This window comes from Mesocricetus auratus, unplaced genomic scaffold (assembly GCF_017639785.1).
Source record: "Mesocricetus auratus isolate SY011 unplaced genomic scaffold, BCM_Maur_2.0 Super-Scaffold_4256, whole genome shotgun sequence".
Taxonomy (NCBI): Eukaryota; Metazoa; Chordata; class Mammalia; order Rodentia; family Cricetidae; genus Mesocricetus; species Mesocricetus auratus.
The window spans coordinates 52,254,390-52,315,337 of record NW_024429182.1 but is presented as its reverse complement, the minus strand read 5'-3'; the positions used below and the strand labels follow the sequence as shown (position 1 = coordinate 52,315,337).

Below are 60,948 nucleotides of genomic sequence, written 5' to 3'. Positions count from 1 at the left end.
TTCTCCCACCCAGCCAGCGAATCAGGTCAAGCCCTGAGGCCCATTCATACCGCCTGCCTCCCCAATGTCTTCCACTTCCCAAGGTCTCTGCCTTCCACAGCCTGAATGGAAGCAGTGACATTCCTCCCAGGGGTGAAGTCAGCACCTCCCCATCTTGCCCAAATTCAGGGCCCGCTGATGAAAATTAAACCAAAATTCCTCCCCATGACCTACACCCCTGCTCCTGGCCCCAGACTGCACTCTCCCCTGCCTCCCCCTTCCGCTTCCCCCACCTTTCCTCAGACTTGGGAAGGATAAAGAACAGAGTGTCTTTTCCACTATTCCCACGGCCTGGCCCTTTTCAGACTCCTTTTCGCCTTCCTCAGTTTGCCAGGACCCCCCAAAGGTTCCCTCAGAATCACCCTTCAGGGTCTGGTGGGAAGCCTGTTTGAAAGATGGCTTCCAACACCCCTCTGCTTTTCTCCCACTCCACAGTTGGGTAACTAGATCTCATTTTGTGGGCAAGAAATCCAAGCCTGGGCATTAAGGCTCCCTTAAATGCCCTCCCCTGATAATGAGATTGATGACTACCTTATATGCCACCCTAGAACCCTCATCCAGAGGCTGACAGGAGCAGAGGCTGACACCCACAGCTAAAAACTGAAATGAACCCCTGGAACCCAGTTGCAAAGAGGAGTGATGAGCAAAGGAATCAAGACCAGGCTGGCAAAACCCACAGAGGCAGCTGACCTAAACAAGGGGGAACACACGGACCCCAGACTGATGACTAAGAGACCAGCTTGGGACTAATCCAGCCCGCCCCCAACCTGTGTCAGAGAGGAGGCCTTGGGACCTTGGAGAGTAGATCAGTATTTATTCCTGGCATACAAATAGACTCTGGGAGCCCATTCCACATGGAGCGATGCTCTCTCAGCCTGGACACATGGGGGGCCCTGCCTGGATGATATGACAGACTCTGAAAATCCCTCATGGAAGGCCTTACCCTTCCCGGGGAGAGGAGGGGAGGGAGAGGGAACAGGGAGAAACATGTATAAAAAGTTAAATAAAAATTATATATATATATATATATATATATATAGAGAGAGAGAGAGAGAGAGAGAGAGAGAGAGAGAGAGAGAGAGAGAGAAGAGAGAGAGAAATCCAAACCTGGGCTGTTAGACTATGCTGTGTTCCAAGGTGAGCCACCGCCTACTCTAGGCAGGGGAAGTCAGGTTTATGAGTGTGAAGGAAAAAATGAATGTAAACCCTTCGGACCACTCCTGCCAGGTGGTAAGTATTCAATGTTCCTGAGGGAGGGGGTCCCTCCTCACAAGTCGTCCTGGACTCCACTAGCAAGGAATCCTCTGGGAACACAGAGGCCACCCCTTCCCAGCATTGTAGGAGTGGGCCCAAGCTACTGAGTGACTCAAATGCCCTCCCCCAACACCTTATTCCCTCTGTATACCCAAATAAACTCAGCCTGAAGTAAAATCCGTTAGCTCTTTGGAGCCTAAAGCTAAATCCAAACCCCTCTTCCCATCAGATTACTACCCCCTGGTTCCCCCGGGGAACCTGACTTGGCATAGTCCTGACCCTGGTCACCCCTAGCCCTGCTAAGTTCTTTGAGTCAGACACTGTGTCCTGAGGTCTCCTGGCATGCTCTCACCTTATGGCCCAGCTCCAGGACACCACATCCTCTCCTTCAAACCAGTGAGTAAGCCTAGCTCCTCTCCAGCCTTGAGCAAATTCAGGACCCTTCCCCAGCCCCTGCCAACCCCAAGGGCCCTGATGTTCTCCTCCCCAGCCAGCCCCCTGAGCACTCAAGTAGTACTCTCCTTCTCGGCTGTTAGCCTGGGAAGGGGGCCAGGCCCTGAGCTCAGACCTTGGCGATTCCAGAGTGTCTGAGGCCCAGAGCCAGCGCCGCCAGCCAGGCCAGACGAGGGGAAAGGGGGAGGTGGCAGGGTGGGCACCAGGAAGCCCTCTAAAAGGGGGGTTGGCAGGGAAGCTGGGTTTCTAGCTTTGTTCCTTCTGCTCTTCTTCCGGGACCCTAGAGACATCTTTCTTGGACTTCAGTGAAGCCTGGGCAGAAGGCGCTTAAATTCTTTCCTTCGGGAGAAGATACAATCAGGATTAAGGAGCTATCACTTCAGGGCTTCCAGGACCCCTGCATGTGCACAGGCCAATGGGCAAAAGTTAACAGGCCTCTGGTCCGCCAAGCAAAGTCCATCTGCCTCGCTTTCCCCGTTTTGACCAGGTGGGAAAGGAGCTGGACTGGGAGGTGTGCGCAGGCCTCCACACCCCGCCCGGAGGAATCCGACAGGACAGGCCCGCGAGTCCCAGGTGAAGACTCTGGAAAGGACCCAGCCCGGTTCCTGCGCCGGTCGGTCACCTGGGGGACAACCCCCACTCCAGCCGGCGCCCTCCCTGCTGCACACCGTCGGTCCTCCCGGCAGCAGCGGGAAAAGAGAGAGAAAGGAAAAAAAAAACTGTCTCCCTGGCCCGGGGCCAGCGTCCCAGCCCCCCTCGCCGCCGGCGCGCTCCAGCCAGGGAAAACAACTGCTCACTTCTCCCTGCGTCCTCCCCGCGCGCTCCCTGCTTCCCGGCGGCCGCGGGAGAGGAGCCCGGCCAGGGGGAGGCGCGGAGCGGGCCGGCCGCCCGGCCTTCCTCTCCCCTCGCTCCTCCTCTCCGCCTCCACTTGCTCCGGCCTCTTCGCTCCTGCCTCAGTTCGGGGCCTGGCTGGGTTTCTCCCGGCCAGGGAAGTTTCTTCGCTCTTCCCGCAGTGCAGCTTCCATCGCTCTCCCTCGCAGCGGGGATCCCGGCCTTTCCTGCTGTCCCCTCCCTGCCCTCGGCCTCGGCTTCTCTCCCCGCTTTGCCCTCTGCAGCCCTCTCCCGAGCTCCCAGCTCTCGATCCCCCCGCCCGGGCTCGCCCCCCCCCCGTCATCTCCCGGGGTCGTGCGGCCCCGGATGCCCGGGCCCCGAGGGGCTGCCCGCGGCCTGGCCCCTGCGATGCGCTGGGCCGGGGCATCTGGGCTGCTGGCGCTGCTGCTGCTGGCGCTGCTGGGCCCGGGCGGCGGGGCCGAGGGGGGGCCGGCCGGCGAGCGGGGCACGGGCGGGGGCGGGGCACTAGCCCGCGAGCGCTTCAAGGTGGTCTTTGCGCCGGTGATCTGCAAGCGGACCTGTCTGAAGGGCCAGTGTCGGGACAGCTGTCAGCAGGGCTCGAATATGACGCTCATCGGAGAGAACGGCCACAGTACCGACACGCTCACCGGCTCTGGCTTCCGCGTGGGTGAGGGCTGGGGGGCTCTGGCTGGGGGCATAGGGAAGGGCAGACGACAGCAGCAGGCAGGAAGCAGAGTGGAGCACTGGGCACAAAAGATGGGGAGCTGGGGTACAGCGATCGGAGACCTGGGTGCCAGGGAGATGGAGAGACTGCAAGTAGTCCTTAGGAGCCAGAGCTGAGTGACTGAACGGAAGCCTGGACTTTTAAGTATTGGATTAGGGTTGAGGCTAATGCTGGGGTCCCCGACGATGCAGGTTTAGGAGGTGCTCAATTGTAAGAGGAAGCATACAAGGGTTTGGGGAGGTGAGAGCAGGGGTAGGAAGTCCAGAGGAGCAGGTAAACCTTTCCCTAAGAAACAGAAATCTTTTTAAACTGTCTAGTTTGTCATGGTGGAAGGAGACACCTGTGTTCTATGGGAGGAGGAGCTAAGGTCAGGACTAGGGTAAGGGAGTTAGTTATTGGCAAAATCTGAGGGGGAAAGGCTTTGAGGCATAATACAGGAGTGCTAAGAAGTGGTAAGGGCCTGGAGGGGGGTCCATTCCTTATGTCACCCACAAGCTCTCAGAGCTGGTTCCACCCCAAGACTGAGGGACCCCTTCCTCAGCATCTCTTTAAAGAGAAGGCCCAGGGCTCAAAACTCCTCCCCTGGGGCCCTGCGGGACGGGCAGGGGGTGGTGTCCCGGCAGTAATTACCCTCCTGGACAGGGTAATTAGGCCGTGCCCAGGATGGTACCAGGAAAACAGCTCCTATCACACATTCCTGTATTCTCTCACAGCTCCAGTCCAAAGGAGTCCCAGTCATGTGCCTCAGAGTTCTCATGAGTGTGTGAGTGTGTGTGTGTGCGTGTGTGCGTGTACAGGGGCGTGCACTGGTTTTGGCATGGCACGCTGAGATTAGTTTGGTTCGTGTTCTGTGTGTCTAGGGTGTGTGTCTACAGTCAGTCTGGGACTGTTTACACAGTGAGCTTGTATTTGTGTCAGAATCAGTTTGTGTGTGTGACGGGATGACTGTGCGTGTGAGTGAATGTGTGTGCAGCCTCTCAGGCCCCCTGCCTGGTCATCCTGTGCAGGCTGCTGTCTCTATCCATGCTGCCCACATCCCTCAGGCTCAGTGCCCGGGCCACAGTGGGAGGTGTCACTGAGAGGTCACTCTCACCACTATGGGTGACTCACTGGAAGACAGGAAGGAGAGGATCCTGCCTCCTCTGGCCTGGGACACACCTCTGTTGCCCTCCAGGCCTAGTCTCTGGAGACAGTGCAGGATGGGATGGGCTAGTCGGGGACGCTCGGAGCCCACGACGATGGTCAGGAGTGAGTTGGGCTGCCCCTGTGAGCACACAGCCACCTTCCCACCCCAAAAAGTGGAGCAGCCTTGGAACAGGCAGGAGAGGGACTGGAGATGGAACTCAGGCACAAGACTAGATGAGCATGTCCTTTCCTCAACCCCCTGGGACACAGAGCTGAGGATCACTAGGCCTTGTCCTCCAAAACACCTTTTTGTTTGTTTGTTTGTTTGTTTTGTTTTTTTGAGACAGGGTTTCTCTGTGGCTTTGAAGCCTGTCTTGGAACCAAGTCTTGTAGACGAGGCTGGTCTCAAACTCACAGAGATCCACCTGCCTCTGCCTCCTGAGTGCTGGGATTAAAGATGTGTGCCACCACCGCCCGGCCAAAACACCTTTTATAGTGGGAGAGGCAGATATGACTACAACTCAGGAAAGTGCAGCCAAGCAGAGCAAGGGGTGGAGAAAGAGCAAGCCTCGTTTCTGGGAGAGAAGCTGTGCCCAGAAGGGTCCGATCGGGACAAGCAGCAGCAGTGAAGAACTCTGGAATGGGGAAGGACAGGGGTAAAACTGTGGGACACTGGCCCACTAGTAGGAGGTGGGTCCGTGGGTCCTGGGCCAGGGGTATGCAGAAGGAGAATAGAGGGAATTGAACTGAAAGAAGGTTCTGGAACATGGCCTTGAATGTTCAAACAGGGAGAAGAACAACAAGATGAGTGAAGGGTGGGGCTCTTTTTCTAGAACTTTGTCTGAGGCAGGTTTCTCTAGTCCTGCCAAGGTTGTGGACAAATGGGAGAGAGGGAAAAGCCCTGAGGAGGATCACAGATGAGTTCAGGGGACACCATACAGGCTGTAACTGGTGGGGCTGGAGCCTGAGCTTAACAGGCAAGAACTCCCAGTGGTGAGCCCAGCTGGATAGTGAGTTCTGTCGGTATCCTGGGCCGGATCCTGGCGAACTTAGATATGGTGTGCCATTGGCAGCTGTATAAACTGCTGCCGTAGGTAGCAAGATGGAGGGAGGGGGTGAGGATGAGCTAGGGGTGAGACTTGAGACCTGAATTAAGGGGAGAACTTTAGCTGTCACTTCTACAGTCTGTACCACTCTGGGCCAAGCATCTGTATAGGCATTGCCTCATTCAAGAGAACATTACCATCATGGGTAAAGGGCCCTGAAGCCTGGGCAGGGCAAGTAAGTTACTCGGCAACAACAGGGCATATGACCAGGATTTAAGCCTAGAACTTAAGATTCCAGGCTCCATCATGGATAGAAAGGTATTAATGGCCTACAGAAGGCCATCTCCATGTGTGTGATCTGTTATCCCAATTAGGGCAGAGCCAATACATGGCAAGGAAGTTGAGCCAGGATGTGGGTGATGATGGTCTGGGGACTGAAGAGCACCAGGCCCTGACTCCTGTCTCCTCCCCAGTGGTGTGCCCTCTACCCTGCATGAACGGTGGCCAGTGCTCCTCCCGAAACCAGTGTCTGTGCCCCCCGGACTTCACGGGGCGCTTCTGCCAGGTGCCTGCTGCAGGAACTGGGGCTGGCACTGGCAACTCAGGCCCCGGACTGGCCCGGACTGGGGCCATGTCCACAGGTCCGCTGCCGCCCCTTGCTCCAGAAGGCGAGTCTGTGGCTAGCAAACACGCCATCTACGCGGTGCAGGTGATCCCGGATCCTCCCGGGCCTGGGGAGGGACCCCCTGCCCAACATGCAGCTTTCCTGGTGCCCTTGGGGCCAGGACAAATCTCAGCAGAAGGTACTAAGAGACGGGCAACCTGGGGGTGCTGAGGTGGGCGGGCAATAAGGGTGGCCAGATCTGGGCACGGGCCAAACCCTAGAAGAGCTCAGCGCCGCGACCCTCCAGGCGCGGGACAGCCCTGAGGCCACCGCGCCCCGCCCCCCCAGTGCAGGCTCCGCCCCCCGTGGTGAACGTGCGTGTCCATCACCCTCCTGAAGCGTCTGTTCAGGTGCATCGCATAGATGGGTCAAATACAGAGGGCCCAGCCTCCTCCCAGCACCTGCTACCGCACCCCAAGCCCCCGCACCCGAGGCCACCCACCCAAAAGCCACTGGGCCGCTGCTTCCAGGATACACTGCCCAAGCAGCCCGTGAGTAAATCTACAATTCCAAAAGAGCAGTCCTTTCTATCTCAGGGTCATGCTTGCTATCAAGGCAACATGCAATTTAGAGTCTCAAATTAGAACTGGAAAAGGAAAGAGAGGGGCTTCAGGAGGGGGGCAAGTGGGGGCGGGGCACTCTGTGACTGCTCTCCACATCCCTGCCTCTAGTGCGGCAGCAACCCTTTGCCTGGCCTCACCAAGCAGGAAGATTGCTGTGGAAGCATCGGTACTGCCTGGGGACAAAGCAAGTGCCACAAGTGCCCACAGCTTCAGTGTGAGTGCCTGGCTGGGTGCAGTGTCTCCCACAAGGTGGTCCAGCTATCTTTCCCATTCCTGCCATAGGAGCCACCAAATCCTCTCTCTCCTCCCAGAGCCCTCTTTCCTCTCCTGCAGACTCCCGTATTTCCTTGTCTTGTTGCTATTGTGTCTGTCCACTCTCTGCAGATACAGGGGTGCAGAAGCCAGGACCTGTGCGTGGGGAGGTGGGTGCTGACTGCCCCCAGGGCTACAAGAGGCTCAACAGCACCCATTGCCAGGGTATGGTCCGCTGAAGAGTCTGGACTATAGGGGGCAGGTGGGCATGGGGGAGGGGTCCCAAGGTGAGAGAGAAAGGAGTCTAACTAAGGCAAAACCCTCAAGTGTGCGGAGCAGGTTGCTGCTACCTTATGGCCCCAGTTACATTGGTCAAACTGCTTATCACAGACATCAATGAATGTGCGATGCCCGGCATGTGTCGCCATGGAGACTGCCTCAACAACCCTGGCTCTTACCGATGTGTCTGCCCTTCTGGTCATAGCTTGGGCCCCTCACGGACACAGTGCATTGGTAAGACTTGGGGACTCCTGATCCTGAGAATTCACAAGGCATGGGTGGGAGGGGCAGAGCTCCAAGCAGACAGTCAGAGGTCACAAGAAGTCAGAGTGGGTTAAGGGTTGCTAGCAGAAGCAACAAGATCCAGAGCAGATAGAATCAGTGGTGAGCTGAGGTTAGAGCTCACTCGAGGCCAGATGAAATAAGGGTCCTATAAATCACTGGTTTGGTGAGAAGGACAAGTGAAATTCAGAACTTGAATCAAGTCAGTGGTCACAGAGGTATCAGGAAGTCACATGAGGTCAGGGTCACATATGGCTCAAGAGTTGACTGAACCAGAGAAGCAGGGTCTGGAGCAACTGGGCTGAGAGGGGCAGTGTTCAGGTCTGGCCCTCCACTACCACCCCTGCAGCCGACAAACCAGAGGAGAAGAGCCTGTGTTTCCGCCTGGTGAGCACCGAGCACCAGTGCCAGCATCCTCTGACCACACGCCTCACCCGTCAACTCTGCTGCTGCAGCGTGGGTAAAGCCTGGGGTGCACGGTGCCAGCGCTGCCCAGCGGATGGTACCGGTGAGTAGAGGTATACAGGTGTAGTGTGTGGGAGACAGCTGTGTTCCTATCCAGGAATTCACTTGCTGTGTCCACATCTTGACCACAGCAGCCTTCAAGGAGATCTGCCCAGCTGGGAAGGGTTATCACATCCTCACCTCCCACCAGACACTCACCATCCAGGGTGAAAGTGACTTTTCCCTTTTCCTGCACCCTGATGGACCACCCAAACCCCAGCAGCTCCCTGAAAGCCCCAGCAGAGCGCCGCCACCTGAAGACGCAGAGGAAGAGAGAGGTCTGACTTCATCCAGTGACTCAAGACCCACAGATAAGACTCAGTCTAACCTTCTAAGGCAGTGGTTCTCAACCTGTGGGTTGTGACCCTTTGGAGGGTCGCATATCAGATATTACGATTCATAATGGTAGCAAAATTATAGTCATGAAGTAGCAATGAAATAATTTGTGGTTGGGGGTCACCACAATATGAGGAACTGTATAAAGTGTCATAGCATTAGGAGGGTTGGGAACCACTGTTCTAAGGTTTAAATCCCTTGGCCAAAGCACTGACCCTATTACCCTCAGCATTGATTTGACCATGAGCTATTATCACCTCCTGGGCCAGCATTGTACAAACCTAGCTCAACGCTGGGTGGTGGTGGCACACACCTGTAATCCCAACACTGGGGAGGCAGAGGCAGGTGGAACTCTGTGAGTTTGAGACCAGCCTGGTCTACAGAGCTAGTTCTAAGACAGCCAGGGCTAAAGAGAAGCCCTGTCTCAGAGAAAAAAAAAAAAAACAAACAAACCTAGCTCCACCATTGCTTTCTAGACCATGACCACTAAGCAAACATACCCTAATCCCAGGATCTAAGCTTTGACCCTTGACCCAAAGGCATGACTTTTCAACTCTCAGAGACGTACCCTAGCCATACAGCCCCAGCTGTTGACCCTTGATGTTGGTGTCCCATCCTGATGTTTAATGTCTCATCGTCTCCTTTAGGAGTGACCATGGATCCAGTGAGTATAGGAGCTCCAGTGGAGGGGGTAGGGAGACAAAGGAAGCAAGGAGGGCTTATATTGCTATCAACCGCAGCCAGTGAGTGAGGAGCGATTGGTGCAACAGAGCCACCCCACTGCCACCACCTCCCCTGCCCGGCCTTACCCAGGTGAGCTAGGCACTGCAACTGGCAGGGTGGCAGTTCTTGGGACTAAGTCACTGGGAGGTGTGGGAGGGGCTGCAGTGAGTATTCAGTGGGTGTGGCCTGCAGGGGTTAGGAGGCTCAGTCACCAGCCTTGCTCTCTGAAAAGCCCTTCCTTCTGCCTGCAGAGTTGATCTCTCGCCCCTCCCCACCTACCTTTCACCGGTTCCTGCCAGAATTGCCCCCATCCAGAAGTGCAGTGGAGATCGCCCCAACTCAGGTCACAGGTAAGACTGCACACCCAGCTTAGTTCTCCTCCCGTGGCTTCCTAGGCTAACAGGCTAGCACTTGCCCTGAGCTGGGAAGTTCAGTGAGCAGCAGAGGTGCCTCTTTGCCTTCCAGTGGGCCTGCTAGTATGATGGTCAGCTCAATCTGAGAGTACTTATCATCCAACTTATATTTATTGAGCATCTACTATGTGCCTCCCAAATAAACCACAAACAAGCAAACAGATCAAGTCAGGCGTGGTGACTCACACCTGTAATCTCAATACTCTGGTGAAGACAGGACTGCCTAGAGTTCAAGGTCAGCATAGACTGTTGCTTGAAACCCACAAAGCAGATCAGAAATTAAAGTCTACTGTGTCTCATAAATGCTATAAAAAGAGAAGTGAGAGAAGACAGGAAGTCTGAAGGTTGTGATGTTAGGTAGCAATAAGAGGTTGTGGGGCTGGGCAGTGGTGGTGCATGCCTTTAATCCCAGCACTCAGGAGGCCGAGGCAGGTGGATCTCTGTGAGTTCGAGGCCGGGCTGGTCTACAGAGTGAGTTCCAGGACAGCCTCCAAAACAATACAGAGAAACCCTGTCTCGAAAAAAAAAAAAAACAGAGGTTGTGGGGTCTGAGTGTGTGTGTGTGTGTGTGTTAGAGAGAGAGAGAGAGAGAGAGAGAGAGACTATATAACATTTTAAAGATTACTAGTATTCAAGAGAATTGGGATCACTGTGAGTTTGAAACCAACCTGGTCTACAGAGTGAGTTCCAGGGCAACCAGAGCAGTTATACTGAGAAATTCTGTCTCAAAAAGCCAAAGCCAAAGCCAAAGCCAAAAAAAAAAAAAAAAAAAAAAAAAAAAAGAAAGAAAGAACATTCCAGAGAAGTTAAGTCTGGGCAAAGGTGTAGAAAAGTATGAATCACTGGTGGAGGAGGGAGAAACCACAGAGAACCAGGGTAAGTCCAGTTCATAACAGGCGGGTTTGATGCCAGAGGCTATGAGAAGCTTCTGCAAGGACTGAGCGTTGTACAGTTGGCAGCGCAGACTGAGCAATCTGCCGGGCTCAAAGTGAAAAGCTTCTGATGCACATCACTTCACTTCCTTTGAAGGCAACAAGCGCTTGTCTAGTTTCCATATGAAAAAAAGCTGAGTCTCAGAGAGTTTTAACAATCTGTCACAGCGGAGCCAGATCAAGTCTATGGCACATGGACTCCAAAGCCATAGTCATTGAACTTGACTGAAACCCTGAGTCTAGAAGAGCTCCTGAGATGGGGGCTCAGGGGGACGGTGACTACCCACCCCTAGGGGATTGTGGGAACATGGAGGACAAGGTGCCTGGGAGGAAAGCAAGGAAGCCTATGGAGAGGTACCGCAGGCGGCGCGCAGCCTAAAATGCACGCTGGTCAGGTCTGCTTTGGCAGAGCTCAGCGTCACCCTGGGCTTCATGGGAAAAGTGGCGGTCAGGAGCGAGGACAACATGGGCACAGGATGAGAGAAGCCCTCTGTCTGACATCTAGACACATATAGCACAAGTTGGGTTCCTCTGCACTGGAAAGTGGGGACCCAGGTCTGTGGAACAAGGGGTGTTGAAGTCACTGGCTAGAAGATATTAATAACCCTGGTATTACAAGGTGTAGCTACTGAGGGGCCTGGGGAGAATGTTGTCTCAAAGACCCTTGGGAAAGGGTCATAAGAGCATAGGACGCCGGGCGTTGGTGGCGCACGCCTTTAATCCCAGCACTCGGGAGGCAGAGGCAGGCGGATCTCTGTGAGTTCGAGGCCAGCCTGGTCTACAAAGTGAGTTCCAGGACAGCCTCCAAAGCTACAGAGAAACCCTGTCTCGAAAAAAAAAAAAAAGAGCATAGGACACTTAGCCCATGTGGTTTGATTTGATGTGACACGGGTCAGGCTCTTGGAATGCTAGGGACAAAAGTAACAAAGGTGGCAGGAATGGCAAGGGCACGGGGTCCTGTGTGGAGACTTCTGGAACAAGGACATCAGGATCATTTGAGATGTGTAGAAACTCCTAGGATTCAGATACCCATGTGCAGAAGTCAGAGGCCACTCTGTGATCAAGCCTTGCTGAGCAGTAGGGCTGGTGTGTCAGATCTGCCCTGTGGTGTAGTAGGAAGCAGGTATTCCCTAACCGGCCTTTGACCCTGTCTACACGTGCCGCAGAGACGGATGAATGCCGATTGAACCAGAATATCTGCGGCCACGGACAGTGTGTACCTGGCCCCTCCGATTACTCCTGCCACTGCAACCCGGGTTACCGGTCACATCCGCAGCACCGCTACTGCGTTGGTGAGCCGGGCCTGTGGGCGAAGGGGTGGGGCGGGTGGCCCAGGGCATGGCCGGGGATCTCAACCTGCCTTTGATGTCTCCTGGCCTGCGGGTCCTTCCAGACGTGAACGAGTGCGAGGCGGAGCCCTGTGGTCCCGGGAGAGGCATCTGCATGAACACTGGGGGCTCCTATAATTGTCACTGCAACCGTGGCTACCGCCTCCATGTGGGCGCGGGGGGACGCTCGTGCGTGGGTGAGTGCCGCCAGCCCCGGGCTACCCTGGGGATACCGGGTGGGTTACCACCCGCCCTATGCCCGTCGTATACTCTGTTCTCGCCCAGACCTGAACGAGTGCGCCAAGCCTCACCTGTGCGGCGACGGCGGCTTCTGCATCAACTTCCCCGGTCACTATAAATGCAACTGCTACCCCGGCTACCGGCTCAAAACCTCCCGACCGCCCGTGTGTGAAGGTGGGGTGTCCGTCCAGACGGAAGCGGGCTTCCCGGCTGTGCCTCGGCTTAGGATGGGGGCAGAAGGCCTGCACCCATCTCTACCTCTCGGGCGGGGGTCAGGAAATCCCAAACCGGTCATTTTGTCTTGATATGTGACAGAGGGAGGCCCTGTCATGTTGAGCACAGGACCAGCCATGTTGTCCCCAGACCTGCCGTCTTCCTTTTCCCTTCCATGCAGACATTGACGAGTGTCGCGACCCTAGCACCTGCCCTGATGGCAAATGTGAAAACAAACCTGGCAGCTATAAGTGCATCGCCTGCCAGCCCGGCTACCGCAGTCAGGGAGGCGGGGCCTGTCGTGGTGAGGGCGGTTCAGGCTCCACGTGGGGGGCGGGCCTCTAGCCCTGGGGAGGCGGGGCCTCACCCCCCAGCAGCTTGCAAATTGTTGTAGGGCACAGTGTGGTGCTAGCGTTCCTCCCTGCAGATATCAACGAGTGCTCCGAAGGCAGCCCCTGCTCTCCTGGATGGTGCGAGAACCTTCCTGGATCCTTCCGTTGCACGTGCGCCCAGGGATACGAGCCTGCACCAGATGGCCGCAGTTGCATAGGTGAGCTCCAGCATATTCGGCAGACAATGGCTCTGTCCTCAGCGAAACAGCTGGGCCTTGGAGGATGGACTTTTTTTTTTTTTAAGCCTGGAGGGTGGATTTTTTTTTTAATGTAGCCGGGTATTTTGCCTGTATGCATGTATATTCACCACGTACATACCTGGTGCCCTCGGAAGACAAAAAAGGGGATCAGATCTTCTGGAACTCAAGTTATTGGCCTCTGTGAGCTGCCAAATGGGTGCTGGAAATCCAACCCTAGTTCTGTGTAAGAGCAACAAATGTCCCTAGCCATTGAGCCATGTCTTGTCTCTTAAGAGATGAGAATTGAAACTTTTGCTCGAAAAGCTTGTTAATTTGAAGGAAAAAAAATGTCAGATGGTGAATCATTAGTCCTCTGTGGTAATGTTTATTATGTACCAAAAAGCAGGCTGGGGGCTAGAATTCAGAGAAACTGGGAAACGTGTCAGACTTGTCTACTAGTAGGGCAGGAGCCTACAGGAAGGAGGCGGCCTGCATTTCTCTAGAGAACCATAGAGATTAGCTAAGTAGATAGATGGGGTGCCCATGAGATGCTGTGATGTTAGAACAAATTGGCTAGGCTAGTTGGCTGGAGAGAAGGAATGATGGGCCCTCCCAGAGTCTAATTTGGTGACTCCAAGGGTGGTGCTGTTCACTATGATTGGGCCTCTTTGAGAGGGAAGACGCTGAGACTGTCCATCCATGTTAGATGAGCTCAATAGGGTTGTCAATTTAGGTTTCTCAGCCAGAGATGCCAGTAGAAGCTGAGCGATGTGGGCGGGGAGTCTTGGGCCATACAGGCCCGTATGGAACTATCAGCTGTGGACTATGGGGCTCTGGGAAGTTGCGGTAGGCCTGCTTTACTGCAGAGTTTCATGGACACGGAGACGAGGGGAGGCAGGGGCAAGTGAAGAGATGGGAGCAAAGGGATTGTAGGATCATGGAAGGTGGCTGGGCTTTCAGAGCACCATGTGAGAAGCTGGGGCCCAAGCAGTGTGAGAAGACAGTACACCTCTTGTGTAGTGAGTGTGAACGAAGGGGGGACGACACAAGCTCTGCAGCATCAAACATGGCCGAGGAACCCTGAGAGCACTTGGCTTGAACACCATACCCGGTTTTTATGGGGAGCAGGGTGAGGCCTCCTCGGCCCCAGCTCTTGTGCTCCAGGCAAATGGGCAGCAGTGGGAAAACCATAGCAGAAGCCTGAGGCCACCTCCAGCCCGGGCCACTAACACTCCTGTGCCCTGCAGACATGGATGAGTGCGAGGCTGGGGACGTGTGCAGTGATGGCGTCTGTACGAACACACCAGGCTCCTTCCAGTGCCAGTGCCTCTCTGGCTATCATCTGTCAAGGGACCGGAGCCATTGTGAGGGTGAGGGATCCTAGAGCCTGGGTGCTGGCATGTCCCTGCCTACCCCAGGTCTCTCTGCTCAGGTTCAGCCCCCATCCAGATCCCAGTTGTGGTTTGGGGGTGTGGGAGTGACCCAGGGTTCTCAGAGTAGGGAACTCTGATGGCTCCAGGCTGTGTGTATGGGTCAACCCCTGAGATTCTCCAAACCCTGATCTCTACAGACATTGACGAATGTGACTTCCCTGCTGCATGCATTGGGGGTGACTGCATCAATACCAATGGTTCCTACAGATGTCTTTGTCCCCAGGGACATCGGCTAGTGGGCGGCAGGAAATGCCAAGGTATGAAGAGTTGTCTGAGCGCTCATGAAAGGCGTGACGACAGGGCAATGTAATCTATTAGACACACTGTAGCCTTCCTGTAAACTTGACATTCACTCCTTCACCCATCAATCCACCTAGCTCTCATTTACTTACTCTTCCATTTGTTCTGTAACAAGGCCCATGGTGCTCAGTGTTGCTTGCTGCATTCGAGTTTCTGTCAGCTTTTTTATTTTTTTTAAGATTTTATTTTTATTTTATGTGTATGTGTGTTTGCCTAAATGAGTCTGCACCACGTGCATGCATGTCCATGGAAGCCAAAAGAGGGCGAGAAAGAGGTGGTTGTGAGTGGACATGTGTGTGCTGGGTCATCTGGGAAAGCAGCCAGTGCTCTCAAGGGCTGAGCCCTCCCCATCCCCTCTGCTCAACTGCTAACAGATACGGTAGTCTGACCCATCAACTCACCGGTATGTACATTAGACACCAAGTGATACCTGCAATCCCCATTGGCTAAGTACTGTACTAGATATTTCAGCAATAATCTGGGGCTCCTAGATTGGGGGGAGCATGGGAATGAGTCTCAGGTTCAGGGTGAGGTACCTGGAAGTTATTTAAAGGCAGGTAACTATGGAACTGGGACCTGAAGTCTGAGGGGTCCCTCAGCAGGGCACTGTGGGTGGGAAGGGGGCCTCTTAGCAGAGAGAGGGCTGTGGGTGGGATTCTACCCCAAGAACAGCACTTGAACAGTTCTCTTTGTGTGTTTTAGAGGAGAGGGAACAACTCTGCCTTGAGCAAAATTTTGGAAGGAATGGAAGAGTGATGAGCCGAGTTTGATGGCTTTATCTGTCACCCCAGCTACACGGGAAGCTGAGGCAGGAGGATCTCAAGTTCAAGACTAGCTCAGGAAACAGACCTTGCTTCAAAGAATAGCAAATCTGTGATGGGACCGAAAGGTAGCGAGAGAGCAGAGTGAGGGTCTCCACATGCCAGCTGAGAGTCAGGGGTTCAATCATTGCCAGGAGGACAGCAGCAAGTGTCACAAATCTACCCACACAGACAGACCCAAGGGGACATCTGTTGTATGCGCTTTGAAACCAAAGCAGAAATTTAGGTTGAGCCTGTAGAAGGCCTTTGGGCACACCCCAGAGAAAGGGGCTGGGTCTGTCCAAAGCTGAGCTGACTCTTGTTCCCTGCTCTGCTTGCACCTACTAGACATAGACGAGTGCAGCCAGGACCCAGGCCTGTGCCTGCCCCATGGGGCCTGCGAGAACCTCCAGGGCTCTTATGTCTGCGTCTGCGATGAGGGTTTCACACTCACCCAGGACCAGCATGGGTGTGAGGGTGAGTGCCCTCCCCTTCTCTCAGACTGGATAATCCTAGGAACTACAACTGGGCTCAGAGCTATGTCCCTGTTCCACCTTTCTGAATCCTCTTTGCTTGGAGAAGTGGGGTAGAGCTGGACTTCTCACCAAGTGGCAAGGAGGGCCAGAGCAGCTGAGGAGAGAATGGGTACAGTTTTGGATATAGTAGACAGGCCAAAATTACTCCCTCCATAAGCATGAACTGTTACCCTTTCCCCAGAGGTGGAACAGCCCCACCACAAGAAGGAGTGCTACCTTAACTTCGATGACACAGTGTTCTGCGACAGTGTATTGGCCACCAATGTCACACAGCAGGAGTGCTGCTGTTCACTGGGGGCTGGCTGGGGAGACCACTGCGAAATTTATCCCTGTCCGGTCTACAGCTCAGGTCAGAGGAATACACCCCTTCCCAGAGCTCCTGTTTGTTCACTGGGAAACCAAAGCTTTCCCCCTGGGTAGCTGGGAAGAGAAGAAAGCAGGCGTATGCTCAGTTCCATTTTTTCCTCCTGGTGGTTTCTCTCACCCTGCAGCTGAGTTCCACAGCCTCTGTCCTGATGGAAAGGGCTACACACAGGACAACAACATTGTAAACTATGGCATTCCAGCCCACCGTGGTAAGCTCTGGCCTGGCCCCTCCCTTCTCCTCCTCATTATGGTTCGGCTTGGTTTATGGGTGCTGGTTGGGGCTGTCACTCACTAGGTAAAGCTGACTCCTTATGCCAGCTTGATCCCAATAATCTGCCTCGTGTTCAGCTCTCCCAGTGAGCCCCACCCAGGCACCTCAGTCAAGGGGCCTGAGTCACAGGTAAAGGAGAACCCTCTGGACACTCACGCTTCCCTTGGTCACACAGACATCGACGAGTGCGTATTGTTCGGAGCAGAGATCTGCAAGGAGGGCAAGTGTGTAAACACGCAGCCAGGCTATGAGTGCTACTGCAAGCAGGGGTTCTACTATGATGGCAACCTCCTGGAATGCGTGGGTGAGCGCAGTAGCAAGCAGTGTCCCTGTGCAAGTGGCCACCCTGCTCCAGGCCTGTTTCTGTCACGAGCAGTTTTTTCTCTCCGCAGATGTGGATGAGTGCTTAGATGAGTCCAACTGCAGGAACGGAGTGTGTGAGAACACACGTGGTGGCTACCGCTGCGCCTGCACACCTCCAGCAGAGTACAGCCCCGCCCAGCGCCAGTGTCTGAGTCCGGAGGAGATGGGTGAGGCCCTCGGGATCAGCATGGGGAGCAGGAGGGATCAGATCCCAGACTGGACTGTGATTACCAGCCCCGACCCCGATGCCCCGTAGACCTGGATGAGTGCCAGGATCCGGCTGCTTGCCGCCCTGGCCGCTGTGTCAGCCTCCCAGGCTCCTACCGCTGTGAATGTCACCCACCCTGGGTGTCCGGGCCCTCAGGCCACGACTGCCAGCTCCCCGAGAGCCAGGCGGGTGAGGGCGACGTTCGTCCTGGGCCAATTTTGAGCCTTATCAGGGTGGAGCCCCTGGGCCATAGTCGGCAGGTGGGATGGGACCTCAGTGGGCAGTCCCTACCTCCTTCCTTGTTGAAGCGGGTCTTGTTCCACAGAGCATGCCCCAGAGCGACGGGAGGTGTGCTGGGGCCAGCGAGGAGAGGATGGCATGTGTATGGGGCCCCTGGCCGGACCTGCCCTCACTTTTGATGACTGCTGCTGCCGCCAGGGCCGTGGCTGGGGCACCCAGTGCAGACCATGCCCGCCACAAGGTGCCGGTGAGCTACGTTTGAGACTTGGGGTAGGGACTGAAGTAAAGCAGTGTTGCTGACTCTATACCCACTTCCAGGGTCCCAGTGCCCGACTTCGCAGAGTGAGAGCAATTCCTTCTGGGACACAAGCCCCCTGCTACTGGGGGAGTCACCTCGAGGTGAGTGAGCCAAGGGAGCACAGGTGTGGGTCGGAGGCCATCAACAGGAGCAGTGCTGATATCTATACTCCTCTGGCCCGCATAGACGAGGACAGCTCGGAAGAAGATTCAGATGAGTGCCGCTGTGTGAGTGGCCGCTGCGTGCTACGGCCAGGCGGGGCAGTATGCGAATGTCCTGGTGGCTTTCAGCTGGATGCCTCCCGTGCCCGCTGTGTGGGTAAGATGTTGGGGACAGAAGGGCAGAGCCAGCAGGGGTTGGGTGGCACCACACTAGGACTTCACCTACACCGGCATCTGTCACATCTTACAGACATCGATGAGTGTCGAGAGCTGAACCAGCGCGGACTGCTGTGCAAGAGCGAGCGGTGCGTGAACACCAGTGGTTCCTTCCGCTGTGTCTGCAAAGCTGGCTTCACCCGCAGCCGCCCCCATGGGGCCTGTGTGCCTCAGCGCCGCCGCTGAAGCTGCCTTGGCCAGCACTTTGGTGATCATTGAGAAAGTTTCCACTAACAGTGGAGACAAGTACATCCCTTACTCTTGTCCAAATCAGAGATGGACCCAAGGATCCTCTGGGGCCCATAGATCTCCTTCCAGCACCCCAACACCCAAGGGTGCTCCTGTCTGCAGAGAGCTGTCTGCTTTCCTCCCTGAGGGTCCCTACAGACTGCAAAGTCAGATCTGCCCCTTTAATTTACTCTTGGCTTTCAAAGCAAATTTATATTCACATTCAAAGGTGGTTGGGATGGCAGCACCAAGAGCCACTGCTTGGGAGGGGCTAAGCTGAACTGGAACCCAGGATGTGAAATAGAATTTATTGTGGCTCTGATTATGTACATTAGATGTGCCTGGCCTGGTAACCAGGCTCACATGGTTTGTACAATAAATACATCCGCCAGGCCTGCTCTCCAATGACTGGAAGTGCCCAGAGGTTTGGGGGGTAGGGTTGTCAGTCCAGTTTCCGGGCTCCCAGCTTCATGGGCCCCTTGGCAGCCTTTTTCTCTGCCCGCTTGGCTTCCATTTCCTTCCTCCGTTCCTCACGCTTTTTCCGTGCCAGCTCTGCCTTCACGTGTCCTGAGATCAGGAAGTTAAGGGTGACTGGGCTGACCAGACTCAGCTCCTAAAACTGCCCTCCCCAGGCTCCACCCCCACCACCCCTTCATGGGAAACACTCACTGCTCTCGGTCTCCAAGCCTTCCCAGTTGTCTTCACCCCAGGAGTCTGGGTCTGGCCTGGGCTGAAAGAAAAATGCAGGCTGCATTGGGAGTCAACCCCCAGCAGCAGCCCACCCAAGCTATGCTCTCAATGGGCCAGTACCTGGGTGCTGGGACGAACAGACAGGGCAGCAAAGGGGTCACCCTTGTCACTGGGCTCTGCACCACCCCAGTTATACTCGCTGGCTAGCCGGGTGCCTTCTGGAGGTGGCTCCACAGAGCTGGGGTCCTGCCAGCCCTGGTCCCAGGAGCCCTCAGCTTCCCAGCTGTTCCAGTCTGATTCCAGAGGTCTGTGGTCTGGGTGGCTGACCTGAGTGAACGATGGAGGAAAGGCAGGCTAGGAGAGTGAAGAGCCAAATGGTGCTCCACACATATCCCCTGCCCGACCCAGCCCACCTGTCCAGCTCGGCTCCCCGGGCCCTTGACACTCCAGTCATCCTGCTGTGCCAGCACAGAGTCAGCTTCCTGCTACAGGGCGAGAAGGAAAAGGCATGACCAGCCGTGTTCTCACCCCCCAGAGGGCAAGTACAGTGAGCCCTCTTATCCATAGCTCAGCTTTGATTTCTTATTTGTTTTTGATACATACCAAGCCTCTCCTTTCTGAACCAGCTCTTGGGGACCCTGAAGTTGAATAGGGACTCAGTGGCTGGTGCCGGCCTATGATGATCAGTCTGTGAAGCTCACCTACCAGGATGTCACACAGGCCCAACTCTAATCCGTGCCCCTCTGAAGGTCAGCCTGTGCCTTGAGCTGGTCCCCACTCACCTCCAAGCTGCCCCAGTCCTCATCGTCCCATCTGTCAGCAGTGGCACTGTCTTCCACTGCGTCCTTGTCTTCTTCCTGTGTCTCCCAGTGGCCTGAGGTCGTCAGGGCATCAGGGGCAGGGGCTGGAGCAGGATTTCCTGGGGAACAAAGAGTCTGAGCTCTCAGAGAGAACTTGGGGCAGAGTGGAGGTTGCTATGAGGAAAGAGTGAAAGGAAACTGGTACCAGGAAGAGTGACGAGACATCACCCATGTCTCATGTCGCTGTCACTACATTAGGACAGCCTGACAATAACAGCTCTTAGCCCCCGTCACTGAGGAGTGACCCTGGGATACTCACCCTCTGGCACTGGTCTCTGGGGCACAGTGGTCTCGGATGGCGTCGGTGTGGGGTGTGCACGGATGAGCTTGGAGGTGAGTGACGATACCCCGGTCACAGCCCAGCCTGCCCAGCTGGCTGCAGCTCCTCCTGTCCCAGGGCTAGATGCTGCATGGACATCCTTCTCTGGGTAATGAGAAACAAGTGGGTATAGGCTTCATGGAAAGATGAAACACAGTGATCCAGAGCAAATCCTCCCTTCTCTAGGCCTAGTCCTCCCAGCTGTGGAACAGGGAAGCTGCTTGCTGGGCCTTTTCTAGCTTTCAAATGCTCCCATGGGCGCAGTAAAGGAAAGGGAAAGAGAACACGAGTGTGGGTCACTCACCTACTTCTGCCAGCTGGGTAGGATCCTCTGACACAGACTCCAACTTGGACAGGAAGCTTCGGATGGTCTTAAAGGCCTGTGGAGTAGCAAGAGGCCAAGCTGCATGCTCTAGCACTCCCAAGGGATTGCCAAGCCTCTGTTGAGACTGGACTTCCCTGAACCCAACCCTGGGGTCTGCCCTGGCTATGCCTTACCTGGTCCCGCACAGATTTCTCAGGGTCCACAGTAAGGCCACAGAGCACAGGCAGGATCTTGTGGGCACAGTCATCCATCGAGTAGAGATTGTGTGTGGCAGCAAAGCCCAGGACACCCGCAACCCGGGATGGTGCAAATGGGTCCTTAGTGGCCCGGCTGAAGGCGGAGGTGAGGACCCTGTGTCTAGTCTGAGAGCCCAGATTGACAGGGGAAATGATGCTTCAATATACAGAATCAACAAGGGGCCCCCACTACCAGATCTTACTTCCCAATGTGGGGCCATCTATTAGAACCAAGGTCTGAAAATGTGAACCTATCACTCACAATTTAAAAGAAGAGAATTTATGCCAGGAGGTGATGGTACCCCTTTAGCCCCAGCACTTGGGAGGCAGAGGCAGGGAGATCTGTGAGTTCAAGGCCAGCCTGGTCTACAAAGTAAATTCCAGGACAGCCAGGCTATACAGAGAAATCCTGTCTTGAAAAACCAACATCATCATCATCATCATCATCATAGAAGAGAATTTACTGATAAATATGTACCTCGGTTTCTCTTAGATCACTGGGTTTCACACAGCCTCAAGGTGTAGGGCCAGAGCAGCAACGCTGAGGCTGGGCGTGTGCCTCCCATCTTCCCTACCTGCTGATCCTGTTCATTCGTTTGTTTGGTTTGGTTTTTTTGGTTGTTGGTTTTTTTTTGTTTGTTTTTGGTTTTTTTTTTTTTTTTTTTTTTTTTTTGGTTTTTCAAGACAGGGTTTCTCTGTGGCTTTGGAGGCTGTCCTGGAACTCACTCTGTAGACCAGGCTGGCCTCGAACTCACAGAGATCCGCCTGCCTCTGCCTCCCAAGTGCTGGGATTAAAGGCGTGCAGCACAAGCCCAACTTTCATTCATTCTTGTTAAGAGTCTAGGCCTATCAGAAGTTCAAGTTTATAGACCTCGACTGAGGTGATCCGTGAAGACTTGGGCGTCAAGCAGACCTGAGTTCAGAACCAGATTTACCACCTTAATGGATGTGTGCTTTACAACTGACTCCACTTCAAGAAGCCCAGGCATTTGGCCTCACAGTGCTCAAGGGCTGAATCTCTGCAACAATGAGGACCCACAAACATAGGCTTTGTAGCACCAAAGGGGCCACCATCCTTCCATAACTCTAAAGGACACTCACACTAGCACTGAGGTAGGAGCCGATTTTGCCCAAGCAGACTGTGGTGTTGCAGCGGATGGGACCCTGGTCATCCTTGGCTTGCAGCCTTGCAAAGTGCTTCATCAGCTCCACATTGAGGTTGGCCTCATTCAGCTTTGGGGCCAAGAGCAGCATGGACTGTAGAGTAGAGGGACATAGGGTATTGTGAGCCAGGGCAAGAACGAACTCCTGGAGAGTGCACAGGTCACCAGTCACGGTGGCTTTGAACAGGGCTGTCAGACCTGACCAGCCCAGTCCCGTCCCAACTAGCATATTAAGAAAGGGAGTCTCCTATTTCTGTCTTCCTTCTATAGCAAGACCCCAAAAGCTTGTCTACACTCTGCTCCATTCAAACTTACATATCAATTCATTCTGAGACCCACTCTACCAAATTGGTTCATTCAGGCTGAGGTTACTAATGACCTCCAATTTGCTAAATATGATTTTCAATTTAACTTTGTTTTAGCCCAGGCTTTCTTTGAACTTGCAACCCTCCTGCTCGAACCTCCTGAGTGCTGGAATTAGATGCATGTACCTCTACGCCTAGTCATTAAATGTATTTACTTATTTTTCTTTTCTTTTCGATTTTTTCAAGACAGGGTTTCTCTGTGTAGCCCTGGAACTCACTCTGTAGATCAGGGTGGTCTTGAACTCAGAGATCCGCCTGCCTCTGCCTCTCAAGTGCTGGGATTAAAGGTGTAAATGTAATGGATGTGCTAGTTCCCTTTCTGTTGCTATGACAAACACTTTAACCAAAAGCAACTGGGGACGGAAAAGGTTAAAATGTTTGTCTTATCTTTCAGCTCCCACATCACAAGCCAGCACGGACAGAAGTCAGGGCAGGGATGCAAGGCAAGAACGTGAGGGTAGAATCAGGCATGGCAGTCGCACTTTTAGTCATAGTATTCAGGAGGCAGAGGTCTATCTCTAAGAATTCAAGTCCAGCCTGATCTACACAATGAGTTCCAGAACAGCCAGAGCTACATAAAAAGATCTTATCTCAAAAAAAGCTAGGGAAGAGCCGGGCGTTGGTGGCGCATGCCTTTAATCCCAGCACTTGGGAGGCAGAAGCAGGTGAATCTCTGTGAGTTCGAGGCCAGCCTGGTCTACAGAGCTAGTTCCAGGACAGCCTCCAAAACAATACAGAGAAACCCTGTCTCGAAAAACAAAAAACAAAAAAAGCTAGGGAGGACGGGATGGGTGGAGAACGAAGGAACATGTGGCGGGAAGCAGGAGGAAGCTGCTTTTCCTCACCAGTTAATGCTTCCTTGTACAACCCAGGACTGCCTGCTCAGGGGTGGCTGGGCCTCCAACATCAATCAGAAATAAGGTAATGCCCCACAGACATGCCACAAGCCAGTCTGACTAGGAAATTCCTCATTTTGGGCTTCCCTCTTCCTAGACGATTCCAGACTGTGCAATAAAAATAAATGAGGACAAGGGCCGAGCTTCTCTTCCTACAACCCCTGGCCCTAAGGTGTTCTGACACCTCAAGTTTTTCCCTGGCCAATTGCTCTTTTCACTAAGGTCTGAATGGTCAGAAACCTCACTGCACATTCTCTGGCTTTTTTTTGTATCTAACTAACACTCCTACCCTTTTAAGTCCTCTTACTACATGGCTCGCATGCCTGTCATGTTTGGATCTGCAATGCTCTCACAAGCAGAGAAGGCTGGGTCCCTGTCCCAGTGTAGCAATGCATGGGATGATCCAGAGGGCTCTGACATCATCAGTTCATAATTTGATGGGTTTCTGGGAGGTGATGGAAGCTTGGGAAGTGAACCTAGTTCAAGGCAGTAGATCCTTGGGAACATACTCTTGGGAGCTTCCACTTGCCCAAGCACTCTCCCCTGTCATTCTGTCCATCTGTGATGAAGAAAGCAATTCTGCTTCACTTCATGGCCCCCGCCGGAATGTCCCAGCTCCCCAATGGCCCAGATGCAACAAAGTCAAGTGACTGAAAGCCCCTGAAACTGACCCTAAAACTGATCTGTCCTCTTTACTCGATTTCAGGTATTTTGTCACAGTGGCAGTAAACTGAGAGCACGGTGGCCTGGTAGGCATCCCTGACCTACACATTTCCCCTGTACTTCACACGTGCATAGTCATGGGTCGGCGCCATACCGCCACCTGACAGAAAAACACAGCTGCCCAATTACAGCCAGCTCTTCCCACAGTCCCCGCCCCCAGACCCTACAGACCCTTTCAGTACCTTAGCCGAGAAGCCTCAGATTATCCTTAACTCTCAGAAAACACTGTCAGTCCCAGCTTCAGAATGGCCCATTCTCTCCACATGCTGCCTCCATCACCCCAGGCGCTGCAACAACCCCTAACATCATCCCAGCTCCCCCCTGCCTGACAGTCAGGGTTCTCCAAAGAACACAACGAACCCTGCCACTGCCCAACTCAAGTGTAGCGTCAACCTCATCTCCAATGCACGTGCCAGGTGCCTGGTATGCCGACAAGGCCCTAGCTCCCAAATTCCACAACTACTCCCCTTCAGCATGTTAAACCCCTTTTTGCTACTTTTACATTTCTAAAAGCTTCTAGCCTCAGAGCCTTTACAGGTGCTGGTCCTTCTATAAGGAGCATGTTTCTTCCAAGTCACCTACCAGACTAGATCAAAGCAGTTCTTTCTCTATACTCCCTCCCTTTATTTTTGGTCTCTTCATGTAGCCCAGGTTGACCTTGAACTTATGATCCTCCTGCCTCTGCCTCCATTACACTGAGATTACAAATATGAGCTTCAACATCTGACTACGGCAGTCTTTTTGGCGGAAGGAGGAGGATCTTTATGAGACAAGGTCTTGATATGTATCTCTGGCTGGCCTGAAACACCCTATGTAGATCAGGCTGGTCTAGAACTCACAGTCATCTGCCTGCCTCTGCCCTCTAAGTGTTGGTATAACAGGCATGCGTCCCCATGCTACGCTGTTAGGTACTCGTATATTTAAAAGTTACAAACCCTCCTGTTTATACTCCCCTTTCACATCTCCTATGTATTGTCGGCCAGGCCCATTGCCTGTCCCATTCAAGAACAGGAGAACTCGCTGTCTGCGAGTCTGTGTCCCAGTATGGGGCCAGGCAGGCCCTGGGAGCTGCTCAGTGTCAGCTGAAAGAACTGAAGGCTGAGTCCCCCCCAAATCCCGCCCACTTTCAAGGCTGCACCCAGAGATTGGATATGGACACTCCCACCACACCCACTGTCTCAAATCAAGGCCCGTGTTCCAGAGAGAACCACTTCCCTGTCTTGGGAGACAAGAGATGGCCACTCTAGGCCTGAGTAGACCCACCTTGACTGTCTGCTCCCGGATGGCAGGGTTGGTGTCCAGGAAGCCATGTACAACATGGGGAAAGATCTGGGTGTTGACTGTAGGCTCATCGAGGTATTGGATGAACTGCTCCATCTGTGGACCAGGGTAGGACATGAGCAGATGGCTGCACCCTACCCAAGTCACAGGGCCACTCTGGCCTTAGTTGTTCCACCAGGTAGTCTCCTAAGCCCAGCTCATGTGTGTGTCCTCAAGAGGGAAGTGCTTTTGACAGCTGGACGGGGACTGGTACCCGGTACCTGGAAGTCACTAGTTCTTCCTGGCTCCTAAGAACCCTCTAACTTAGAGGCTAACCATTTGTTGCTCCAGCTGTCCTGGGGCTGACAGGAGAAACTGTGTCCCACTCTAGAGGACCTAAGTGATGGAGTCTGGAGAGTCCTAAGGCTACACAGAGCCCTGGGACGAGCTCTACCTTCCAAGAGCTTCACCTGTGTAATGCTCATGGCAGGGGTTTCTGAGATCTCTATGTAGCCAAAGCACGAGCTCTGGCCACCTGCCTAAGGCTAGGGGGTGATTGGAACCAGGATGGGGTCTGGGAGGAGGACCTGGGCAGAAACTGGCTGAGGCCTCTACCTGCTGGAGGAGGCGGATGCGCATGGCACGGTCCGTGGATGAGAACATCTTTACCACCACGGGGATGATCTTCTGCTGGTACTCATCAGCACTGAGAAATTTTCCCACCTGAGGACGAAGCAGGAAGAGGGGCTTGGCCACATCTACAGGGTTAGGGCAATTTCACAGGTTTCCCTCAACTTGCTTGGGCTCACTGCTGGCTTCCCAGGGTAGGACTGAGGTGATGGCAGGGGAGCAATGGAGGGTAGGCTCTGAAGCAAGGGTCTGAAGGAAAAGAATCTGGCACCGCAGGGACTGGCCTTCCCCGGACTAGAAGTCCCCAGCCTCCTCCACAGCCAGGTGGCCCTTGCTTGCTAACTCATGAGGACACCAGGCTTGCATCTACCCTGAGTATGCTTCTCACCCAGGGCTGTATCCAGCTAGGTCTCTGGATCCTACACTCCTGGTCCCATTTACCTTGAAGAGAGGTGTGAGGACCACAGCCCCCGCATTGCCAAACTCGAAGGCGGTCAGTAGCTGGGGCAGCACCTTGTGCCGACAGAAATCCTCAGGAAATGAGTCTAGACTCTTGCTCAGCTCTTGGAAGAACTTCTGCTTCTCAGCTGGCTCTTTGATCTAGGGGAGCAAAGACAGGGTTCAGGGGGAAACCAGCCTCACCATGCACACTCCAGGTGACAGTGAGGGCCACCCAGCCTGGAGGAACAGGAGCAATGCTATGGAGCCCAGCTTTCTACTTAGGGGGCAATTGTGGGCGCACTCTTCAGTTGTAAAATGGCATAACAACTCTACCACCAATCTGAGGATTCAACCAGAAAATGTTCATAAAAAGCTGCCAGCAAACCAGGTCTGACCATGTGCACAGTGATGGTAAAGCAGGAGGACCTGGAGCTGGAGGCCAGCCTAGACCAAAAGTGAGTTCAAGGCCAGCCTAGGCTATATATTTAGACCCAGTGCCTGGCACACAACCAGTATCTTCTAGTGACCGTCCTTGCTATCCCTGTCACTTGGCTTGTAAGTTTAGCAATCACTAGAGAGATTAAATCCTTTATCCTCTACTGCTCACAACAACCCCCATGAGGACTCTGAGGCTCAGAGCAGGAAGGATCTCACTTGACTCCTTGCCTTGGCTTGGTTGGGCACATTGGGTGGAGTTTAGGGAGAGCCATAGAAAGTCAGAGAAAGGCACAGTTTGCCACCATACCTGAGTCCAAACAGGCTCAACAGTCTATTAGTCTTCCTAATACCCCCACCTGAGGCTGTAACACCCATAACACAAATTTCCTGAGCACAGATTGCACACACACTATCTCAAAGAACCCTTCCACAACTTTATGAGGTGGGAAAGCATGTACATCTTACCAACAAGCAACAGACAGAAAGGTAGCTTGTTCAAAGACACACAGCTGCCAGGTGTTGGTGGGCATGCCTTTAATCCCAGCACTTGGGAAGCAGAGGCAGGCGGATCTCTGTGAGTTCGAGGCCAGCCTGGTCTACAGAGTGAGTTCCAGGACAGCCTCCAAAACAATGCAGAGAAACCCTGTCTCAGAAACAAAAACAAAAAAAACAAAAACAAAAACAAAAAAAAAAATGCTGTCACTCCCCCAAAGATGAGGAAGAAGGGTACCATGGCCAGAAGCTGGGCATGGTAGCACATGCCTTCCCAGTACTGAGGAGACCAAGGCAGGATTGAGGATTCAAGGCCAATCTGGGCTGCATAATGAGGCCTTGCCTCAGAAAGCAGAAAAACAAGTGTATAGATAGTCATTACCCCAAACCCCTTGTGCCCTCTGTTTTACCACCATCCAGAGGTAGCTTGGCCCAGAACAAGTGACCATGGCTGAGGATGAGAAGTGCTGAGGTGGCTTGGAGCTGCTTAGTGCAGGTGGGAAGCAGGCTCTGACCATGCTGGGAAGGTAATGAGTAAAGTTCAAAAAGACCAATCATAGCCAAGGTCACCCTTCTAGAGTCACAGTGGGTTCCCAGTCCACTCAACACGAAGAGGAGACCCTGATACCAAACTCCCACATTCTCCAAGGTAGTTAGCCAGAAACAGCTCATTTTCAAGGGACAGTGGCCTGGCAGTCAGCCATGTGAGGAGAACTCCATGTAACAACATTCCCACTGCCCACACACTGGCCAAGAGACATCAGGGCTCAACAATTCCAGTTGCTTGTTCAAGATACAAAACTTTAGTTCCAGCCATGGCAGAACACGTCTTTAGTTCCAACACTTATGGAGGCAGAGGCAGGAGGATCTCTGAGAGTTCAAGGCCAACCTGATCTATATAGTGAATTCCAGGATAGCCAGGGCTACATAGTGATACCCCACCTCAAAAAAAGAAAAGATACAGTTCTTCCTGCTCTATCCCAATTCTACTCTCTGCTCCTGATTCTCTGTGTTCCCTGCAGCTAGTTGGGTTAAAGTAGAACCTCAGTCCTTTGTCACTACGATGCCCTAAGAGTTGGTGGGTGCTGTGATTCTCTCTCTTGTACACATATGGGTGCTGAGAGTCAGAGGTGAAGCGGAGGGTGCCCCCTCCCCATTACTCTTCTCTCTCCCAGGACCATGTTCCCCAAGTCACCGTCCAAAGGCTCCTACCTTTGAGTCTTTCGGGTCCTAGCTCAATGCTCTTCTCTGAGGCCCTCAGAGCACCTGCTCATTTCCTTCCAGCACTTACTCAGGGACCACAGGTGTTCTCATTAACGCTTCCTGTCTCTCTCCTGTAATGAGAGCTCCCAAAGGTGGGGACCTGTTCTGTTTACTCCTGCTGGGTCCTTGAGGGCAGGTCTGACACTCTTCCCTCCCCAGCACTTTGTGTGGCACCCCTGAGGAACAGAGCAACAATGCGGGTGTGGAGTTACCGGTAGGTATGAGCTGCTGGAGTGACAGGGTAGTCATGAAGCATCTGTGGGGAGCTCAACTCTACCCAGCAGCTGTCTATCTGCCTCCACCATGATTGGATTCAACAACAGAGATCCAAATATCAGGAAAGCAAGCACTGTCTGTACCACACACATATAGCCATCTTTCTTTCTTTCTTTGGCCATGATTTGGCCAAATATGATAGTACAGTAACTATTTACACAGCACACATATCATATAAGGGGCTAGTTAGCTACAGGAGGATGGAGTGGGATAATGACTCAGTGCCTAAAAATATTTGTTGTTCCATAAATAAATAAATAAATAAATAAATAACTGGTGTTGGTGGCGTATACCTTTAATCCCTGTTGGGGAAGTCGTATGTCAATAAAGCACTGTTGGGCCAATAGGAATCTAGATAGGTGGGTCTAGGAGTCCAGGAGGACTCTGGGAAGGAAAAACACAAGTGAGTCAAGATGTAACGCCATGGGGTAGGAAGCCCGGAACTATTCTCTGGTAAGAGAAATACTTAGATTAACAATTATGGGGTAATTACTTAAGTCAGAGCTAGCCAGTAAGAAACAAGCAAAGCCAACAGCTTCATAATTAATATAGCCTCCTGTGTGTTTATTTGGGACTCATGCGGTTCTAGAACCAGGCTGGCGGGAAGGCTTCTCTCAAGGAAAAAGCTTCTCTTTACAAATCCCAGCACTTGGGAGGCAGAGGCAGGTGGACGGATCTCAGTGAGTTCGAGGCCAGCCTGGTCTACAGAGCAAGTTCTAGGACAGGCTCCAAAGCAATACAAAGAAACCCTAGCTCAAAAAAAAAAAAAAAAAAAAAACAAAAACTATACAAGGACCCGGGTTCAAATACCTAGCACCCATGTAAGAAGCTGGGCATAGCCCCACACATCTGTAACCTCAGTGCTACTGGGATAGACATAGAAGGATCACTGGAAATTACTTGCTCCAGGCTGAGTAATGGGATAGAGCAGGACACCTGATATCCTCCTCTGGTCTCTGCATATAACCATGTTCACCCCTCACACATGGATATTTAACACACACACACATACACTCACAATTATGGAAGGATGTAAGTTATATGCAATACTATGACTTTTTTATTGAGGACTATAGCACCTGCCAATTCTGAGGATCCTAGAACCAATTCCCACTGTGAATGGCTAGTTTTCTGTCATCTGGGAAGAGGGAACCTCAATTGAGAAAATGCCTCCATCAGATGCAGCATTCTTCCATGGCCTCTGCCTCAGTTCCTGCCTCCACCTTCCTGATTCAGTTCCTGCCCTGATTTCCTTTCATTATGGAGTGTGATTGTGTAAGCCAAATAAACACTTTCCTCAGCAAATTGCTTTTGGTCACAGGGTTTTATCACAACAATAGAAAGAAAGTTAGGACACCCACAGATTCCAAGGAGGACTGTGTTATATGTGTTGAACTAACAAATGCTACCCCAGGCTCCTGGACGCATTAAGATCTTTGTTGAAGCCGGGCATTGGTGGCGCACGCCTTTAATCCCAGCACTCGGGAGGCAGAGGCAGGCGGATCTCTGTGAGTTCGAGGCCAGCCTGGTCTACAAGAGCTAGTTCCAGGACAGCCTCCAAAGCCACAGAGAAACCCTGTCTCGAAAAACCAAAAAAAAAAAAAAAAAAAAAAGATCTCTGTTGAACTTCAGGCATGGAAAGTCACAGGGTGAGTAGAGACAAAGCCAGGGTTTGCAACCAAAGGACTTAACTCCACTGTCCAGATGTGAGAGTCACCAAAACATAGGTGAGAGGTCATGGCAGAGAATACCAGGGAAGATTGGGAGCTCACCTGAATCTCTTCCAGGAAGAGGTTGGTCTCCACAAAGCGGTTGCTCATGAAGCCACCAGGTGCCCGGCAGTTCTGCAGGAAGCGAGCCGGGTTGGGACGTACTTTGGGGTTGGCTCCCACCAGCTCGCAGTAATGGGTCACCAGGGACTTGGGGATCTGTAGGAGAATGCTCCACATCAGGGAAAGGATGGTGGATGGTTGACAAGAAAGAAGGGCCTAGGCCTGGTCTACAAAGTGAGTTCCAGGACAGCTTCCAAGACAATACAGAGAAACCCTGTCTTGAAAAACCAAAAAAAAAAAAAGAAAGAAAGAAAGAAGGGCCTAGGACAGAGGAGGTAGGCAGGGGCTGCAGGGACACGTACCTTCCCAGGGTTTCGCAGGGCAGCTGCCCGAGGTAGGGACCCATTGAAAACTTCCCAGATGAGGCAGCCCAGGCGCCACATGTCTGCTGACCTGTGGCAGTAACCCAGAGCTGATCAGGGCTCCCTAGCATATACTACTTTTGCCTCCAACCTGCTTTAGGTACCAGGCACCCACTGCATTACAGGATCTGGCTGTGTGTCCCTGCACTGATCCCTTAACCCCAAATAGTTGGTTTCATTAGCCCCATTTAACAAAGAAATCAAAACTCAGAGAAGCATGGACACCTTTCAAATTCAGACACCTAAGGCTATGTCCATCTTGACCAACCACCCCCCTCCTGAGCAGCTGGTTCCCTTTCTAGGCAGGTGGCAAGGGCCAGAGGCTTCCCAGCTAGTCTAGGGGTCCCGAGGCTGCAGGGCCCTCCAATGCAGGACAGATCAAGGCACAACGACCGCAGTCACCCACCACTTCTCTTTGACTGCTCTGCTACTGTTATCAGCCAACTCCGGGGGATCATACTGCTCCAGCTCAGGAATCCCCTTGCTGGGTGGTCCCCCGCCGTTGCCCTGGGCTGAGTACATGTAGTCCAGACCCCCGAGTTTCCACTCGCCAGCCCGGTCCACAAACACAGCAGCCATGCAGACATTATTGTGGATAAGGTTGCAGTCGTTGACCAGGAAGCTGAGGGCTTTCACAATCTGGTGCAGCCCCCATGACAGCTCCTGCTCCTTCAGTCCACCTGCTTCTGCTCTTGCCTTGAGGTATGTTCCCAGTGGAGTCACAGCCTCTGTCACGATGTGGAGGCACTTTTCTGTCTGGATAATGAAAAGGGTATTAGGGCACGGTTCCAGAAGAGGGAGAGAAGATGAGGGCCGTGACAGGGAAAGAGGTAGTGGAGAAGGTACCAAATCTGAGGGTGTTGAAGCACTTAGGTACAAAGTGAGGGCCAGAGAACAGTGAGATGGGAAGATCGGGCGACAGGTACCTCCAACCCATCGATATAGGCCAGAATGTTGGGGTGCCGGAGAGTTTTGAGGCGTTTGAAGGCAGCTTTGGCCACCTGGGTCTGCTCTTCAGCTCCGGGTTTCACATCATACACGAAGATGGACACCGCGCTGCCTGTGGCCTGGTGGAGGACACAGCAACCTGAGAGGCGCGGGCCAGGTGACTACTCCAACCTGCCTGGGCTTCACCAGCTCCGAGTCTCCAGAGCAGCAGGGAAGGGACACCAGCGGGTCTCGCCCCCAGGACAGCCCTTAAGGAGCTGGTTAGGCCCACGTGACCCCCGTCTTGTCCGCTTGTCCGTCCCTCGGTCCTTCCGCCCGCCACGTCGTCACTGCCCGCCCCGTTCCCAAGCCGGTTGCCGGGAGCTTTGGTCGCCACGTCAGGCCCAGCGCGACGCAGCAGGGCCGGCGTACACACTAGGAAAGGCCGAGGTCGGCCGCGGCCTGCAGAGCAGCGCCGTACCTCACCTTTTTGCGGCCACGGTGCAGGGTCCAGGGCCCTGGCGGGCCGCCCTCGGGGGGCTCCGGGATCAGCTCGAACGGGAAGTCCCGGACCGGGTCCCGGGCAAAGAACCACATCGTCGCCGCCGCTACGGGCTCGGGAGCCTCCACTCCGGGTCCTCCGGCCGCCCGAGCCGGGGCGGGGCGGGCGGAGGGCGGGACCACTTTGGTCTGTGGGCGTGGCCTTGTGTGGGCGCTAGTATGGAGGCGGGGCCTGTGTGAGTAGAGGCGGAGCTAAAGGCAGGCCTGTCGTACAGGGCGGAGCCAGAGGAGAGGGCGGGGCGGGGAGCAGGGGGTCAGAACCCTGACCAGCCCTCGGAGGGCTCAGTTCTGTGGCTGGTCACCTGAGTGCTCCAAATTTGTGGCCTTGTATAGATAGAACAATGGGATGTGATGGAGAGTAGGGGGTGCAATAGTTGAAGGGTGAAGAGGACCAGCTCACAAAGGGAGCGCGGCAATAGAGCCTTTCTAAGCAAGAGGGCACGGGAAGGAGAGACAGAAAAGATGAGAGAATAGGAGCAATGAGGAGAATGGTTATCCCTAAGTCAGAAGCTCCTTTGCCAGCTAGTAGGCAGATTCGGGCTCAGTCAGAAAACTGTGTTACTGTTACTAGAGTAAAGGAGACCTGGAGGCGGGGGCGTGTTAAGGGGGGCAATGGGGGATACAAATATCCCGAGGGGTCCAGGAACCCTGGGAAACTGTTGCTAGGGAAGTATCTCTAGAAGCACTCCACATCCCCAAGGTGAGCACAGGTCCTGGCCACAGTGTCCTGCAGGAGCTTGGAGCTGAAAATGATGCCCACTGAACTGAGTAGCACATGACTAAACCTTTTTTCCAGAAATGTCTCATTGCCCTCTGCTGGCTCACAACCTCCTATAACTTCCATTCTAGGGGATCTAACACCTCCTTCTTCTTCTGTGGGCACCTGCACACATGTAGCATACTTATACTGTGCCAAATACTCTTCAAAGAAAATAAAATAGAGAAGAGGATGGCTGGCTGTGCTCACTGGCTAGTAAAAATGTTCCAAGGTTCTGTGCTGGCCCTGAGGAATGTGCTGGAAAATGATCTCTGTTTCTTGGGAAACTGTTATTAGGAAAGTATTCTGTCTAGTTTTTTTTTTTTTTCGAGACAGGGTTTTTCTGTATTCTTTTGTCCTGGAACTGGCTCCGTAGACCAGGCTGGCCTTGAAACTCACAGCGATCCACCTGCCTCTACCTCCTGAGTGCTGGGATAAAAGGCGTGCACCACCAACGCCCGGCATATTTTGGCTAGTTTTTTTTTTGTTTGTTTGTTTGTTTTTACGAGACAGGGTTTCTCTGTATTGTTTTGGAGGCTGTCGGTCCAGCCTGGCCTCGAACTCACAGAGATCCGCCTGCCTCTGCCTCCTGAGTGCTGGGATTAAAGGCATGCACCACCAACGCCCGGCAATTCTGGCTAGTTTTATGTCAACTTGACACATTAGAGTCATCTGAGAGGAGGGAATGTCAATTGAGAAAATGCCTCCACAAGAAAAGGCTATAAATAGACTTGTAGGACATTTTCTTAGTAACTGATAAAGGGTGGCAATATCTTATTGATAGGGGAGTGCTAACCCATGGTGGGTGGTACCACCCCTGGGCTCATGGCCCTGGGTTCTATAAGAAAGCAGGCTGAGCAAGCCATAGGGAACAAGCCAGTAAGCAACACCCTCCATGGCCTCTGCAATAACTTCTGCCCCAGGCTCCCACCTGGTTTGAGGTCCTGCACTGGCTTTGCTCAATGTACAATGACTTGGGTCACCTAAGCCAAATAAACCCTTTCCTCCCAGTTGCTTTTGGCCATGGTGTTTCAACACAGCAGGAGGAACCCTAAGACAGAAAATACCTCTCGAAGCACTCCTTATCTCCAGGGTAAGTATGGGTGCTGGCCACAGTGTCTTGCAGGAACTTGGAGCTGGAAGATGCCATGGTCACAGAATTGAATTAGCAAGATGAACACGGCAAAACCAGGGAATAAATATTTCCTACTCTGAGATCCCCCTGCCTCTGTCTCCTGAGTGCTGGGATTAAAGGCGTGTGCCACCACCATTCAGCAAACAAACAAACAAACAAAAACCTTGGTTTTTGAGACAGTCTCAAGTGCCTCAAGCTGACCTCAAACACAACATAACTGAGTCTGACCTTGAACTTTTAATTTTTATTTTTTATTTTTGAGACAGTTTTTCTCTGTGTAGCTCAGCTGTCCTAGAACTCACTCTGTAGACCAGGATGACCTCAAACTCAGAGATCAGCTTGCCCCTGCCTCCTGATGGCTGGGACTAGAGGCATGCACCACCATATCTGGCTAAATTTTTTATTATATTCACTTATTACATGCATATTCTGTGCTCGTGTGTTTGGGGGGGCACCTGTGTCTCACAGCATGTCTGTAGAGGTCAGAAGACAATTTGCAGGAATGGGTTCTCTCCTTTCACGTGTGGGTCCTGGGATCAAATTAAGGTGATCAGAGTCAGCAGCAAATGCCTTTATTTGCTGAGCCATCTTGCCTGCCCAATCTTCTAAACTTACTGCCTGAGCAGTCAAATGCTGGAGTTACAGGTGCGCCACCATGCCTGGTTCATTTGATGCTGGGGATTTAATGCAGGTCTTCTTGCAGAGTCTCTACCATTTGAGCCACAGCCATAGCCCATGGAAGTCTTTAAAACTAAAAGACAATCAACACAGGAAAAGACCCTTTTTAAATTCGTAAGGAACAATCACAAGAACAGTCTGTAAACAAGACCACAGACATAAACCTGGGTAGTGAGCTGGGTGTGGTAGGAGATGGAGTCCGAGGATCAGGAAATCAAGGTCATCTTCAGCTACACAGTGAGCTCAGTTGGGTTGAACTATGGCAGACCTTGTCTCAAAACACCAAGTACATAAGTAAATAAATAAGTAAAGCAATAATTATTGTAGAACTAATGCTAGGGGCAGTTTCCAAATGTAGTAGAGTTGAATTAGAAATTACTAATAGAGGCCTAGGGACTCACATGTAATCCCGACTCTGGAGAGGCAGCTCCAGCCAAATTGGAGCACTACAGTTTTGATGAGAGACCCTATCTCAAAAAACAACGTGGGCACCGATTGAAGATATCTGATGCTGACCTCTCGCATCCACATGTATGTGCACACATGTGTATGCCCCCACCACAACACAAACACACAAATCAACAATAGAAAGAAATTTGGGGGCTCTTCCCCTCTTACCGTTAGAGCAAACCAAGGCCAAATTCTCTGGTGGAGACACACTGACATCCACTGAGACACTCAGCACCCTGTGATACATAGCACCAATGAGAGGGAGACAGGTTAGCCAGTCTCTACGGAAAGTCCCTGTGGGGTCTCAGGGTGCAGCCATCTAGGAGAAGAAAGCTACGGTGGACAGCATCTGCATACTATCAACATCTGGGTTGAGGAGGCAGCCATTGACACTTTCCTTACACACTTGTTTTAGCCAAAGGTGACCCATCCACCAGTGTTCATACTCGTTCCAGGGGAAGGCCTGGCTACACCTCTGAGCCTAACCAGGTAAGGCCTTGCAGTTCCCACGGCTCTGAGGCAGTGGAGTCCTCGGCATGGCTGTGCTCACGTCAATGTGAATAATACACATTCACTCAGGACTCCATTCACTCCTGTCTTAGTTAGGGTTTCTATTGCTGTGCAAAGACACCATGGCCGTGGCAACGCTTATAAAGACAACATTTAATTGAGGTGGTGGCTTACAGTTCAGAGGTTCAGTGCCTTATCATCATGGAAGGGAGCAGGGCCGCACGTAGGCAGACATGGTACTGGCTTCATCTTGATCAGAAGGCAACAGGAAGTAGACTCAGTGTCACACTGAGGGAAGCTTGAGCAAAAGAGACCTCAAAACCTCCCCCACAGTGACACACTTCCTCCAACAAGGCACACCTCCACTGGCTGTGGAGGCCATTTTCTTTCAAACCACCACAACTTCCCACACCAGGGAACTGGACACCTCTGTCCTCTGTCGGCAGCTGCATTCACACACACAGACCCCCCACAGACCTGCCAAGGCCTGGTTTACACACCAAGCTCTAGACCAGCCAGAACTTTTCTAGCAAGCTTCCTCATTGGACTTTCTTGGACCACCAGCCTGCAAATAATGACACAGACACTTGTTATTAATTATGAAAACTTAGCATTAGCTTAGGCTTTTTTCTAACTAATTCTTATAACTTAACCTGTTTCTTCTATCACGTGGTTCAGTTACGTTTCCCTTAGTACAGCACATCCAACCTGCTCCGAGTCTGCGGGCAAATGAGCCTAAATTCCTCCTCCTATTTTTTTTCTCTCTCTCTCTCTCTCTCTCTCTCCCTGGAAGTTCAGCCTCCCTCTCCTGCCTAGCTACTGGACATTCATCTTTTTATTATACCAATCGCACCAATACATCTTTACACAGTGTATAAATATCCCACATCAGATACTTCTCAAACTAAAACAAGATAACACACCCTGGTGCATAAGGAAAAGCCAAACCAGCACCTTCACAAAGCACCCGTTTTTACCTGTGTACCACACATCCCACAGCCGCTGATGATGCAGGACAACAGTGTGCCAATATCTCTCTCTGGGGACTGTCCAAAAGCACTTGTCTGCATATAAAAATCTTTCCCATGCTGGGAAGTGGTGGTGCACGCCTTTAATCTTAGCACTTGGGAGGCAGAGGCAGGCGGATCTCTGTGAGTTCGAGGCCAGCTTGGTCTACAGAGCAAGTTCCAGGACAGCCTCCAAAACAACACAGAGAAACCTTGTCTCGAAAAAAAAAATTGCCTTCATATAATGCCCAGTGTGAGGCTTGAATATCCAAACATAGGGCCTGAGAAAGCTAAGGAAAGTTCTGGACATGGAGCTGGGTGTAGCTTCCTAGTCCTGCAGTCTCTCAGGTGGCCTGATGCTCAGTGGCACACAGAGGAATGGCTATCGGTTGCTGCCTGCAGGCAGGCTGGAACCAGCCGCCAGCGCCAGCCGCCAGTGCCAGCCGCCAGGGGCCAGCACCATGGGGCAGTACCATGCACTAAGCTGAGAGTGAAGCAGCAGTTGATTTGGCAGTTTAAGACTTGTCTCATGCGGTCTGAGAACGCTGCAGGTGCTTAGTAAAGCCAGGTTCACACACATACACATACACACACACATCTAGAAAGGTACAGTATGTTTTAAAATGTGCTTAGATACTAAACAAAGAAAAGAAACTGGGTATAGATAGACAAAAAAATATGGGCAGTGGTGGTGCACACCTTTAATTCCAGCACTGAGGAGGCACAGGCAGGCAGAGCTCTGTGAATTCAAGGCCAGCCTGGACTACAGAGCGAGTTCCAGGACAGTCAGAGCTGCACAGAAAGTCTGTCTTGAAAAAAAAAGAAAAGAAAAGAAATGATGGAATAAAAGGGTGGATTTCTGAGTCTACTTTTCAACTAACAAAACAACAACTAGTCTCAAATAGTTTACATTGGTATGGATTTTTTTATACATTGATACAAATTTAAGATTTGTACAAGCCGGGCGTTGGTGGCGCACGCCTTTAATCCCAGCACTCGGGAGGCAGAGGCAGGCGGATCTCTGTGAGTTCGAGACCAGCCTGGCCTACAGAGTGAGTTCCAGGACAGCCTCCAAAGCCACAGAGAAACCCTGTCTCGAAAAACCAAAAAAAAAAAAAAAAGATTTGTACAAATCTTTGTTATACTGTATTTATGTTTCTATTATTGTTTAAGGTATTGTACCTATGCAGCTCATCTAACAATGTAATGTAAATTTCTAATCCTTGAAAGCTATTTAGGATAATAAAGAAATATAAGTTAGTAGTTAGTCATTCATAACAATCGAACTTATAGCCAGGCACACCTTTAATCCCAGCACTCAGGAGGCAGAGGCAGGCAGATCTCTGTGAGTTCAAAGCCAGCCTGGTCTCCAGAGCAAGTTCCAGCCCAGGCTCCAAAACAATACAGAGAAACCCTGTCTCAAAAAAAAGAAAACAAAAAACCTTATAGTCATATTAGCTATGATTTCAAAATCAGAGATTTACTTTAAATAAATAACGGTCTTCAAACACTTCAGAGACATACAGAATATAGTACTTAAGATGTTTTAATAATAGAGGGCAAATTTACTTCAAAAAAGAATGACAGGCACTGAAGAACCTCCATGTGGAGTTTGCTTTCATTTGTGGCAAAAGTTAGCCTCTGGGCAAAGAAACTGCCCTTACCTTGACTGCTGACAGGATGCTGTCCAAACTGAACAAGCTGGACACAACAGGAGGTGACTGCCACACTTTGCCAAGACAAGAAGGGACAGTCCTTCAAAATTCCTGCTTCACAGAAAAGTCTGTCAGATACTGTAGGCCTGTGGACTGAAGATGGACACCCCAGCATTGCAGAGGAACCTTGGGTGACTGCTCATGCAGCCGTCTGTCATTTCTTAGTTTTGGAAGTTGCTTGCTTTGCACTTCCTGTTTAATCAGGTAATATTATCTCCTTCTGGGAATCTCTGATGGGGTTGAAGATTAGACAGTAGCAATTACAGTTTTCTGCAGTTTTGACAGAAAGTAAATCAGGTACTAAACTTCAGCCTCATTTTGATTGGATAGGTAATGGAGTTTCTTCTCTGATTATGTCAAATACTAATAAACTGGACATTGCGAATGTATTTCTTACTTGATAATTGTTCTGATTGTATATAGTTTTACTGCGTTAGTAGAACTTTCCCCTTTTTATTTAGACAAAAGGGGAAATGTTGTGTGACATTTGTACACTGTGAAGATGTATTGCTGTGGTTGGTATAAAAAGCTGAAAGGGCCGGGCGTTGGTGGCGCACGCCTTTAATCCCAGCACTCGGAAGGCAGAGGCAGGTGGATCTCTGTGAGTTCGAGGCCAGCCTTGTCTACAGAGCTAGTTCCAGGACAACCTCCAAAACAATACAGAGAAACCCTGTCTCAAAAAAAAAATAAAAAAAATAAAAAGCTGAATGGCCAAAAGCTATGCAGGGAGTATAGGCTGGACTTTTGCACAGAGAGAGGACCTGAAAAGGAAGAACAGAGTCTGGAGTCAGATGGAGAGAATGCAGGATGGGCAGTAAGAGTAAAGGAAACTGAGCCACATAAAGGAATGTAGATGAAAACAAATGGGTTAATTTAAGTTATAGGAACTAGTTAATGGGACCTGGAGAGCTAGTTCAGTGGTTAAGAGCACTGGGCTGTTCTTTCAGAGGTCCTGAGTTCAATCCCAGCAACCACATGGTGGCTCACAACCATCTGTAATGAGATCTGGTACCCTCTTCTGGGCTGCAGGCATACATTCAGGCAGAATACTATATACATAATTTTTAAAAACTTAAATAAAAAAAAGAACTAGTTAGGAACAAACCTAAGCTGAGGAGCCAGGCGTTGATGGCACATGCCTTTAATCCCAGCACTCGGGAGGCAAAGGCAGGTGGATCTCTGTAAATTCTAGGCCAGCCTGATCTAGAGAGCGAGTTCCAGGACAGCCTCCAAAAAAATACAAAGGAACCCTGTCTTGAAAAACCAAAAACAAATAAATAAATAAATAACCTAAACTGAGGCCAAGCTTTCATAATTAATAATAAGTCTCCCCATCATTTTGCGATCAGGTGGCACAAAGAAACACCTGTCTACAGAGCCCAGTTACCTGACACCTGCAGAGAAGGCTCATCAGCCCCTGCTGTCCCCCAGCCTCCATCTTTCTCCACCAGGAGCCACCCTCAGCAACAGCAGCAGAAATGAGCAGACACTGTTTTCTTGTTCCAGAGCAGACCCCCACAGCTTCATCTGAGGTAGTGTCGGGTTCCTCCTCTGCTGCCCACTCCTCCACTCCACCCCTCTCCTGACAGTTCTGCCCTGCAGAGTTAAACTCAGCCCGTGTACCCTGCAATTCCATTCATTCCAGATTGTGTTGGGTTTGACAAGCAATGTGCTTTTGCTTGAAAACAATGTCATAACATCGTATGTAGCAGCAAATTCATACTATGTGTTTCTTGGTTTAGAAAAGGCACATAACATGCCAAACATTTTTTGGGATGTGTTTCCTAAGTCCAAAACCATTCTTCCCTCTTTTTAAAAGATTTATTTTTGGCAGTCTTAGTGACATAGGCCTTTAATCCCAATGCTCCGGAGGCGGAGACAGCAACCTGAGATCAGCCTGAGAGGTCAGCCTGTGAGACCCTGTCTCAAAAAAAAAATTATTTATGCTTGGTAACCCCACACACCTCTCACCAACACACAAACTACCCACACCCACACCACTTACCAGTAATTATTTGCCTTTGGTTTGTTCCTCTGCATTGAAAAGGCTGGTGCTGGGGGCTGGAGAGATGGCTCAGAGGTTAAGAGTACTGACTACTCTACCAAAGGTCCTGAGTTCAATTCCCTGCAACCACATGGTGGCTCACAACCATCTGTAATGAGACCTGGTGCCTTCTTCTGGCCAGCAGGCATACATGTAGACAGAATACTGTATTCATAATAAATAAATACATAAGCAAAACAAATAAATTTTTTAAAAAAAGGGCTGGTGCTGGCAGCAGCTTGGGCATCATACGCCCTCTGGTGGACTTCAGTTGCAATGACCACAACTGACCACATAGGACTTCTGTTCTTTTCTTCCCAAGGTGGCAATGTTCCTCAGGTCAATACTCCAGACCCAACTGCAGGGAATTGGCTGATTCTCATACACACCGGGGTTGGATGCCCGCATGCTCTGCTGAGCTTTCATCTACTTCAAACGGTCCTTGTCCACTTCCTGGTTGGTAAGAGCAAAGGATAGTACAGGAGACACCCAGGACTAGACCCACAGCTTTCATGGGGTTCTTGGCCCTCTTTCTGGGAATGAATTCCATCTCAAGGGGAAGGGGCTCAGGCTCCTGCTTGCACTCAGGTCAGCTTGGCTCTTCTGTGCTCTGATCCTAATCTGGGAAGTTCTGTCAGCCATGGTTCCTGAGAGGAACCCCCAGGAGGACACAGTGCTTCTCAACCCGTTGGCTCTTCAGCCCATAGCAGCAACCACCACTGCTGTGTTTGCTCTCTCTCTCTCTCTCTCTCTCTCTCTCTCTCTCTTGTTTGTTTGTATGTTTTTCTGAGACAGGGTTTCTCTGTGGCCTTGGAGGCTGTCCTGGAACTAGCTCTTGTAGACCAGGCTGGTCTCAAACTCACAGAGATCCGCCTGCCTCTGCCTCCCGAGTGCTGGGATTAAAGGCATGTGCCACCACTGCCCAGCTCTTTCTTTCTTTCAAAACAGGGTTCCTCTGTGTAGCCCTAACTGTTTTGGAACTCTTAGATCAGGCTGGCCTAAAACTCACAGAGATCCTCCTGTCTCTACTTCTTGAGTGCTGGGATTAAAGGCATGCGCCACTACTGCCAGGTATTGATTTATTAATTTTTTCAGAAACTGATTTTTCCTATTTTAAATATATATATGTTCTGCCTGAATGTTTACCTGTATGCCAGAAAAAGTCACCAGATATCCTTATAGATGGTTGTGAGCCACCATGTGGTTGCTGGGAATTGAACTCAGGACCTCTGAAAGAGCAGTCAGTGCTCTTAACCTCTGAGCCATCTCTCCAGCCAATCTATTCATCTTTATGTCCTGTGTATGAATGTGTAGCTGACATGTGTGTCTGTGCACCATGTGCATGCAGTGCCTGAAAAGGTCAGAAGAGGGCATCAGATCCCCAGTTATGGATTCTTGTGAGCTGACTTGTGGGTGTTGGGATCTGAACTTGGGTCCTCTGCAAGAGTAACATGTACTGTTAAGCGCTGAGCTATTTCTCCAGTCTCCTTCACTCAAAAATGCATGCTAAAATCAGGTCTGCAGGGCATGCCTGTGATCCAGAGCACAAGGCAGCAGGAACCTGTTCCTAGCAAGGCATGGTGTTCTGGTTAGCTTTCTACTACTATGATAAACACCAGGACCAGAAGCAACTTGGGGGAAGGAAAGCTGTTTACACTTCCATGTCGCCACCATCATGGAGGAAGTCTAGGCAAGAACTCAGGCAGGAACGTGGAGGCAGAGGTGAAGCAGAGGAGACGGGGTGCTGGCTGCCTGCTCGCTATGGCTTGCTCACTTGACTTTTTTTTTTAATCTTTTTTTTAAATTTATTTATCTTTTATTTTATGTGCATTGGTGTTTTGCCATGGGTGTCCAGTCCCCTGGAAATGGAATTACAGACAGTTGTGAGCTGCCATATGGGTGCTGGGAATTGAACCAGGATCCTCTGGAAGAGCAGTCAATGTTCTTAACCACTCAGCTATCTCTCCAGTCCCCCTCACTTGACTTTTTATACAATGTAAACAGCCTCCTACAAAGCTGCCTAGAAACCACCCTGATGAGGCATCGTCCCATTTCAAGTTTGCTCTTCACACATAACCCTAGCATGTATCAAATTGGCAAAAACAAACAAAAAACTAACCAGCACAGTAGGCTATGTAGTGAGTTCTACCAGCTTCACCTCCCAAAACGATGAAACAAATAAATCCATCCTACACCAGGCATAGGCTCCTGCTGCAATCTTAGCTGCTCAGGAAACTGAGCTGACACCCAAGACTCCCTTGAGTCCAAGAATTTCAGACCAACCTGAACAACAAATAGGACAGAGCATATACATATATGTAGACAATGCACTCAGAGGCATTAAAAATAAATAATAAGTACTCTAAAACGAAAAACAAGGGGTTAAGAGCACTCACTGGCTGCTCTTCCAGAGGTCCTGAGTTCAATTCCCAGCAACCACATGGTGGCTCACAACCATCTGTAATGAGATCTGGAGCCCTCTTCTGGCTTGCAGACAGACATGCAGGCAGAACACTGTATACATACATACACCTTTAAAAAATAAAATAAGGAAAAGAAAAACAAGACAGCTGAATGTGTAACTCGGTGGTTGCACCTGTGCTTAGCAGACCGGCCAACCTCTGCTCAACTGATACATAAAAAAAGGAGGCAAGATCATGAAAGGGAAAGGCAATGGGGGTCATAGTGAAAAAAATCATAGTCAAATGATGACATAAGAAGTGTAGGGCAGCCGGGCGTTGGTGGTGCACGCCTTTAGTCCCAGCACTCGGGAGGCAGAGGCAGGCGGATCTCTGTGAGTTCGAGACCAGGTCTACAGAGCGAGTTCCAGGACAGCCAGAGCTGTTACACAGAGAAGCCCTGTCAAATAAATAAAATAAAATAAAATGTGGGGCATGGTGACATATGTCTTTAATCCCAGCACTTGGGAGGCAGAGACAGGCGGATCTCTGAGGCTAGCCTGGTCTACAAAGGAAGTTCCAGGACAGCCAGGACTACACAGAGAAAGCCTGTCTCAGAAAAAAGAAAAAAAAGCTGTGAAAAAGAAAAAAAGCTGTGTTGTGTGGTGGGAAGAGGCTGTCTTAGTTAAGGTTTCTGTTGCTATGACAAAATGCAAGTCGAGGAGGAAACGGTTTATTAGGCTAACACTTCAGCATTGCTGTTCATCACTGAAGAAAATCAGGACAGGAACTCAAACAGGATCCTTCCCTGATCCTGGAGGCAGGAGCTGATGCAGAGGCCAAGGAGGGGTGCTGCTTACTGGCTTGCTCCCTGTGGCTTGCTAAACATGCTTTCTTATAGACCCCAGGACCACTAAGTCCACGAATGGCCCACCCACAATGGGTTGGGCACCCCAATAAATCACTAATTAAGAAAATGCCTTGAAGAAGTGGGAGAGAGAACTGTGATTGGAATGCAAAATAAAACCCAAAAAAAGAACTTTAGCCGGGCGTTGGTGGCACACGCCTTTAATCCCAGCACTCGGGAGGCAGAGGCAGGCGGATCTCTGGGAGTTCGAGACCAGCCTGGTCTATAAGAGCTAGTTCCAGGACAGCCTCCAAAGCCACAGAGAAACCCTGTCTCAAAAAAAGAAAAAGAAAAAGAAAAAAAAAGATATATTTTTAAAGCCATGTGGAGGTGGACCACACCTTTATTCCAGCACTAGGAGGGGCAGAGGCAGGAGGATTTCTCAGTTTGAGGCCAGCCTGGTCTACAAAGCAAGTTCCAGGACAGCCAGAGCTTGAACTTGTCTAGAGAAACCTTGTCTTCTTGTTGGAATTTTCTTTGGGCCACCAACCAGCTCCTAAATAAAACATGGAGACTTTTTAAATTATGAATGCTTGTCCTTTGCGCAGGCTTGGCCTGCTAGCTCTTTTAACTTCGTCTAGCCTGATTGTTCCTCTGCATTCCGCTTCAGTGCTTTTACCTTTCTTCCTTTCTGTACGCCCCCACTCTCCTGTTTCCTCCTGGTCTGGTTGGCCCCTGGCATCTCTTATTGTTTCTTTCCCTGAGCCTACATTCCTCTTCTTACTTATTCTCCCCACTTGGAAGTCTCCTGCCTATACCTCCTCCCTCACTACTGGCCATTCTGCTTTTTTTGGGGTGGAAGGTGAGACAGGGTTTCTGTGTCCTGGCTGTAAACCAGGCCAGCCTTTAGCTCAGAGATCCACCTGCTAAATGAGGTCTGCCTCCCAAGTGCTGGGATTAAAGGAGTGTGCTGCCATTGCCCAGCAAGATTTTTTGAAATAATTTATTTACTTTTACATACAATGGTGTTTTGTCTGCATGCATATCTGTATGAGGGTGTCAAATCTTGGAGTTATAGACATCTGGGTGCTGGGAATTGAACCTAGGTCTTTGGAAGAGCAGTCAGTACTTTTTTTTTTTTTTTTTTTTTGGTTTTTCGAGACAGGGTTTCTCTGTATTGTTTTGGAGGCTATCGGTCCAGCCCAGCCTCGAACTCACAGAGATCCACCTGCCTCTGCCTCCCGAGTGCTGGGATTAAAGGCGTGCACCACCACCACCCGGCACAGTCAGTACTTTTAACCACTGAGTTATCTCTCCAGTCCCAAGGTTTTTTTAATCAGGTTTCTCTGTGTAGCCCTGGCTTACCTGAAACCATGTAGAACAGATTGATCTCAGATTCGTAGAGATCTGTGTGCTTCTGCTCCTAAGTGCTGGGATTATAGGTTTACACCATCATTCATGGGCCATATATAGAATCTTGGTGGAGTTTAAAATCACTTTTGCGGCGCCTGGCTTTCACAAGCAAGGTCCGAGGTATCAGGAAAAGAGACCACACGTCCAGCTGTTTGTACTAAGAGAATGTATGTGCTGCCTTTATTGCCAGGAGAGTGTGTGTGTGTGTCTTCATTGCAAGTGCTAAGAGGTCTCTCTCTTGTAAGAGGGAGGAGCTTTATATACAGGTTTACAGCACAGTGGAAAAAACCCCAGGTAGAAAAGAGCGTTGTTTTCCTCCTGCTGGATGTTGATGTCAGAGGGTCAAGGCCAGGGCAGTAAGACAGGACTAGAAAACAGGAAGCACTTGGACTGGAAAACAAGTTGCACTTGTAGGCTGACCAGAAACTCACAGAGACACTGTGGGGCTGGGGCCCAACATCTAACTTCAACGGGTTTCTGGGTTTTTTCTTTTGTCATGATCCCCATGGTATTTCAGCGCCCCTTAACAGCAGGAAGTAGTTTGAAAAGAACGACGCCCAAATTCCCAAATATTGTTTATAAATTGGCATTAATGTCCTAATCACCTGAGATAGGTGCTAATTTATATATAAAGAAGGGGGGAGATGTTGGGCCCCAGCCCCATGGGGTCTCTGTGAGTTGCTGGTCAGCCTACAAGTGCAACTTGTTTTCCAGTCCAAGTGCTTTCTGTTTTCCAGTCCTGGCTTACTGCCCCGGCCTTGACCCTCTGACATCAACATTCAGCAGGAGGAAAACAACACTCTTTTCTACCTGGGGTTTTTCCACTGTGCTGTAAACCTGTATATAAAGCTCCTCCCTCTTACAAGAGAGAGACCTCTTAGCACTTGCAATGAAGACACACACACACACTCTCCTGGCAATAAAGGCAACACGTGCATTTTCTTAGTACAAACAAGTGGACGTCTGGTCTCTCTTTTCCTGATACCTTGGAGTGGCTTGTGGCACTGGCGCCACAACTTTCATATCACTGAGTGATAACTGAGGGAGGGACAGTGACAGTACTGGAACTCAAAATGTTGAAGTCTAGCCCATAGACACAGGAAGGCAGGCCCTTTACTGGCTTGCGATTCTCAAGCATTGCCTGTGGAAAGCAATGAGGCCCTATCAAAGGTCACAACTGGTTTGAATGAGAATGGCCCACAGACTCATAGGGGGCCTTGACTTCCAAGTGCTGGGATTAAAGGCATGAACCACCATGCCCAGCAAAGATTTCTTGTAGTCAAATTGACAGTAACAGGTGAATGAATAAAATAATATGGAATGGGGCTGGAGAAATGGTTCAGCAGTGAAGAGCTTTCCCACAGAACCTGGGTGATTTTCAGCACCCACCAGAGAGATTTCAACTAGCTCTAACACTAGTTCCAGGGATACAACATCCTCTTCTGGCCTCCTTTGGGGTCAGGCATGGATGCGATGTACAAATATACATGCAGGCAAGACATACTCATAAGAGTAATTTTTAAAATAAAAATCATCTACATACTAGAACACTATTTTCTTAGTTACTGTTCTATTGCTGTTAAGAATACCATGACCAGCCGGGCGTTGGTGGCGCACGCCTTTAATCCCAGCACTCGGGAGGCAGAGGCAGGCGGATCTCTGGGAGTTCGAGACCATCCTGGTCTACAGAGTGAATTCCAGGACAGCTTCCAAAACAATACAGAGAAACTGTGTCTCAAAAAAAAAAAGTTTTAGTCGGACATAGAGAGATAGGCTAGCAAGACTAGCTGAAGAGGCAAAGACAGAGGATCTCTGAGTTCAAGGTCATCCTAGTCTGATGAAGAGACCGTGACTGAAACTAGTCTACACAGCAAATTCCAGGACAGAATTGCATAGAGACTACAAAAAAATGAATAAAAAAGAAGAGCCAGGCCGGGCGTAGGTGGTGCACGCCTTTAATCCCAGCACTCGGGAGGCAGAGGCAGGCGGATCTCTGTGAGTTTGAGACCAGCCTGGACTACCAAGGGAGTTCCAGGACAGCCTCCAAAGCCACAGAGAAACCCTGTCTCGAAACCCCCCCCCAAAATCAACAAATAAGAATTACACTTGTCCAAAGCCACAGAGAAACCCTGTCTCGAAAAAAAAAAAAAAAACTTGGCTAGTTCAAAGATATTGCATACAATCCCACATTTGTACACTAGGTGGCAGCAAAATCCAGTCACTTCTTACTGAATTGCCTACTATCCTTTGTTTTGGGCAGCAAAGCACTCTATAAGCTTAAAACGTAGCTTTGCAGAGGCTGGGCAATTCTCAAGTTTGTCAGTTTATCAAAGGCAGGAAGGGCCAGGCGTTGGTGGCACACGCCTTTAATCCCAGCACTCGGGAGGCAGAGGCAGGCGGATCTCTGTGAGTTCGAGGCCAGCCTGGTCTACAAGAGTGAGTTCCAGCACAGCCTCCAAAACAATACAGAGAAACCCTGTCTTGAAAAAAACCCAAAAAAAAAAAAAAAAAAAAAAAAAAGGCAGGAAGGAAGGAGCAAAGACTGGAGGGAGAGTCAAAGCTTCGGAGTCAAAAATCTAGGTAGGCAGGTATGCTGGTGCATCGTGTAATCCCACTCAGGAGATTGAGGCACGAATTCAAATTGTCCAGCCTTGGTCACATAAGGAAAACCCCCCTGGTGATATTAGGGCCATACCTAAAAAAAAAAAAAAAACACAGCACATTTTTCCCAGATCCCTCCCTTAAACTCTTCCTCTCCTAACTTAATGCCATAGCAGAGGGATATTGTGCTGCTGGGTTTGTACCAACTAGCCTTTGGGCCTGTGGCTGGGGACATCAAAAGCCTGGCTGGGGAATGCTGCTGTTTCAGGAGGGTGACACCTGAGTACCCTTTGCAGTCAGAGCACATGGACATTGTGTGGGTACAGGACACAGTGCTTCATCCCTGGAACCCAAGCACTCCCAAAGTTGAGGCCCAAGGACCCAATTTTTTTTTTTTTTTTTTTGGTTTTTTGAGACAGGGTTTCTCTGTGGCTTTGGAGGCTGTCCTGGAACTAGCTCTTGTAGACCAGGCTGGCCTGGAACTCACAGAGATCCGCCTGCCTCTGCCTCCCGAGTGCTGGGATTAAAGGCGTGTGCCACCAACGCCCAGCTCCAAGGACCCAACTCAAAGTCACCGTAGCGGGCTACATAGTGAAACCCTAGATGAAACCTGTGGACCTTCCAAGCCTGCTTTCTGTTCCTTTAGCTCCCAATCGTGGCCCCAAGTCAGCAACAGTTTCTGAGACAGACCTATGATCTAATTCAGAATGGGTCCTTACTGAGGAACGTGGTGGAGTCTAGTTCAGCCTTTCTGCTACTAGGAAAGCTTCTATCAGAGCCTGGCACAAGCTAGCTTGGTCCCCTGACCTGACTGGGCTACTTCTACAGCTGCAAAGCTGTCCTGCACCGAAGAACTAGAGTACAGGGAATGATTGCCTTGTCAGAGAGCACCAGTTTCTAGGTACAGCCTGTCACCACAGGTTCCCAGCCCAATGCACAATGTCATTAATTCAGGATGTTTCTACCTACATAATAAGGTCTAAGCAGGAGAAAGGTAAATTTACAGCAACCAGATACTAGTCTGCCAGAGGACGGACCTATAGTCCTCCCAGTTTGAGAAAGCAGAGCCTTTTCTCAAACAGGGTTTCTCTATGGAGCCTGTCCTGGCACTCAATCAATATAACAGGGTGCCCTCAAACTCTCATAGATAGGTCAGCCTCTGCCTGCCAAGTTGGGATTAAAGGCCACCAATGCCCAGCTGCTGGGCTGCTGTTGGCTCTTATGGGCAATGTCTCCTCCCCACAGCCTTGAATGGCAAAGGGCATGTTCTCATTCTTGGGGCATGGCCTGAGGGCCAGTGACATCTCTGGACATCTGACGTTGACTTCCAAGCATGTTCAGTGAGCACATGCCCACATGGTGCCACTTGCCCCCAAGTTCCCCAGGAACAGAGAAGCCCTCTCAAAACCCCCAAACAACCCACCATGAACCCCAAGTAAGGGGTGGGGGCATGGGCCATAACTCAATACATCCTGGGAAGCTCAGTGAGGCAGATCATAAACTGGGAATCCAGCAGGTTTAGAATAAGCTCATCTCACACCACACTCACCGAAGAACCACACCAAGAGACTTTCAGTTTTTATTTTGTAAAAGTATTTAACAATGGAGCTTTGTCAACACGAATTGGACATAGCTGAAATGTAGTTACCAGACACCTGCAGTGCTGTCTGTGGTCATCTCCTGAGCCTTGTAAGCAACCCAAGGAAAAATGCCAAGGCCTTTTGATAATTGTCAAGCAAAGACACCGCAGGGATTTGAACCCCGTCCTGGAAACCAGGAGTGCCAACCACCAGCATCTTTTGCTTTTTTTTTTTAAGCTAGGGAAAGGCCAAAAAGCAAAACCTGAGAAAACAAGATTTTGTTTTCTCAGGAAAAGAAAAACCTTTACAGCCCTACTGAAGAGTCTGCTTCCTCTAAGATGCTAGCTTGGCAAAGTCTCAATGTCCACCTGAAAAAGTCTTAGCAGAGAATTTTTGCAATCCCACCCAGCAACTCCCTGACAAAGGCTTTCCTCAGTCGGCTGACTTCTGCATTCCCACCCAACATTCAAGTATCAAACATTATTACTCCCGGACTGGTTTAAGTTTGTTTAGTCACTGAATAGGTGCCATATATGTAAAAAACATCTTAGCTACTTGGCTGTGGTTTTAATGTTCTGTTAATAACTTACAGGCAGGGGAAAAAATGGCCTTTTCTAGTGCAACCCACCAGATCTTGGCATCGTGGTTACCTTGAAACCGATTATGCATCATGCCCTCAAGGATCCAGCTACTGGCTGCATCAAGGTGAGGGGTGAAGGGTCTGATTAAGTCAAAGGCACAGGGTGGCGATGTGGCAGAGAAGTCACTTGTGGGGAGACCTTGTAACAGGCTTCTGGAAAAGCTAGGGAAAACTGGTTGCCCGCTTTTCCCCTTTCCCTCCCCTTCAAGCACACACAACCTGAGGTTTGGGCTGTTAACAGCTGCTATAAAAACAGCTTTTTGGGTTATTAAAACAAGCCCAGGGACACTCAAGTGTTCTTTTTGGATGCTCACTCCAAGCAAGGTGTTGAGGCAGTCAGTCCTCACTGTTAACCAAAACCAGACTAGACACCACTTTGACCTCGGTATAATAGTGCTTGCTTGTCTCTTGCCACAGGAAGGCTTGTTCCGCTGTCCTACATTAAGCCTTTGGTGCCTTTAGTGAGGGGTACCTGAAAAATCTTAAGAAGAGGCTTAGCGCCCACCTCTCCCCTCCACCCCAAGGCCAACACCACTGTTTACCACATGCTAGCCACTCCAGCATGAAGCTGAAGAGGACTCAACACTAATTTACCAATAGCTAATCTTAAACAAGAAAAGGCTCGTTCACCTGTTGGTCCTTATTTTGTCCACTGGTGGATTCAACGGGAAGTTCCTTTACAATCTGAAGAGTACATCTGAAAGAACTAGTGCTTCCCAATCCCCAAATTGAAAATGGAATGTTTGATTCGCTTATTGATTTAAAGTAAATGGGCTATTTTTCCTTACTGGGTCTGGCTTCTCTGGCCCCTCGAATAGGTGTCTGCTGTTCAATGTTCCTGCATGTAAGAATTAAGACCAAGGGAGGGGAGAGAAGACACCCACACAAAGACAATGCACTAAAGACCACTGAACTGTTAAAACATTTCCACTTGCCAGTTAAAATTTCTTCAAGAATGTTGCTTGTCTGAATTTCTTGTCAGACTTTAGGTTGAATCTGGAAAAGACTAAAGGCTTCACAGTGCCCCCATCCCCCTCACCAAAAATGAACAAAAACATTTACCTAAAGCAGCACAGCAAAGGAACTTGGCTTCAATCACAAACGTGTTACTTAAAGCTGCAGAGCCATTTCCCAACACTCAGCCTTTATTACTCATGGGTTTTTCCTCCAACAATCACTACTCCAAACATTTGGGAAAACACAACTCTTAATCATACTCCAGTCGTGTCACAATGCATTCTAATAGCAGCAGATCCGAACAGTACTGCACATTACTTGCCAAAGAACAGACAAGACCTGACGTCAAGACACCTCATTCTCTGTGTAGTCTGTAAAAAAAAGCTAAACAAGTAAGCCCCATCCCCCTCCTCCCTTCCCTCCAAATTCCAGGAAAACTCACTGCAAGATCTCACACACACTAGCAGAACAGAAGAGTCAAGCACTCATATGCAAGAGTCCTGAGCAGCTTCATGAAGGATGAAATGAAGCCTCTGCAAAGGAAAATTCTTTAAAAACCCACATGCCCGCCCAACTCCTGGCTCAAGTGAGGTGATAAAAGGCTTAACAGTGGATGAGATGGTCATAGCATTTAACATGCAAATTTGGAAGTGTGGAAAAGTTATCTTACCCTAGATGTTTTAGCCATTGTCAAATTAGACCCCTGACTTTCTGGAAACAAAATATGTAGTTACCTTTTACTCTGACCATTAACTCCCACCTGTCTAAGGTACTTATTCCTTATTTAGAGGGTCTCTATGCCACGCCTGGAATTATTAAATGATCATTCACTGTATGAAGAATAAAATATTTCTCTCCTGCCTTAAAGTTAAATTCGGTCTTCTGCTCAAGTCCTGATCTTGTCCGTTTAAGTGTTCGAAGACAAAGTTTCTGAAAGATTAGAGAAGAACATCCCCCCCAAAATTGCCCAACACTAACTACAAACAGTACTTTAAATAAGGAGACAGCTTTCTAAATGCATACATTCTCTAGTGAAATATTTTATTAATCTGTATGTATGATTTAATGGTTTTTAAGCACAAGTAAGTACATTTAGCACATTTAAATTTTAGCAAGATGAACGTACCTGACTTTCAGCATAAGGTTACATCCCTTTCACAAGGTCCTCAGAGACTCAAAAGATTCCTTAGTTTTGTAAGCAATGTAAAGCAGGCACTAACCATACAAGGCTTTTGTGATGAAATTACTTAGGATGCAAAAGCCTGTTACCTACTATCCCATCATGAAAGCCCACTGGCACAAGGCCTAGAATTTCTAGAAGGCTGGATGGGAAGACTGCTCAGTCCTGAAATCTCCTAAGGGGTCGGGCATATAACATATCAATACCTCCAGAGCTCTTATAAAAGTAAGCACTTATCCCTAACATGCAATACTGCAGATCAAGTTAAACTTATCTGTCAACAGCAGTCTGCTGTTCCTTGCTCCGAGATGAAATGAAGCAACTCTTCTGATTATGAAGAGAAACCTGTCTGAGGCAAATGAAAGATTGGCACACTGCACAGCCTCCTCTCAATCCATTTGATCCCACTCATATCATCACTTCAGCTTCTTTTTACTCCAGGATTAATGTAGCATTTTCATTTCATTTCTTATCCTGCTTTTGTAAAAGCAGTGTTTGGAGATGGATTTATCTTCATTGTTTTCCATCAATTCTTTACTTTTGTGGACAAAGCTTGATATAAGCCATAACTTTTAAACATGGTAGATTCCGTAACTTTATATTGGTTGATTTCATTTGCTTAATTTTTTGCATATGGAGACATTTTCATCAGTAGTAATAATCTTGGGCTCATGCTCATTCCCCAATGGAGATATGACAATATCTTTTCTGCCTTTACTTATCATTCACCAAGGAGCTGTTCCCTCTGCATCTACGTCATCATACTGCCAGGCTGGTTATGACTCAGATGGTGTTATCTGAAAAAAGTCTACAGAAAAAAGGTTTCCCCTCCCTCATGAACAGAAGCCCACCCTCTAAGACATTCAGGCTGAACACAAATCAAGTTATAAATTACAAATAAATACAAAATATACAATGTACACAAAAAACAGCATACCTTCACATCTTGAAACAAAGGAAAAGCATTTCTCCTACACTAGGAAAAAACTTGCTTACACTGAGATGGAAGGAATCTTACTTGATAATATAAAAGCTATCAGCGGGAGAAATCCCTTCAGGGTCATTAAGTCACTTCCTTTGTTCTGAAGTTCCTATAGTAGTTATTAAGATAATTAAGCCACCTGAAAAAAATTTCAAGAGAACCACACACTACAATCTACATCCAGCAACTTAAAAAAAACAAACCCCGACTTATCATTTCAGTGGACCAGACCAACCCCCAGGCCCACACTTTTCAGAAACAGACAACTGTTTTTTTTTTTAACTCTCCTTGCCCAAATTAATGGACCGGTGGGTATACCCAAAGCAATCTTCCTCAGCTGCCCAACTCAAAAAATAAGAGAAAAGGGAAAGCTGTATGATTGGGAGTTACTTGCCAACTTGAAAGCTGAGATTTCCTGTTTTTCCATCCTAAGTATTTAGGTTCTTTGGTAATTATCTGAAATCATAAACTAAACAATTACCTAACCCCCCACCACCACCCAAACACAAATGGCCCACAGCCAACTAAGTTTTACCCCTCCCCTTTATTTGAAATTTTTAAGTCGTGGTGCTTGAAAACTTAACTTCAACATCTGGCCTAGTCAAGCTCCTGAGGTCTCCTGAGCTGCACTGTGCTGTGGTCAGCGGCAACTGGGAAAATCTTCCAAGGATAAAATGCAGCTCCAGTCCCTGATGGTGTCGTGTCAACAGCACAGCAGTACACGCCTTCTCTAACCCAGTGCCAATAGAACTATAGCATCTGCGGAGAATCTTAGAAAAAACATTTCCCCCACCCGATCCTCCCTGTTAAGACCATTCCCAAATATTCAAGTAAAAATGCGTTTAAAGATGAAGTATTTTACAAATCTCATTAAGTGAAGGGGGAAAGAATAAACTACCAGCCATTTCTCCAATGGACAGCTCCTCCAGACTCAAAGCGAATGCTATTATTCATCCTCTAATTCCTAGAAACTGTAAACCTGGAGTCCTGATTATCCTGATACTGGATTCTCTTTTCTGGTTCCCTCGAGTCATCTGCCTTTAGGATTCTAGAAAGACCTAAGGGGAAAAGAACTTAAAACATATTTTGGCCCCATCCCCACAGAAACAATTTGCCCGCAATTACCTCCCAAAACTATAGTAATGAGACTCGAAGACTGCAGGAGGTCATCTGTTAACTAAAACTTCTTACAAAAGTGGAATTGTGTTGGTTCTATCAGTCATCTCCCTCAAATCGATTAGACAACTTGCCATCTACCATTCTTCTGGGCCTTGGCAGTCTGCCCTCAAAAGCTTCAGACAAGATTCGAGAGGACATAAGCCTGAAAAAGAAAAACCTACAACACCCGGAATCGGCCTACAGCACCAAATATATCCCTTTACACAGCTTACAACTCCCCCATTAAGAAGGCAAAGTAAACAAGTTACCATCCTCAAGTTACAAAGACCGCGTTGCCACCTCACGAATTTTACCGCCACACACGCTCTCCCAAGCCTTTCGTGCACACTGGCATGCTGGTCTAGGAGCCGCTATCTATCTCTCCACAATGCCTGCTCGCCGCCTCTGCGCAGTTGACAAGCCAAGTCGTCAGCTAGCTTCGGCACCAACTCGCACTGGCTCCACCTTCCTGGAATCCTGTCTAGCTTCACCACCACATCGTATGGCTCCTTCTTCCTACTTCCTCCACCGAACCGCACTGTTTCCAGGACTCCTATCTTCAAACTGGCTTCGGGACTCCTGTCTGCTGCTCCTGTCTTCCTAGGATCCCACTGAATCCACTTCTGTGTAGACCTGGGTCAGCTGCCAACGCTACTCCTTAGGATTTTTAAAAGCACCTCAAGCTCAAAGTCCAAAGCAAAATACTGGTATCCTTGAAATTGCTACCAAGTCCTTTGTTTTCAAACAAAATTAAGCTAGTTAAGGCCGATAAAATTCTTTTAACTCTTCCAATATAGTCAGTCCTAGCAGCCTTGATTTCTAGTTTCACTCTTGTAAGGTAGGTGTCTACTACCACTCAAACTGCTCCATCGGAAATTTGAATTTATGGATTTAAAAGTAATTTCCTCATTTTAATTCTTGAGAATTTATCTCATCCAACTTTTTGGTCTCAATCTCATCTTCTTTGCCTATCTTGAATGCAAAGTTGTCTTAACATGCTTCTTTTTCTATCTTCTAGTTCTCTTCTAAATTTGTCATATTTCTAAGCTTTCTCTTCTTCCTACCTCTTCTGTCTTCTAAAGATGCTTCGTCTTCTATTTTCCTATCTTCTCTACAGCTTTTCTTCGCTTTCCTGGACTTCTGTCTTCCAATTTTCCACTTCCAATTTCTAATCTTTTCTCCAATACTAAGCTACCAATTACAATATTCCGATTCCACCTCAAATGCCTTGAAACATAAATGCTTCAAATGACGCAATCTCTCCTGGACCATCAAAAGTCTTTCTATAATCGCCTTCAACTCAACCTACCTTCAATCTTTTTAAGCTAAATCTTGTTTTCAAACTTGTTTTTAAAAGGTACTTGGATTCTATTTAGGTAACTTTCGTTTTAACGCTAATCTACAAGACTGATAATCAAACTAAATACTTTTAAAGACTGTTATCCCTTCCTTTACAATCTTTTAAATAATTCCATAAAAACTTCACCTCAGCGCCAGTTACCATAAAACTATTTTTCTTCTGTTTTAAAGTCCTACTTTAGCCTGCATATTTTCTTTTAAAATCTTTTTACGTTAGAGAAATTAAGAATTTAACACTAAGCCTTATCTCGACAAGCTACTCTAACAGTTTTAAGTTTAGAGTTCTAATTTTTATCTCAATTTTTTAAAATAAAAACTTATCTGCGAGTTCCTCAAGCTGCACCTCCTGCCTCACCAGTCGCCTCTGCTCTCGCTGCCTGAATGCCTGCCGCAGGGCCGGGAGCACCCGTATTTATGGGGCAAGGACAACTCGCACCACCGGAACTCGTAACCTTCCGCCACCTTGGTGAAGGAAGAAAAATAGTCCCTCCGGAAAGTTAAAAGATAGAGCCTGACTCCCAGGTTTCTAGATTTTTCTTAACGTTTGGACCTCGAGTCCTTCCTAATACAGGTAAATATTTAAGACGTATCAGCAAGTACAGATGGTTTTGAAAATTTAAGTCACAAGATGGAAACCATACTTAGGCCATGAAATAGTTCATAAAAAATGGGAGCCCGTTTTTTCAGATAGAATTAGCACACCTTTAGTGTTTCCCTGTGTTTTACTGCTCCTTTAGGTGTTAAAATGGGCTTGTCGACAGCTTTTGTTTCCGTTTTGTAATACGTGGTCTCAGCCCGCTAAATACGCGGCCGCCATTTCAGACACAGCAACTGGAGGCTTCTCTCCAAACGGACTGCGCGTTGGCTGAGGGACGACCCCACTGCCCTTCCGCTCGGGACTCTGGGGACCTCGGCCTGAGGCCCTGGCTGCCCACGCGGACACTGTTCGCCGCCTGGCCTAACAAGGGCTCCGGTGCGAGCACGCGTCAGCCATTTCAGGCTCCCAGGTCCTCATTCAGAATTAGCAAACACACGAACGGCGGCTGCGGCCCGAGCGGCCCAGCCCTGGGCGTTGCCTGAGGAGCCGCGGCGACCTTGGGGGCCATGCCGGAACCACGGCGGCCGGGCTTCAGGTGGTCTACTGCCTTGGGTTTTGCTCTGAGCTCATGGGTTTTTTCTTTTTTCTTAATTGTGACTAAAAGTAAAAAACGTGTCTACAGTTAACGTTTTTCTCTTCATCCCGAGGACCCAAGCGACCCAGCCCGCGCGGGGGAGGGGAGAGAACGCGGGCGCCTCAGGAACAAAGGCCGGGGGAGGGGCGCGAACGAAGTTCCGCGCCGCGCAAGGATACGCGGGCTGTGAATCGCCCCCTGCCTTTGTGAGGCGCAGTGGCCGGCGGGCGCGGCCGGTTCTAACCGGTTCCAGCCGGTCCAGGCAAAGGGTGGTTTTTTTTTTGACGCAATGTCTCTCTGCGCAGGCGCGTCGCTCCCTGCCCCCCCCCAGCGCCTGGCCTACGTGCCAGAATGGCTGATGTGGGGGAAGGGCGCCTGCTGCGACCTGTGCTGCAGTTTCCTGCTCGCCCCTTAAGGCGGGCCTGCAGTGCTGCCCTGGCTTTTGTTGGTCTCTGTGCCACTGGTTAATTAAAAGTTATCACACTGTCACATCCCTTGTATGTTTATGGGAACATACCTTGAATGCTTGTACGTTTAATTGATACTCTAGAATTTTCCAAGGGAAGCCAGTCTCAGGCTGATCCAGTATGCTGTAGGCTTTTTAGAAAAGAAAAGGAGTCATGGGAAACAGCGCTCCAGGGCACAAAGAAGCCCAGACCTTGGAACCACGGACTGGCTGGTGACACCATCTCTCTCCCACATCTGTATTCTAAACCTGTAAATATGCAGGTTTGGGCAATAGCTTCAAAAGGGTAGATGGTTAGTGACCATCCAGGCTGAGATGGTAACTAACAACATATTAAGAATACTCCTAAAACTGAAGTCCTGAGCCCACCCTCTAAGATTGGGGTGGGGCTCTAGTCAAACTGGGCTCTGAGCCGAGCGTTGGTGGCGCACACCTTTAATCCCAGCACTGGGGAGGCAGAGGCAGGCGGATCTCTGTGAGTTTGAGGCCAGCCTGGTCTACAGAGTGAGTTCCAGGACAGCCTCCAAAACAATACAAAGAAACCCTGTCTCAGAAAAACAAAAAACTGGGCTCTGACTAATGTTGAACCTCCAGGCCCATTTCCTCCCATCCCAAAGCCATGGCCAGTTCATGCTTGCTTGTTTTGTTGAGACAGGGTTTCTCTGTAGCCATGACTGTCCTGGAACTCCCTATGTAGACCTTGCTGTCCCGGAACAGGCTCCTGCCTCTACCTCCTGAGTACCGGGATGAAAGACAGGAGCCACCATGTTTAAGCAGCTTTCACCTGACCCTCCGGAAGCTGCCCTGGTTTTCTTTCTGTCTCTAAAAAAATCCTAAAGAATGGAATGTTACTGAGTCGCATACTTGATGGTTGTTCTGGGGCTGGAAATTTTTTAGTAGAAATTTAGTTTTGAAAGGACGAACACTTGAGTCACCTAAATTTACAGGCGGTGATTTGAGACTCTAGGGGATTTGTAATTCGTCTAAAATTAGGCATAGTTAACTAGCAGAAAATGTTCTCATTTTCAACCCACCCACCCCTCTTCTTCCCCCGACCTTCTGTTTCTGGTTCTCTTGGGCTGTGAGGAGGGCCTAAAACATGCTCTGGAGCCCAGGATAATGAAACCGTAGGAAACTCTAGTGTGGTACCTCTGCAAGTCCGAGGCCTGCTTGGTCTTCATAGAGTACCAGTCGAGCCAGAACAACACAAAAGACTATCGTGCATGGTGTTGCGTTGTGCTTTGAGACAAGGTCTCACTGCCAAGTTGGCTGCCCCAGAACTCACAGCTGTCAGTCAGTATCTGCTTCCTGAGTGCTGGAATTGAAGGCCTGACCAACCTGTGGCAAAAACGCAAAGGTTTTGTTTTTGTTTTTAGGAAACACTGCTGGGCCTCAGGTTTACCTAGGCAAGCCCTCCACAGAACCTTCCCTCAGCTTCTAAGTGCTTGTCCATAAATCTACCCTTTCCGTTCCTTCACAGATTGTAGACTTTTTTCCTTGCTGTTAGAAGATTGCGTAGCATTGGGTTTGGAGAGTGAAACAAAGCTGGCAGAGTCACTCAGGAAACTGGGCTGAAAGACATGGATTGGCAAAGGCAGAGAGAAAATTCACAGTGATCACTCCATGAGAAGTACTATTTCTAGAGAACATTCTGGACAGTGACTGCCTCTCTAACCACTAGAGCCCAGATGTCTTGCTGTCTTCCCCCCTCCCCCAATTGGTTCTGACAATTTACAAACCACTCTAATTCTAGTTTTGTTTTGTTTTTTTAAGGGGATCTTTTCTGGAATTTTCTTTCTTCAGTATTGAGGACCTCAGACTTGCTAGTTAGGCATTCTATCGGTGAGATTCATGCCTAACCCTCTTTCACTTTCATTTTTGTATAAAGGTCTCGCTGTGTAGTGCTGGGTAACCCAAAGGACAGCACCAACACAGGAGAGACAAGTTCATTTTAGCATGTCACTTGCTGTCCCCTCAAAGGAGTCCAGGCCAAAAATAGAAGCCCTGAGTTCTTGCTTCTGGCAGGCTGTCACTGACGATCGTCCCTGTGACCTTGGGCAAGAATCCAGTAACCTCTGAGTGGTAATTTCCTAATGTGTAGAGAGGATGGGAGAATCCATGGGTGACGCTGATTCTGTAAAACTCTGTAAACAAAGGGGTGGGGAGAGAATGTGGAAGATTTTAGATCTCCTGGCTGTGGCTTGAAGGAGTCATGACCCTGAAAACCACTGAAGCAGCAAAAATTCAGAATTAGGGTAAGGCCTGCTGTGAAGACTGGCACAGAAGGCCAGAAATCCCCCAGAGACCACTGGAGTCCACCCACTCCTTACAGGTGACAAAGGCCATCAGCCCTGGTCAAGAGAGTGGCTACTGGGGTCTTTTTTTTTTTTTTTTTTTTTTTTTTGGTTTTTTGAGACAGGGTTTCTCTGTGGCTTTGGAGGCTGCTCTGTAGACCAGGCTGGTCTCGAACTCACAGAGATCCTCCTGACTCTGCCTCCGGAGTGCTGGGATTAAAGGCGTGCACCACCAACGCCCGGCCTTTTTTTTTTTTTTTTTTTGGATTTTTGAGACACTCACAGAGATCCGACTGCCTCCGGAGTGCTGGGATTAAAGGCGTGTGCCCCGGCATGCTGGGGTCTTTTAATTTAGTCCCAGGGTGCCAGAGGCAGGACTGGACAACTCCACTTGAATTCTTCCCAGGGCTGTGGAACTGTATACTGTCCTGTGGTTTTTATCTATAAGGTATTTTTATCTATAAGGTATTGGGGGGGTGTGCCCAAGAAAACAACTTGCTTGTTTTCTAAAGCCTGAGTTTACAGTTCCCATTCACCCACCCTGCTCCCCACCTTCCCAGAACTGATGTTTGTTTGTTTCTTTTTCCAGACAGGGTTTCTCTGTGGCTTTGGAGGCTGTCCTGGAACCAGCTTTTGTAGACCAGGCTGGTCTCAAAGTCACAGAGATCTGCCTTCCTCTGCCTCCCGAGTGCTGGGATTAAAGGCATGCGCCACCAATGCCCAGCCCCAGAGCTGATTTTTGGAAAGGACTTTGGGACCCTGTGAGCCACTAAATCTGCAGTGCAAACCTGGGCTCCTCCCACTGCAGGAAAAAAACCTACAGAGACTGCAAAGCATAGCTCTGTTCCAGGAGAGCATTATTTCCTAGTGAGCTTTGGACACAGGACAAATGTACCCTGGAGAGAGGGTAAAAATCAATCATCCAGGCCCCGGACATACCCACTTCATGGAGAACCCAGGTCCAGCAAAACAAGATACAGGAACTGAGAGTGACTGTGACATTGCAGTTTCCCCAAGATGAGGTGGGGAAGCAGCAGCCTGGATCTGTCACAGGAACTGAAGTCACCAGGACGAGAGAAAACATGCCCCAACCCTCAGTGGACCCTCCTGGTGTTTCTTGGGAAAACAAAGAACTGCCTTCTACAGTTAGCTCCATCAGTGTTAGAGGACGGGCTGACAGGAAACACGATGGTGTGTGCCAGGTTGAAGGCCTTTGTTGCTAAGCCTGACTTTGATCCTTAGGTCCCCACATGGAGAGAGAAAGGAGCGGACCCTAACAAGCTGCCCTCTGACCTCCCAACACACAAAATAAATAGATGTCATAAAGTCAGT

General features: G+C 49.9%; 2 protein-coding genes across 7 annotated transcripts; one reads left to right on the top strand and one right to left on the bottom strand.

The window, feature by feature from the left end:
* Positions 1–2,537: 2,537 nt before the first annotated feature.
* Ltbp3 (latent transforming growth factor beta binding protein 3) lies at positions 2,538–18,606 on the top strand. Of its 4 annotated transcripts, XM_005063975.4 has the most exons (28): positions 2,538–3,265; positions 5,967–6,296; positions 6,446–6,648; positions 6,829–6,934; positions 7,105–7,197; positions 7,363–7,485; positions 7,883–8,041; positions 8,130–8,315; positions 9,021–9,037; positions 9,114–9,186; positions 9,348–9,446; positions 11,608–11,733; positions 11,835–11,966; positions 12,055–12,183; positions 12,404–12,526; positions 12,650–12,772; positions 14,041–14,163; positions 14,364–14,483; positions 15,675–15,803; positions 16,044–16,211; positions 16,354–16,437; positions 16,675–16,803; positions 16,892–17,029; positions 17,119–17,259; positions 17,396–17,557; positions 17,629–17,709; positions 17,795–17,926; positions 18,020–18,606. In XM_005063975.4, exons 1-28 carry the CDS (start codon positions 2,944–2,946, stop codon positions 18,169–18,171), a joined length of 3,903 nt encoding a protein of 1,300 aa, XP_005064032.1. In that variant the 5' UTR covers positions 2,538–2,943; the 3' UTR covers positions 18,172–18,606. The 4 variants fall into 4 exon arrangements, with proteins under 4 accessions (XP_005064032.1, XP_040605147.1, XP_012969327.1 ...); XM_040749213.1 differs by lacking the exon at positions 17,119–17,259 and having other exon boundaries at positions 2,548–3,265; positions 8,133–8,315; XM_013113873.3 differs by lacking the exon at positions 17,119–17,259 and having other exon boundaries at positions 2,548–3,265; positions 17,396–17,551.
* Scyl1 (SCY1 like pseudokinase 1) lies at positions 18,508–32,381 on the bottom strand. 3 transcript variants are annotated; one of them, XM_013113895.3, is made up of 17 exons: positions 32,198–32,381; positions 31,711–31,851; positions 31,191–31,540; positions 30,725–30,815; positions 30,363–30,518; positions 26,122–26,280; positions 25,666–25,773; positions 25,054–25,167; positions 21,745–21,900; positions 20,581–20,769; positions 20,387–20,462; positions 20,023–20,187; positions 19,686–19,822; positions 19,317–19,385; positions 19,024–19,230; positions 18,883–18,943; positions 18,508–18,780 (listed from the first exon to the last, which is right to left on the bottom strand). In XM_013113895.3, the coding sequence occupies exons 1-17, from the start codon at positions 32,306–32,308 to the stop codon at positions 18,656–18,658; spliced, it is 2,415 nt and encodes an 804-aa protein (XP_012969349.1). In that variant the 5' UTR covers positions 32,309–32,381; the 3' UTR covers positions 18,508–18,655. The 3 variants fall into 3 exon arrangements, with proteins under 3 accessions (XP_012969349.1, XP_005064035.1, XP_021082342.1); XM_005063978.4 differs by having other exon boundaries at positions 19,317–19,388; positions 32,198–32,380; XM_021226683.2 differs by lacking the exon at positions 31,711–31,851 and having other exon boundaries at positions 19,317–19,388.
* Between the last annotated feature and the right edge of the window lie 28,567 nt (positions 32,382–60,948).

Excerpts from the sequence above, each read along its gene's own strand:
- Ltbp3 (XM_005063975.4), top strand. The coding sequence starts at position 2,944 with ATGCCCGGGCCCCGAGGGGCTGCCCGCGGCCTGGCCCCTGCGATGCGC. Across the intron at positions 16,438-16,674 it reads TGGCATTCCAGCCCACCGTG|ACATCGACGAGTGCGTATTG; the intron begins GTAAGCTCTGGC and ends TTGGTCACACAG. Across the intron at positions 17,260-17,395 it reads GCTCCCCGAGAGCCAGGCGG|AGCATGCCCCAGAGCGACGG; the intron begins GTGAGGGCGACG and ends CTTGTTCCACAG.
- Scyl1 (XM_005063978.4), bottom strand. The coding sequence starts at position 32,308 with ATGTGGTTCTTTGCCCGGGACCCGGTCCGGGACTTCCCGTTCGAGCTG. Across the intron at positions 20,188-20,386 it reads TACCCAGCTGGCAGAAGTAG|AGAAGGATGTCCATGCAGCA; the intron begins GTGAGTGACCCA and ends CTCATTACCCAG. Across the intron at positions 18,781-18,882 it reads AGGCTTGGAGACCGAGAGCA|GACACGTGAAGGCAGAGCTG; the intron begins GTGAGTGTTTCC and ends TCCTGATCTCAG.